Raw genomic sequence first — 69,386 nt, forward strand, 5'->3', positions numbered from 1 at the left:
TGTGAGTTGGTTTGAAATCCTTCATGATTTCACGGACTACCAGGGTTATACGGGCTTAAGTTTGCTAAATCGTCTGCTCTGGCGGATGATTTTCTTACTTAATTTTATATAATTGGTCGGTTCTGTTATAGCTCAACCCTTGCTTGAAAGTAGAACATGTGCTTACCTAGAATGTTTAGCTAATGAAGTAATCATGACTGCCAATAAAACTTAACTATAAGGATGAACTATTAGTAATGCTTTTCGCAAACAAAAGAAAATAGTAAACCCATATTGCCTATCATATTCTTGAGAGTCGGGAAACTATTCTCACTAGTCAGATAAGTCTTGCGAGTATATTGTGTACTCAGGGTTTATTTTACCCCTATTACAGGTGCAGCTTGAGGAGTAGCTCTTGTGTGGAGGATTCTTTTGGTAGGCACAGACGGATTCTTGTATCGTTTCCGCTAGATGCTTATTTTCATTCCATGGTTTAATTATCACACTCTGAACTCTGGTATTGTAATAAATAATTTCTAAGAACTCTTGTTATATGAAATGGACTAAGAATTGTAAACTCGTACTCGTTATTGGATTCTAGATGTAAAACGTGGATTATTTCGAGTTCTCCCTTAGGGTGTGCTCGATGGAACCACCCGATGTAGCTCTCTTTCAAGGTGCTTAGTGTCTAGTAGAAGATGAGCATCTCTGAAAGCGTGTTATTTTGGGCGGTTCTACCATAGGTGGTATCAGAGCCAATAATGAGTCTACGAGTTTAAAAATTCTTTTCAAAACCTAAAATTTGACCAACAAAAGTTTTGCGAAAAGTAGGATGCAATAAATTATGTAAATAAGTATAAGCCCTAGTAATATGGTCTATCTAGGATAGTGGCACTGGTTTTATCTAATCAATCTTCTATAGGTACACTAACTTACGCTGCATAGGAATCATTTAGCGTATGAGAAGTGAGTGTGCGCTGTGCCAAAAATTATATACGAATGCTACTATATTCTGGCTTGAGCGAACGAATAGGTCGATCCATACAACATGGAAAGAGAATCTTGCTTAAACTAAACTCCCCCACATGTATAATTTTTGGATAGTAAATTGATAGGATAATAAATAAAAAGAAATGCTTTAACTCTTAAGGAAAAGATCTCGCTAGTAATCATTTATTGGGCCTTATCATCTCTCTTTAGTCTTTTGTTTCTAAATATGGAGGCTTGGTCCCTAACGGTGGGTTCCCATCTGTCTATAGATGAACCTTAGGTCTGGTCGTGGGAGCACCAGTGCTGGGACGGGCTGTGGTCTTGGTGAAGACCAGGGCAAAAATGGTCGTGGCGATGATCATGGCAATGCCAACGGGGAGATGATGGCAGAGATGTTAGCTGCTCATCGTGAGTTGGCCTGTGCTTTGTAGATGATGGCACATGCTATTGATGGCTTCGCCTATGGAGGCCCCGGTGGCAATAGCAGGAACGGGGGTGGTGCCCACGGTCCCAAGAGGCCCTATTCCTATCAGGAATTTTTGGGGACACACTGATGAGGACATGACACCCATGCATATGATCATGTTTGGTGCATGGTATGGAGGGGTAGGAGGCTAGCAAGGGTATCCAAGTCAAGAAGAAGGCCCGAGGTTAATTTGGTTTGAGTCTCCGAGGTGGAGGCCCAAAGCAACTCAAGTTCGAGTCTACCTCGGCCTCCAGGACCAGTCTGCCTTAAACTGGTCACCTAGGATGCATCCAGACTCTATTTTCGACAATCCACATATGGTTGGAAAGATAATTATTTGATAAGGAAACCAATCCAAGTGGTCTCACATCAAAAGACCATCAGAATCAACGGGAATCATCGAAACAAGTCAGCATCCAGAATTTGTTAAGGTGCTGTGACATAGTCTTTTGGTCCGTTGGATCGTGTATCTTATTTGAGCCCATTAGGGGGTGCGTCCTGGGTAGGCGACGACCCTAAGACCTTTACAATCACCCACCCATGTTCATGCCGAGTGCTGAGCCTTTGGAACGCGTAGCATTGGCTTCATATTCTAGAGCAGAAGTTTTAGCTGCTCAATGTGACTGACGAGCAGGAGGTGCGCTTTGCTGCACAAGTAGCTTTGGGGATCTACCAGTGCTTGGTGGGACACTTTCAATGCCATGCAACCTGTGGACCACCATGTGACTTGGCGGGAGTTTACCACTGCTTTCTATTAGTACTATATTCCTACTGGTTTACTGAATAGGAAGCTATCCGAGTTTCTAGAGCTAAAGCAAGGAAACATGACTGTGATGAAGTATGTGAACAAGTTCAACCATCTTGCACAGTATGCTAGGACTTATGTGGATACTGATGAGAAGAAGATGGACCGTTTCAATCGTGGTCTCTCTTGCATCTTGTAAGAGAAGTTGTATGCAGGGGGCTATCAGACCTTTGGTGCATTGATGAATGCTGTCATTCCTATGGAGGGACTTCAGCGTATGATTATAAAGGTCTTAGGGTCGTCGCCTACCCTAGACGTGGCCCCTAATGGGTCCAAACACGATACATGGTCCAACAGACCAAAAGATGGTGTCGCAGTACCCTGGCAGATTCTGGATGTTGACTTGTTTCAACGATTCTTGTTGATTCTGATGGTCTTTTGACGTGAGACCACTTGGATTGGCTTCCTTATCAAATTATCTTTCCAACCATATGTGGATCATTGAAATGGAGTCTAGATGCGTCCTAGGTGACCAGTTTAAGGCAGACTTGTCCTGGAGGCCGAGGCAGACTCGAACTTAAGTTGCTTTGGGCCTCCACCTTGGAGACTCAAACCGAATTAGCCTCGGGCCTCCTTCTTGACTTGGATACCCTTGCTGGCCTCCTACCCCTCCGTACCATGCGCCAAATATGGTCATATGCATGGGTGTCATGTCCTCATCATCTGGTGTGCCTTTCGGCAAGCCTCTCCTGGACCGCTTCCCACCATCTTCACTATCAAGCTTGTGGCCGAACTACCACGGCCTTGTTCCCTTTGGTACATGGTGGTGGCCACACCACAAACATGATTGGTGTGATCTCACAAGACTACAAGCCCCTTCGATGTACAACAATGGTGCGTGCAAGCACCGAGTGGTAAGAGGTGTGCAAACCTCACTAAACACTAGGGCTAAACTTAGAGCAAGTGCATAAGCGGTAGGTCTAATCAACCTAAGCACTTCGCAAAAGCACCTACGCTAATCACCTAATGAATCACTAAGCAGTATGTAAGTGGAGATCACTAAAATAGTGTATCAACACCCATGGTATGTTTCCTCAACTCTCCACATCTCAAATGGCCGGTTGGGGGTCTATTTATTAGCCCCATAGAGAAAGTAGCCGTTGGGGGTGAAACCCAGCTTTCTGCTACTGACCAGACACTGCTGTCGTCCTGACCAAACACGTCTGGTCGTCTCGACTGTTGAGCGCGCGCGTTGATCGGACACATTGCCGAGTCCAGTCATCATCGATCGGACACGTCTGGTTGCATTTGTGCCGCTCTAGAACCTCTCTGGACATGATCGGACGCTACACTTTGTGCGTTCAGTCATCCAGTGCCGCTGTGTCTGGTCCTCACTGAGTTGTTGCTATGACAATGAACAGTGAAGTTCGTGTGTCTGGTCACTACTACGCTCAGCATCCAGTCACAGCTGCTGACGCCTGTTATTACTGAGCAACTGATCGGACGTATCCGGTCATCATAGGGTCACGTCGGGTCACCTCTATGGAGCTCATTTCTTCGTGATCTTGCATCTGGCTTAGTTCTTGTCTTCGTGCTTGAACTTTGCTTGATATCTTAGGGTCTTCTCTTGAGCTTCTAGGGTCTTGCTTATGGTGTTGATTGTGGGATCATCATGTCGCCTTCGTCCAAGTCACGTCTTGCACCCTATTCAACTACAAAATAATTACTTGCAAATTCATTAGTCCAATTTGGTTATGTTGGTCATCAAGCACCAAAATCCAAAGTAAATGGGCCTAGGGTCCATTTCCTTACAAGATTCGTTAGTTCCTTGGCCTTGCTAGTTATTATCGGCACTTCACCCCTGATTTTTCCTAAAATAGCTCAACCAATAGGCCAAGTTGCTCTAGAAGGATGTCAAGTTTGTATGGAGTCCTAGTTTGTAATGAAGCTTTCCAAGCCCCGAAGAAGTTTCTTATCTCTACTCCTGTTCTTGCCCAACCAGATATTGATTGGCAGTTTGATGTGTATTGTGATTCCTCTAGGACTAGACTGGGATGTGTGCTTATGCAAGGCGGACGTGTGATCGCTTATGCTTCATGTCAGCTAAAAAAGCACGAGTTGAATTATCCCACCCATGATTTAGAGCTAGCCATAGTTGTGCACGCTCTAAAAATTTGGAGACATTATCTGTTGGGAAATAAAGTACATATTTTTATGGATCACAAGAGCCTCAAATATATTTTCACTCAATCTAAGTTGAATATGAGGCAACAGAGGTGGCTTGAGTTAATCAAAGATTATAACTTAGAAGTTCATTATTACTCTAGAAAAGCTAATGTGGTAGCTGATGCCTTAAGTCGGAAGTCGCATCAAGTTGAAGAAGAATCTTTGTCGCTCAACCATTCTGAGGTGTTAGCCCATATTGCTCTAGTCTCGAATCTACTTGAGCAAATTATTATAGAGCAAAGGCAAGATGTTTTGGAAATTCTGCATATCAAGAAGTTAATTGCCGAAGGGCGAGGTCCTCATTTTAGTGTTGATGACCAAGGTGTGGTGAAGTTCAAGAACCGATTGGTGGTTCCCTCAAATGATGAGCTTAGGAGAAAAATTTTGGATGAATCTCACAATTTCAAGTTATCCATTCATCTGGGAAGTAACAAGATGTATCATGATTTGCGTCACTTGTATTGGTGGCCAAATATGAAATAGGACATTACCAAATACATCTCAAAATGTGATATTTGTGGAAGGGTTAAGGCAGACCATATGCGCATGCCTAGATTTCTACAACACTTGCCTATCCCTATTTGGAAATGGGAGGATATTTCCATGGACTTTGTTGTGGGTTTGCCCCACACAACAAAGGGGTATGACTCTATTTGGGTCATTGTGGATCGCCTTACCAAGTCCGCTCATTTTCTCTCGGTGGATACGAGGTATTCAGCCAAGAAGTATGCCAAGTTGTATTTTAATTGGATTGTGACCCTACATGGAGTTCTTCTTACCATTGTTTCCAATAGAGGGCCAATCTATGTCTCTCATTTCTAGGAGCAACTCTAGAAATGTCTTGGTACTTGTCTCCTCAGAAGTTCAGCTTATCATCTACAAACTGATGGTCAGACAGAAAGAGTCAATTAGGTACTTGAGGATATGTTGAGAGATTGTGTCATTTCTTATCCAGAAAAGTGGGACGAATGCTTGACTCTAGCTGAGTTTTCTTATAACAATAGCTATCAAGAAAGCATTCGTATGACACCTTTTGAGGCCCTATATGGCAAGAAATGTAGAACAACTCTTAACTGGGTTGAAGTGGGTGATCATGGTTATTTTGGACCTGATTTTATCAAGGAAGCTCGAGAGCAAGTTAGTGTTATTCAGAGTCATTTGAAGGCAACTCAGAATCATCAGAAAACTTATGCGGACAAGCGAAGGAGGCCCTTGCAGTTTGAAGTTGGTGACCTTATGTACCTAAAGGTATCCCCAATGAGAGGTGTGCATCGGTTCGGAGTCCGTGGAAAGTTAGCTCCTCGTTATGTCGGACCTTATAAGATTTTGGAGCGATGTGGTGCGGTTGCTTATCATCTCCAACTTCTAGATATTTTGTCAGCAGTACATAATGTCTTTTATATTTCCCAATTAAAGAAGTGTTTATGAGTTCCTGAGGAAGTGGTGGAAATTGAAGGACTTCCTTTCCAACCTGATCTTTCTTATATTGAGCATCCTGTCAAAATCTTGGATGAAAAAGAGAGTTACTAGAAATAAAATGGTGAAATTTTACAAAGTCTAGTGGCAAAACCATTCGAAGGACGAGCAGGAGAGTTATATTCTGGAGCATTGTCCCCATCTTCTCCCCTGGTGTATCGAGGTAATAGTTTATGTTAAAAGCTCACTCTTACCCTTTTTCCTACACTAGGCACTCACAAGAAATCTCGAGATGAGATTTTGTTTAAGGGGGGAGAGTTGGGTGTTACACCCTAAATCAATTATTAAAACATGTCATGAGCATCATGTTTATGTGTTAATGCATGTGATAAAGTGTGTAGATCAATTTCTATAACTCAAAATGATCAATAAAAATGCTAAACGAAAGTTGATTCAATAGCTCATGTATATCAAGTAGAATTTAAAACCAATTTTTGTTAAGCAAAAATACTATAGAATCATGTGTGTGATACTTAAATAAAGTTTGAAGTACAAACCTTGTAGATGGCAGTGAAATACTTGCTGTCAAAAAATGGTATTACTAGCTAATATTTCCACTAGCTTAGAGATCACAAATTGAAATCAAATTCCAGCTCAAAACTTAGAAAATTTCCAAGTCTGTCAACAACTAGACATTGCTATGTTTAGCAAATTATTATGAGAGACTAGGGTTAGAGGGTCATGCAGACAGTCCGACAGTGCCACCGGCAGCCTCAGTATAGAAAAGATAGGGTTTCATAGAGTGCACCGAACAGCTGGTCGCGCAGTGACCGAACAGCTGGGGTCCTACGTCCGGTCAGTGGCAGTAGTGAAGGCAGTAGGCATCGGTCTTCGACCGAACGCTAGGGACACTTCATGACCAGGACACTGGGTAGGTGCATTTGGTTTCGCTGATGTGGTGGCACAGAGAAAAGGAGAAAGGACCGGACACTGATGCTGCGTCCGATCGTGACCGACCGGACGCGTCCTGGTCGTGGTTGAGCAGCTTTGGGAGCTTACTGGAAGTGACCGGACGCTAGGAGTCCTATGTCTAGTCTTGGCACTATGGCTATGTCTGGTCATCATTTGACCATTGAGATCAAGCGACTGAGGTTGAATGGAGGCAACACATGGTGAGCATCCGTTGATCGGACACTGAGGTCTTATGTCCGGTCGATCTGACCGAAGCGTCCTGGTCACCCCGAGCTATGCCCAGTGAAGGGGTACAATGGCTCTATTTTTGTAGGGGCTATAAATAGAAGTGGTTGTCAGTCTTTGGCCATCAGCTTGGTAGAGCTGAGCACACTAGAGCCTTGGTGGCTTATGTGGTAGTGCTTGGAAGCCCTCTAACTCACTTGAGCTTGATAGTATTCATCCGATCGAGTGAGTGAGCAATTCTAGTGCGATTGCATGGTGAGGATTGCATCGAGTGGCACTAGGTGGTTGTCTTGTAAGCCAGTGGTGCTTGTTACTCTTGGAGGTTGCCACCTCCTAGATGACTTGGTGGTGGTCTCCGTCGAAGCCCGTAAGAAGCTTGTGCTGGTGCTCCGGAGAAGAGCTTTGTGAGGGGCATTGTGCTCGCCCTGCGGGAGCCACGAAGAGCAACTCTAGTTAAGCGTGTTATTGAGTTACCCTCACTTTTAGGGTAGGTTCTTGCGGTGCCCGACGTGCGGGCTTGGTAGGTGATGCCAATTAGCCGCTGAACCACCAAGTGAGCGGTCGACACAACAGGGGACGTAGCGTGTTGGCAAGCATGTGAACCTTGGGAGAAAATCACCGTGTCAACATTGTTCTTCCCATTGGTTTGCAATCCCCTTACACAAGCTTGTAGTTACTTTCATATATATTGTACTTGTGTAGTTGCTCTTGTAATTAGTTAGCTTGTGTAGCTCACTAGTTACTTTCTTGCTTGTGAAGCATAGAAGTAGCTCCCTTGCATGGCTAATTTGGTTTGTGTAACCTTGTTAGTCACATTGCTTAGTTTGTGTAGCTAAGTAATTTACACTCTATAATTTGGCTTATGTAGCCTTATTATTGAGCATTGCTAGTGAGCTTAGGTAGAGTTGTGCTTTTGCTTACTAGTAAGTGTAGGAGTTCCCTCGTTGCTTAAAGTACTAGTGGCATAGGTTTAGTGTGACCTTGCTCCTATAATTGGATAGGTAAGCTCTAGCTAGCTCGGCACCTTAGTTGCTTAATTAGGATCTTTGCAAGGTGCTAGAGAACATAGATAGAGGGGTGTAGTCTTGGCTAGCCCGATTGTTTTAATTCCGCACTTGTTTCGGTTAGCCGACACGATTAATTTTAGAAAGGACTATTCACCCCCCCTCTCTAGTCCAGCCATCTTCGACCCTACACCCACCTTCGTGCCACGATGCAGCCACTGCCACTGTTGTCGCATCACGTCGTGCTCACGCCTACCCGCTGCCTTGCACTGCGTCGCCTGCCGCTACACCATGCTGTGTCGCTGGCTCGTTTTGATACTATGCGCACGAGGCCGGACCACCGTCGCCATGTCGTTTATGGCACTACGGCGCGTGGGCCATGCTAGTCATGACCATGCATGCCTGTTGGTTAGCAGTTTGGCCATGGGCCATGCTGGTCACATCAATCGTGTCCCACCAAGGCTCACCTCATCGAGTCACCGGCTACACCCCAGTCTCTCTCTCTCTCTCTCTCTCTCTCTCTCTCTCTCTTTTCCTTCTATTTGCCGCCACCGCCAAGTCGTGCCAACACACCTGCCTGCGAGGGGTCATCTCCCATCAATTCCATGCACCCATAGCTCCATCCTCATAGCCTCTCATCAACCGCCCCCACCTCGCCTTGATTACGGCCAGGCTAAGCTCCAATTTTGGAGTTTGCTCCCGCCACTGTGCCATTAAGGCCTAGCTCGCCTCATCGTGGCCAGCTCCAACCTTGCCATCTCATGTCGAATTGACAGCACCACTAGCCCCACCTAGAACCCCTCTTCATCATGCGCACCCAAGTCATAGCCCTATAGCCTCCTCCACGCCGCTGACACGGTAGTGTCGCTGCGATTCACCATCGAGCTCGCCATGCGCACGTGCCTAGGCTTGCTTGGGGCGTCTCTAGCTAGGCCACTGCCACGGGTAGGATCATGGTGCATCACTGATGCTAACTAGCCACTTCTATTATCTGTTGCATGATGTGACTCACTAGAACGAGATTGCCGCCGCTACAGGTCTCCCGCTGCCAGGGAGAGCCCGCTCAGCTTCACCTCTGTTCATGCAACCACCATCCATCGTCGCGTGTCGGCCCATAGGTGAGCATCAGTCCCATAGCTAGGCCTGCAAGGGTCCTGGTTGGCTAGCGTAATGGGGTCATACCGGTCCACACTGCACCGGTTGTGGGGACCTCCCCGATAAGAAGATAGCTTCTCTCGGAGTCTTTCGTGCATAAGTGATGACTGAGTAAATAGGATGAATAGTGGCTGCAAGAATAGTAGGTAGCTAGGGGGCATTTTTACTAAAATGCCAGCATGCGGGGGCCCTACCGCGTGGGCCAGTGTTGGGCCAGTTTGGTTTGTCTTTTTTGTAAAGAATTAGAAATGGTTTTGTATTTTTATTTAAGAACCAGTTTTGTGTAACTAATCTAAAATCATGTAGATGTCCAAAAATTATGAAATAAATTTTGTTAGACTCCTAAAATTATTCTCTATCTATTGGTGTATTTAATTTGTGCAAATATATGTTGACTTTAGGAACCATTAAATTAATTAAGGATGCTTAATATTATTAGTTTAAATATTGTGGGAATTTTTGTGGCAAAATGGTGATAGCTTTAGCTTTGAAAATTTTACAGTAGCTTCATTGTATTATTATGTGCTCCCTGTAATTTTGGTAGCTCTAGAATAGGCTATGCACTAGGATAGTTAGGTGCTCCTTATTGTAATATAAGTTAAATCACTAATAAGAGTAAGATTACATTTTAGTTGCTAAGTTAATACCTGTTAGATGAATACATACCTGTTTTGGTGGAAATGATAGGTAGTTAGTATCTTAGCCATTAGAGCTAGCTTAGTGGCTTAGTAGACGCATTCTTATTTTAAGAATTGTTGTTGCCTTAATTGTTAAGGGTTGCATTGTCATTGCATGCATGTAGAGAACGACTTGGTGAAGTTCGTGACCACCAGAGAGTAGGTGTCGGTGCAGAAAGTGACCAATAAGTAAATATTTATAGTTTTGCCATACGTTGTGATCGGAGGTGGCCTAGCACTCAATGACATAGGGTTTATATTGGTTTAGGCAACGTGCCATACGTCTAGTTTGAGTCGGTTGGTGACATTATTCCTGTGCCTAGGTGCTCAAAGTTTGCAGTGGGGTTATAAAGGAGAAGGAGAAAGATGGAGGGGGGGGGGTACAAGAGGTTCGATCAGACCTGGGTCGGAAAGGACCAAGAGCGACGGGAGTTCCGCTATGAGCTAAGTGTTCAAGCGTGTGTTTGAGGTTCGAACCTGGTGGATCTGTGGTTGTGAACTAGTGAACTTGATCGATCTAATGAATCTGGAATGACTTGAATGTTGAGAGAGAGCGCATCCCCTTTTATAGATGAAGGAGATGGCCTTACAAGTGAGGGGGAGAGAGTACGTATGTTTCTAAGCCTTGCTAGCCCATGCCTGGCGGGTATAGGATGATGGTAGGTGCCTATAATACTATTGAATGTCAGATGCACAGTGGGAGGTGGTGTTGTCTTCTTCGGGCATGGCAGACGTCGGCGCCTGCCACACTGTTGATACCTGAGGCATGCAAGGGGTTTTTACCATGTTCATCCAGTACGGTAAAAGTCAGGCGCCCACAACACTGTCGATGCCCAAAGGCATGTGGGGGGCCTTACTGTATGGGAGTTGTAGGCGCACACAATACTATATAGGAAAATGTCAGCGCATACAACACTATTTGTGTCAGGGAGGTTGTAGAATACTATTTCTAATGGTGTATAGGGTATGCCCTGGTACGGCCTGGTTGACTGTGCGCCATGGCTTTTGTCCCTACCCTTTGAGCGGGCCACTCGGCCAGTTGCTGATCCCCCATGAGCAGTGAGCAGGGTTTGCGTTCCCGGTAGTGGGGTCGAAAGTAGGTTTGTAGCCTTCCGTCGGAGAGCGGGCAGTGGCCCAGTGATCGGTCGGTCCCCCGGTAAGTTCTGATCGCGCCAGCCAAAGATGAGCAGTGAGCAGGGTTTTTGCGTACCCCGGTCAGAGACGTGGGGTCGGAATCGAAAGTAGTGTTTTGGTTAGGCCTTCCGGTCGGAGAGGCCGTCCGAAAAGTTGGGCTGGAGACCAAAGTGAGCCCTCTGGTCGGAGAGGTGGGTCGGAGTCAGAAAATAGGCTGTCGCTCCTCCTCGGCCACACCTTCCGGTCGGTGATTGGATCGCCCTTCTCGCTTGTTTGTTCAGATACTTGGGCGGCCCATGAGTTGTGCATTGTCTGCTTGGGCCAAGCCTTTGTTGAGAAGCTGGTCCATGAGTAACCCCGGGTTTATGAACCCGACATGAGCCCCTGAGCCCCCGGGCGATTCGGGTAGATTTGTCTGGGAGATTTTTTGTCTTTGACGGTGGGTGTGTGCGAGCGCAACCGCGAGTGTAGCCCCTAAGCACCCGGGCGATTCGGGTAGAATCATCCGAGGGGGGTTTCGTATTGCCAGCGAGGGAGGTTTTCATTTTGTCAGCGGGTGCGCGCGAGCACACCCACAGGTGTAGCTCTCCGAGCCCCCAGGCGATTCGAGCAGAATCGTCTAGGGGTGTTTTATTAGCGGGCGTGTGTGCATGTTTCTTAGTCAAGATGAAGTCGGCAACCAAGGCGTCATTACGCAGCCTGAGGCGATTAGTTTTTTAGGGATTGGGTGAGACGGAGCTCGTGGATCCTGGCGTCGGTGCGCGCCATGGGATCGAGCGAGGTAGTTGTCTTAGGGATCGGACGAGATGGAGCTCACGGGTCCTAGGTGTCGGTGCATGCCGTAGGATCGGGCGAGTCAAAGTCATAGATCCAGGCCTCAGTGCAGCCCATGTAGCCAAGGTAGTTAGTTAGTTAGTTTTAGGGATCGGGCTAGCCGAGGCTCGTGGATCCTGATGGGGTGAGTTCGTGGTCGTAGACCCATGTGTTTGGTTTGCGGTCAAAGTGTAGCCGGATGGGGCAAGTTCGGGGTCGCAGACCTAGGCGTTTGGTGTGTAGTCGAAGCATAGCCGGATGGTGCAAGTTCAAGGTCGTAGACCTAGGCATTTGGTGTGCAGTCAAAGCATAGCCGGATGGGGCGAGTTTAGGGTCATAGACCCATGTGTTTGGTTTGTAGTCAAAGCGTAGCCAGATGGGGCGAGTTCGGGGTCACAGACCCAGGCATTTGGTGTGTAGTCAAAGCGTACCCTGGATGGTGCAAGTTCGGGGTCACAGACCTAGGCGTTTGGTGTGCAGTCAAAGCGTAGCCGGATGGGGCGAGTTCAGGGTCGTAGACCTAGGCGTTTGGTGTGCAGTCAAAGCGTAGCTGGATGGGATGAGTTCGGGGTCGTAGACCCAGGCGTTTGGTGTCTTAAGCTCCCGAGCCCTATTGGGCTTTTGGTAGGGGTCGGTTTGAGTTATGTGCGTTACCCCGTCCTCGGTTTCTCATAACTGGAGGGGCTGATTTTGTCCCTTGTCCCGATCGCTCAAGTGATGCTTCGAGCGCCATCAGGTACAGGGGAAGCGTGCGACTCATCAACGGCACCACCCTCTGTGTGTGGTAGGCACCGATGATCCCCGATCCCTTCATATCCCTCTCCTTCAGAATTTAGAGGGCGGTGAGATGATCCTAGGATTTTCTTCTTGTCTTTATCGAGGACCCCCCACATCCTCCATGATTCTAGGACCTCTTTAATGAGGCGTCCGGTGAACGTCGGCAAGGGGGTGGCTGAGTCGTTCTTAACGTAGAACCAATGCGAATGCCACCCCTTGTTGGAGGTTGACAGACGCATCGACGGGTACTCATTGACCCGGTTGTTGCGGAGCGAGATGCTGGCGCATCCCATCGGCACGCTCAGCTCTCGCTTCTTCTCCCGCTTCTTCAAGAGGTTGACGACGAAGAGATACGCCACAGGTCAAAGTGGGGACTAATCCCCAAGAACCCCTCGCATAGGGCAACTGAACGTCGTAATGTGTTGGACCCCATTGAGAGTGAGGTGCTATAGCTCCACCTTGTAGTAATGCAGCAGCCCCCAAAGGAACTTGTGGGTGGGGGTGGCGAATCCCCGCTCGTGAAAGCGAGCGAAGGACACGACGTAGCCTTTGGGCGGCGATGACACGTCTTCATTGCTGGGCAACCGCCACTCATCAGCGGCGGTCCGTGGGCAAATGAGGCCACGGTGAACGAGGCCCTCCAAGGCGCTGAGGGGTGATATCGGATCTGCACCACGACTCCATTGAACGATTGGGAGGGGTGGTTGGATACGAGCTTGACAACGACTGCAATGCAGGTGCGGGAGGACTCAGGCGATTGTCGACGAAGGTTATAGATGCAAAGGCGAGGAGGCAAAGTATGAAACCCTAGGGCGAACCCCTTAGTTTTATAGGGGCGACGGATGCGAGAAGGGCAACCGTCCTCCTAGATCTCCGTGCCTACCATGATACACCACCACGTCACGTCGTGGGATATGCGCCCGCAATCCCTATCCTTTCCCACCAAAGTCACGCCAGGACGTTTCGCCTTCCCGGGCATACTAGGACTCTTTCCCGCAAAGGGGATACAGGTCAAGAAACATTTCTCTGGCTTGCCCGAGCCTAGGAAGTTCGAGGGCTAGGCCCAATAGTTTTGACTGACCGTCCTAACGAGGGATGGGCCCGTGAGCAGCCCAAAACTCAGGCAGCACGAGCCTCAAGGGAGTCTCGATCTGCGATCGAGTCTCAACCAGGCTAACCCTGGACAAATCTCCGCAAATAGGATACTAGGGTTCCCTTTAAGTTATCCAGTTGTTGAAACACCAAATTTCACAGCCATACCCACGAAGGGTCCGAATTACCCCCTGGGCGATTATATCTGAATCACCTGGGGGCTCGAGGGCTACACCCGACGGGTGAGCTCGCGCGCACCCTCTGGTGAATCGAAATACACCCCGAGCGATTCTTTCCGAATCACTCGAGGCTACACCCATCAGGTGCGCTCGAGCGCACCCACTGGCGAATCAGAATACCCCCGACGATTTTTTCCGAATCACCCGGGGGCTCGGGGGCTACACCCATCAGGTGCGCTCACGTGCACCCTCTGGCGAATCAAAATACCCCCTGGGTGATTCTTTCCGAATCACCCCGGGGCTCGGGGGCTACACCCATCAGGGTGCGCTCGCGCGCACCCCCTAGCAAGTCAAATCACCCCCGGGCGATTCTATTCGAATCACCCGGGGGCTCGGGGGCTACTGTCGGGGACCGATTACTGGGGTACCCAAAGAGGTGGAACTAATAATCATCAAGCACTGATGCTTCCGAATAGGCAAGAACGCAACTACACTTCTTGCCCTGCGCCTCGCCTGGCCCTGAAGGGTTGGCTCCGTCTCGCCCGACCCCCGAGGGATGGACTCCGCCTCGCCCGACGTCTGGGGGCAGACTCCGCCTCGCCCGACGACCGGGGACTGGCTCTGCCTCGCCCGACGTCTGAGGGTTGGCTCCGCCTCGCCCGACGTCTAAGGGTAGGCTCCACCTCACTCGACAGCTGAGGGCTGGCTTCACCTCGCCCGGTGGCTGATGGCAGGGTCTGCCTCGCTCGATGGCTGAGGGCTGGCTCCGCCTCGCTCGACGTCTGCACCCTGCCCCTTCATAATAATGAGCACAATGTAAGACAGGACACTCAGGTCAATCGCAGTACCGAGGACCATGCCCTGCGCGCCTGCGGTAAAGTACCGTCAGGGTGTGACGGGACAGGCGCTTTAAGCCCTCCCAGGCATGACAGAGCCCGAATAGTGTTATAGGCGTCGACTTTTGTCCTACAGTGTTGTGGGCGCCGCCATCAGCCCTCGGACGTGGATCCTAACACAAGCATACGACAACCACTACAGTCAGGAGGAGAACTCACATCATCAATAGTAACGAACGTATGGTCACTTCCCCATCTGCTCCCCGTAGGGTCACGGCTCGGTACCCTGACGCGCCGCATCGTCGCCAAAGTAGGATGGGACGCGACCACTAGCTAACCGAAGCCAGGGCATGACCCTATCAGGATCAGCGAACGTGCTATCCCTGGCATGGTCTGCCATGACAGTAGGGCAGGCTCGAGGAAAAAAGGAAGATCTGGCACATTCGAAGGACCCTCTCTACCTCTGTTTTTTTTCCTCTTTCTCCCATCTGTAATCCCTGCTCCCCCTTGGTCTATAAAAGAGAGGGCAGGACGCCCCACTAAAGGCACGGATCAATTCGACACACATCACACATACAACCAAGTAGCAACCGAGCTCTTGGCATCCTTTCGACCTTTCCATCAGAGACTTGGGACCTGTCCCTCTCTCGACCGTTTGTACCCCCTACTATGAACCTTTTTCGATGCTAATAACACGAGCAGCAGCAGACTGGATGTAGAGTCATTCTGCCCGAACCAGTATAAACTTTGTGTTATTTAGCACACCATCCGGACCTAACGCGCAACAAATATAAATTTACTATTTGGTGTTTATTCGAAACACCGACACTATTGCAAAACTTAGTTAATAATACAAAAAACAAAAGTAACAAGCTTAATTTCTTCCTATGCAAAGTACGGAATGACTAATACATAAGAATTTTTTCCAAACTAAAAGTACTGTTCATTTTTATTTTATTGAATACAACCATACTGCCTAAAGAGAGTTTAACTACTTCCTATGATCGTACATATAAGTCTATCGGTTTGTTGTAAGTCAAACTTTTTATTTTTTACCATCAATATCTCAAATTTCATATTAGACTGACGACACAAGTTTTGATACTACTAAAAAAAACATGAAGAATATTTTTGTAATATATAACTATTTATATTTAAGATAATACATTTAGAATAATATTGCTAGTCAAAGTGCAATATTGGAGACTGTATCGATGTCCTAGTGGACTTTTATTTGACTGTATGAAGTTAGACTTATTCTTAATCGATGCAAAGAAAAGATTTAAACACAATGAATTCCCACCTGAGCGTCAGTGCCACCAGCGCCAGCAGAAATATTAATTACAGCACCTTCCTTGTCATATGGTCCAGAAAAAAGCTGTGTCATCTCAAAGTTATCTAATGCCTTATTTAATGCCATTATAATCTTTGAGGCCTCCTCAAGAAGACCAGTATCTATATAATCTAATTCTTCAGTAAGCTTGACAATAGTCTCAGCTTCTTCAACCTACAAGTAGAAAAAGAACAGTACAACTAAGAATTAGTAGTGCTCATACCAAATTGTTGACGTACGGGCATACGGCATTCTCCTTCCACAAAAAGTGGTAGCATCTATAACTCCAAACTGTTGCAAGGATACATGCAGTACTAGATTTTTTTGTTATTAATTACTTAATTAGCTACCATGAACTGTACAAATATGCAGCAAATCTCATCGCTATTATCATAGAAACTGTGAAAATAGCACATTCAGTTCATCAGCAATGCTGTGAGTGGTCAAACCTGTAACTTGAAATCGTTGAGAAGCTTTACTCTGTCTTTGAGCTCTGTCAGAGAAACAAGTATCTCCTGTGCCCACTGCCTTGGAAGGGTCATCCCACAAGGAACTATCAGTGGACTTCTTCTCAAGCGCAGCGATATCCTCCTCAAGCTGTTCCAAACCGGCAGACTGCCTGACTTCATTGACACGCTCAAGAGCCAACTCAACATCCTTCCGCAAAGTGTAGAAATCTGTCGCAAATATCGAATGATATTTCATATTTGTTACGATCTCAGCGTGGGACAGAAGCCCACTACAACAAATCAAGCATGTGAGCAGAACGGTTACCCTGCAAGGCCCATTCTGCAGCCTCCGATTCATCCGCGACGCTTGGCTGGCTTCCGGCCCCGGCCGATGAGGATCGCACTGTGTTGACCCAAGTCTGTCAATGTTTCATCCAGAGAATAAGACAGCTAATAACGCATAAATCACCAAAATCTTTTGTCGAGCCAAACAAGCTGATGCAGAACAGTTACATCAGTTGGCAGATCATCGTGCCACTGCTCGGCGAGAAGTTTGTACCCACCAGCAAGATGTCATCGACATTCACAAACATGCGAAATTTATATTCTCCCAAAAAAGTGCAACTTTTGAAGCTCTATCAAAATTCCCAACAGTAGGCCGAACTCACCACAATTGCATCAGTCTTCTCAGGTAGCCTTATATTGCGGTTTACTCCACCCGGTATGATTTCTTCCGACTTGTACACTCCGGATGCTCAAACGCCATACAAGAATCCAGCAGACCTGGGTGTTTGCTCCAGTTCTCTCCGACCACAAAACCCATCGTGATCAGGACTAACCATATTCGATCAGGGCATTCCCATATGTACCTTAAAGCCTCTCATGTCATTAAAACGTCTTTTAAATTCTGTATGTTTCCAGGAATAGCTAAGCCATCTCACATGGGGCCATCTTATCTCCACATCAAAACCCCTGGACTTAATTTTGCTCATCATCCATGTGAACATCTGAAGTATACCAGGATACTAACATCCGGATTTTCTAAGCAGGTCACCCCATACATAGTGATACTAACATCTGAAGTTCACAGGGCGCACTATACAAACCACTATGCAGTTTTCTGATCTAAATAAATTCACTCAGCTCTTGTCTGATCCATACTACAAATACTAGCAGGCAAGAAAGATATGCAACATATAACCCGTTCCACCATTATATCATGTAAAAGTTCACAATTGCCGCAGCAGCAAAAGCTCAGACGAAAAACAACACAGGAACCAGACAAAAATGGCAGCAATTATCGCAGAATTCAGTTTAACTTATAATAGATAGCCGTCTTTGGGTGGGTGGGTGGCGGGGGCGGGGAGTACACACCACAGGCTCATAGGTTCAACACATTAATACATTCCCGAACTCAAACTTCATGATTCATTCAAACATAGCATTCCCAAAGTAATACTGGAGCAAACGTCCCTGATAGCACAAAAGGCAGAGTTTGTGGCTTGATACTTAAATCTCCTGAACAGTCAGACCTGCAAAGGGGAAATCATAATCAGTGAATGTGGCTACAGTTGAGCAATTCCACAGCCAAATTGTATGCACATCAATCATAAAGGAATAATAATTGACCCCACATCACAATGACTCAATATGATGATGCAAAGCATGTATAACTCAAGATTATAGCAAATAAACAGGATGATAATTCCATAGTATTTATTCTGAACAATTTATAATTGAAACATCTCTGGACATGCATATTGCATAGTGACACTTGTAACCATGAAATTGCATGATTTGGCACGTGCATAGTTCAGTTGGAACATCTCTGGGCATCACAACAAGCTGTGCAAATATGATAACAAATTTTATTCCCAAGCACTACTATCCTATTCATGTATTAGTACCATGGAAAAAATGATAACAGGAAGCCATAAGAACAAATAAATATATTTGCCTCTAATTGTGGAAGAAGCTCCGACTATAATCCAGACTATCCTCTAATTCATGACTGGTAGTCTTTCCAGAATAAGCGAATAACTGAATTTCCAGACTATATATCCTCTAATTTATGACTGGTAGTCTATCCAGAACAAGTGAATACTTGAATATGCAGACTATCCTCTAATTTATCACTTGTAGCATATCCTCTATCATTCAGAGGTTCAAGAATGAACAGAGCATAGATGTTTTTCCAAAGAGCTTGTGATATAATCATGAAACAAGCTGTATTTTTGAATGACGTCGAAACTTCCCATCGAATCCAAGTATACCTAATTACAACTAGGAATTATACTACTACTGTCTACTGCGGGACATGCTACATCTATATAATTCTCGCGCAACAACATCACGACCTACACCCCTCAGTAACCACTAACGAATCATCACATAGCAATCGTGAAACGTCCAGTCCGGGGCTGGAATACGGAAGGCCCAACAGATCAGCAAGTAAGCAAATTAAAAAGAGCAGTAGCCGATGGATGTAGGGGGTAGGGACTACGGAGCACAGACCTGGCGGGAGCGACTGCTTGAGCTTGTTGGCCTTGTCGGCGTCGTGGACGCAGAGGGTGTAGAGGTACTTGGAGCAGCGCACCTTGAACTTGACGGCGTCCTTGGCCCGCTTGATCCGCACCGACCGCGCGTCCTTCCGCCGCGCCGTCAGCAGGAAGTCCTTGATCTCGTGGATCTGCTTCGGCTGCCGATGAAACAAAAGAGAATCACGAACGAGTCAGCCGTTTGCCCCGTCCGCCGCCGCTCAAGCGGGCGTCCAACCGTCAGCGTGTGGCGTGGGAGGAGAGGGGAGAGAAATCTCACCATGGTGGTAGGCCTGTCGGAAGACGCTGCTATGCGAACCCGAAGATGAGAGACGAGAGAGCCCCTGAGACGGCGGCGGCGGGATATAGGAGAGAGGTTAAGGTTAGGGTTTGAGGAGGGGATTCTGAAGCGAGATCGCCTGATATGGGCCATAATCCCAGGCCCAGCTTTACATCGCTTTCGCTTGGGCCATGCCTAAAGCTTTGGAGTCTTCTTGGGCCATTCATAAAGCTATGAAATCTTCTTGGGCCATGCCGTCAACAATCCATAGGTATAACTTTTGATGAAAATCTAGTACCACAATTAACTTGATTAATTATGAATGCACGCAAATCTAACCATATTTGAATATCTTCGTAGAACAGACATCCCAGTTGTCCACCAAAGGACATAAAATGTAACATAACTAATACCAGGAGAGGGAGAGGTTATTTCACTTGTCACTGAAAGACCCAAACCGCTGCCAAACATGCTCAACTAAGTCCCTTCTTAGTTGGCTTTGTGCTGGTTGAGCACAGATAGTATCATTTGTCCGGAGTACATTGGCGAAGCAATCAGCAGATCCATCATTGATGTTTGATGGTAGAACAACCGATATCCCTGAAGCTTCATTTGGATCAAAATAGGCACTTGCCATGTCTTTCTCATCCTCAATTGTCATGTTATGGAGTATGATGCAAGCTTGTATGATTTTCCCAAGAGTTGCTCGCTTGAAAAAACGCATTGGACCACGAACAATGGGGAAACGAGATTGCAGAACACCAAATGCGTGTTGGGCATCTTTCCTTATGTCTTCTTGATACCGCGCAAACAAGTGTTCCTTTTCTGTTTGAGGATTAGATATTGTCTTCACAAATGCAGTCCATTCTGGGTAAATTCCATCGGCAAGATAATAGCCCGTATCATACTGTCTCTTACTGATGGAAAATTGCACCCGAGGAGCTTGCCTTTTTAACATCTCAGTGAACAATGGCAATTTATTGAGCGCAATGATATCATTCTTGGACCCAACAACACCGAAGTAACCATGCCATATCCACAGGTCTTGTGAAACAACAGCTTCAAGAAACATTGTGGCTGCACTGTGATCACTATGATTAAGTCGACGCATCCATTTCGTTGGGCAATTATCCCACTCCCAATGCATACAACCAATGCTTCCCAACATGCCAGGGAAGCCACGGTCCTCGCCAATTTGTAGCAGACGCTGCATATCAAGACTAGTAGGGCCTTGCAAATATTCGCTGCCAAACTTGTCAATCACCCCTTCCGCAAACCGCTCCAAACATTCCATTGCTGTACTCTCACCAATCTGTACATATTCATCAACAGCATCTGCCGGGGAGCCATGAGTTAACATACGGATAGCCGCTGTGCACTTCTGTAAAGGCGAGAGACCTTGGCAATAAAAGTCATCCCTTCTTCTGGTGAAATAGGTTGACCATTCACCTAGGGCATGGACGATACGAAGAAAGAGGGGTCTTCTCATTCTGTACCTTGTTCGGAATAGCTGGTCATTACAGACTGGATCTTCAGAAAAGAAATCAGCCACAAGCCGCTGATGTCCCTGTTCATGATTCCTCGCAATGAACCTCCTCCTACCACTCCGGCGGCGAGATGTACCAGCTTGTTGAGCTTCAATCTTGGCTTGAATCTTTGCAGTGATCCGCTCAAGAAAATTGTGCAACACACTTTGCTCAGTAATGAATTCTTCCATGGTGTATATGCCAGTTGGGTTGACAGTGTTGCTATCTTCAGAATCATCTGAGCAAGAAGATGTGTCCGATCGATGGGGCATGCCTAAAAAAATAAACAGACTGGAAAGTCTAGCTGAAATCAGGGAGCTGTCTAGTGTTGAGAGGCAGGAGTTAGCTCATATTGAAGATAAGTTAGAACAGATTTGGTCATTAGAAGAGATTAAAGTTAGACAACGTTCTAGGGATAGAAACATTCTCGAGGGTGATAAGAATACGGCATATTTTCAGGCGGTGGCTAACCAACGGAGTAGAAAAAAGAAAATAGAGTGCCTTGAAAGTCCTACTGGTCTGGTTTATGATCAGAAAGGGATGATGAGAGTGGCAGTAGATTTTTACAAAAAATTGTTTGCCAAGGATCCAGAGCCTTTCTTTAAGTTGGGACAAAATTTTTGGGAAGAGGAGGATAAGGTCTCTAGGTATGAAAATGAGTTACTCATAGCACCTTTTTCTGAGTCGGAGATCAAGGATGCCATTTTTAGCTGTTATCCAGATGGTGCCCCTGGGCCAGATGGCTTATCCTTCCTCTTCTACCAAAAGTTTTGAAATCTCATTAAAAATGATGTGGTGCATCTTTTTAATGATTTTCATAGGGGGGATTTAGACCTTAAGAGACTCAATTTTGCATTGGTTACTCTAATTCCAAAGGTAGGGGAGGCAACAAACATGAAGCAATTCAGACCTATCAGTTTGTTAAATTGCAGCTTCAAGATTTTCTCAAAATTGTTAACTCTTAGGTTGACCTCTGTGGTTCAAAGGATAGTTGCTCCAACTCAATCGGCGTTCATTAAAGGTAGATATATTTTAGAAAGTGTAGTAGTAGCTCATGAGTTGGTTCATAGTGTGCATCAGAGTGGTGAACCTGGGGTTATTATCAAACTAGACTATGAAAAAGCTTATGATAGAGTGTCTTGGAGTTTTCTCTTTGATCTGTTAGAAGCCCGTGGTTTTGAACCAGTTTGGATAAACTGGATTAGACACATTGTGGTGGGAGGATCTTTGGGTATTATGGTAAATGGGGAGGAAAGTTCCTATTTTAAGCCTGGCAAGGGCTTAAGACAGGGAGATCCTTTATCCCCTTTTCTTTTCAACTTAGTTGGAGATGGTCTGTCTAGAATGCTGAAAAAAGCTGTAGATAGAGGGATTGTGACGGGGCTTCTAGGAGAATTTAGACAAGGGGGTATTATGGCTCTGCAGTACGCAGATGATACCATTTTATTTTCCAAAGCTGAGGAATCGGTGTTGGAAAATCTTAAATGTATTCTTATGTGGTACAAACAAATTTCGGGTATGAGAATCAATTTCCACAAAAGTGAAATGATCCCAATCAACTTAGAGGATGAGGAAGTACACAGATTAGCCCATATTCTCTCCTGCCCTGTTGACAATTTCCCCATTAAGTACCTAGGTATTCCACTACATTTTGATGTTCTGACCAGGGATGACATACAGCCTTTAGTGGATAAAATCATGAACAAAATTGCAGGTTGGAGAGGAAGGCTGATGTCACTTGCTGCTAGGGTAGTTTTAATTAAATCCTGTCTTTCTAGTATTCCTGTTTATCTTCTATCTTTTATCAAATTCCCTAAATGGGCCATTAAAATGTTAAACACCCACATGGGTATTTTTCTTTGGGATGATTCTGAGGATAAGCATAGATACCACTTGGCAAACTGGGAGTTAGTTTCGATGCATAAGGAATTTGGTGGTCTTAGGGTCCCTAATCTGAGAGATCTAAACTTGTGCCTTTTGGCTTCATGGTTTAAAAGATATAATTTGGATAGAGATAAACTCTAGAAAGAGTTAATAGATTTCAAGTATGATACTTTGAATCCTCATGTTCTGCTCACTAGAACTTCAAGTGCTTCTAGTTTTTTAAGGGTTTTATGTGGGCAGCACAGGCTGCTAAGATGGGTTTTCTGTGGAAGGTTGGAAATGGGAGGAAAGTTAGGTTTTGGGAGGACACTTGGCTAGGTTCGTCCAGTTTGGCAATACAGTTTTGGCCTATTTACCGGATCATTAATGAGCATGGTAAGACAGTTGCAGAGTTGTGGGATGGATCATCTTTGAAATGCACCTTTAGGAGAACAGTAAGTGATGACCTTTATCAGTTATGGTTAGAAGTAGTTCAATTAGTTTCAACAGTTCATCTTTCGGATGAGGAAGATGAGATGATCTGGAAGTTTACTTCTAAAGGAACTTACTCTTCTCAATCGCTTTACAAAGTCATTAATTTTAGAGGTGTTAAGCAGGTGCATGTATCGGCTGTATGGGGGATTAAAGTTCCTCCAAGAGTCCATATGTTTTTATGGCTTTTGATTAATAACAGAACTTTAACTAGGGATAATTTAGCAAAGCGTAGAAAAGTAGAAGATGCAACGTGTCTTTTCTGTGTTGAGAATGAAAGTTGCCATCATTTGTTTTTTGATTGTGTTGTTGCTAGGAGGTGCTGGACTGTTGTCTCTGATATATTAGGGGTACAAGTAGGTGGTGACTTAGTCAGTTTAGGGCAGCTTTGGTTGAGTGACAAAAAGAATAGTGTTATTAACATGATAACCTCTGCTGTTTTGTGGTCGATTTGGAAACTCAGGAATGAGCTTTGTTTTCAGAGGTCTGGATGGAAAAGTATGAGGGTGTTGTTCTACAAAATCTTGGGCCTGCTACAGAACTGGACAGTTCTGTGCCCGGTGAACAAGAGGGGGCGGCTGGATGGTTTCCTGGAGAACCTGAAGACGGTGGCAAGGAGGGTAACTTGGCTCCCAGATATTCCCAGAAACGCAATGCAAAGTGCTTCGGAGGCATGACCTCGGCGGCCCAAGATGAAGGTGCTCAGTTGCCTGGAAAGTGCTCAAGGCTGTTGGTATTTTCGAGCTTACCTGATGAAGGATCTGTAACGTTCCTGGGATGTAATGAAGGTTTTTGATGATGGAGGGGTGGTTTAACTCTGTCAGTTTTTGTTTGTTTGGTAGTGTCGGGTTGGTTGTCACCGCCTGACAGGTGGTTTTGAACGCTCTGTGAGCAAACTGTGCTGTAAAACTGTTTGGTCTTTTGATAATATTTGAAAGGCCGGGGCTTTATGCCCTTGAACTCTAAAAAAATAAAAATAAACAGATGATTCAAGTTTCGGATGAACACTTGATAAGAATTAAGCAGCAAAAGTATTTATTTTAGTTAAGATCATTTGGTAGCTAGAAATGAAAGAATTAATCCTTTCCAGTCCTTTCTAAAAAAAACTTTCTGGTCCATGTGCAATCAATGAGCATAAATCATGTATTTTCCATTACTCATCTCGGTTCTAAAGCTTGGTTGATTGATGGATTCACTTGTACAGTTAGTTAGCAGAATGGGCACAGACATGATGAAACAATTAAAACATGAAGATATAACCATATGAATTCAATCTTCAGTATGGACACTTGGGAAATAAATTCCTAGCTAAAGCAACAGCTCCCTTCGAAGAAATGGTTAGTATAATAATCTTCTACCCATCCAAGCATTTCAGTAAGAGATGTCTAATGCACTTGTTGTGTAACCAGCGTGCACTTATACCACACTCTACCAGAAATGTAAACGTAATTTTCTATCAGATCAGCAGACTTATGGTTTTTTAAGAACTACTAGTACTGTTTACTGGCAGATCACAGGTTCTCAAAAAATTCGAAATATCATCACCATTGGATATTCAAAAATCAAACTCCTCATCTACTGCCTTTCTACAAACCATTGCCCATGTCTCCAATCCAAATAAGTCACGGATCAACACGGAAGGTGGATGGAGAGCATACCTGAGAGACAGTGGGGTTCCCTTCTTCTGAACGGAGGTGCGGCCTTCTCGTCAGCGCCGGCAGGGCAGCAGGAGGCAGGCGCCTCCGGTTGGAGGCGGCGTGGAGGTCCTCGGGAAGCGGAGCTTACGCTCCCGTGGGGGCTGGAGCTGGATGCGGAGGCGACGCCGGCGATGCTGGCGACGCGTGGTCCGTGGAGTTGGAGACCTTCCGGTTCACCTGCTTAGCCCAGCAGCGGCCTCCGGCCTGTTTAGGCCCGCAAGGTGACTGCATGGTCCACTGACACAATGAAAACGGATCGGATACGGACCACCGATATCACAAATATTATATTTGTTTTCATATTTCTATCCATATCCAGATTCGAATTCGAATACGGATAGTGTTAACTATGTCGAATAGAATACGATTGGATATCGACATCATAAATATGCGATTTGAGTATTCGGATACGGTATCAGATGTTGGATATTCGGACTCAGATACGGACAGATCTCAACCCCTCTAAACGGATTCGGTTTCAAATACGTTCAGAAAATATCCATACCGTTTTATCCCTAGCAACAGCTGACGTTGAGGTGCCGCCGGGGAGGCGGGGACGGGGCAACCGGCCGGCCGGCAGGCGACGTCGCGACGAGGCTCGAGCGCGGGACAAGCAGCCGGTGAGGCTGGGAGAGAGGGGGTGAGCACCAATCCCAGCTTGGCGACGGCTATTTCTCTTTCTGGCCTTTTTGTTGTATACGCACGGCCCAACATTCGCAAGCTCGTGCTGAGACTTCGGCCCGACTGGGATGGACTGATTGGTCATCCGATCTCAGGCGGCCGCACGGCACGAGTAAAATTACATTACATAAAACTTAGACCAGCATCTATGGGTTCAAAAAATCTAATTGTCAGAACTAGGATTAGATAATGGAAAACAAACTAAAACTAGTGGCCTCTTTTTTTTTACTTCACTGCGTACTGGAATACATATGTTATAGACAGATTAACAGAAAGTGCAGACGCATGTACTCCTGACATCAACTTCTAACCGATTGCTAACAGTAACACAGAAAAAAACAAGGTTCAGATAACGTTTACAGTTCATTCTTGACTGTATGGCTATGAAGATCGTACTGCTTGTAGCATTTGATTGCACATGGGAGGACTGAGCACTTGAGATATTCGAGAGTCCCCTGCACAATCTTGCGAACATTGGGCCGTGCGTACAAGAAAAATGCCAGCAGAGGAAGGACGTACACATACATATACACACCCAGACACGCTCCACTCGTAGTAGCCCAAAATGTAATCGTGCAGAATCTGAGAACAGCCTTTAAAGCCCAGCCTGATGGAGAACATAGTGCGATTTGAGACACAGGAGTTAGTCAACAAAGAAAGTAAACACTGCATTGTGATGAATGCTGACAAAATAATAATCAGAACAAATCAGTGTCAACTGCATAGAAAGAGCAAGGAAATGCTGCACCTTTTAGACTCAGTCTCAGGTTTAGAGTAAGGGTCACATTTCAATTCATTAAAGGGGCGTACCCAGTGCAGAGAGCTCCCGCTCTGTGCGGGGTCTGAGGAAGGGTGTCAGTGGCAAGCCTTACCCTCGCATGTGCAATGCGAGGAGACCGCAACTCGAACCCGGGACCTTCCGGTCACAGGCGGTAAGACTACCGCTTGCACCAGGCCCGCCCTTCTCACATTTCAATTCATTATCTTATCAAAAAGACCTAGAAGTTGAAGTCCTGAGATGCCATATCCAACATTATTTATCTAACACACCATGAAGAGCTGATGATTGCCAAGTAAAATAATTTGTTTTACCATAACAATTTTCATTGATATATCCCATCAAACCTGCAAAGCAGTCCACAGTCTCAGCGACCTGTGCAGCTAATATAAATTCATGACCAAATCTTTTTAAACGGACTGGTAGTTTGGTACTGCCCCGTTGTAGCCTAGACTGCAGTAAACAATAACAGCAACCATGATGGCCCAGTAAAAAAAAGGGAAAAAAACATTGTGAGATTAATATCTCTTGCTTGTTGACAATTTTGAGCGTCCAGGATGGCGTCACATAAAAATAGTGGTAAAAGGCTACTGAAGGAGGATTATTGCTACTGAAGAAGTAATCAAGCCTTTTGCAGTATGTGGATGCCAAATTCAGTACATGGAACACCAATCTTGTACTACCTGTAGGAGGCAATAATCAATAATGCATAACATATATATCTCCCTTGCCCTCAGTTCCAAGCATCGAAGGTAGCAGCACATGCTAGTGTGCATCAAAGGATGTCATTATAAACTTTAGACTAGGAGAACTTATTTTACTTGTCGCCAAATGGCCCAAACTGTTGCCAGATGTGCTCGATTAAGTCCCTCCTTAGTTGGCCATGTGCTGGTAGACTACAAAGAGTAGCATTCCTCTGTTGTATATTGGCTAAGCAATTGGCAGGCCCAGTTTTGATGTTTGACGGTAGAACAGCTGATGTTCCCATAGCTTCACCTGAGTCAAAGCAAGCACTTGCCATATCTTTCTCATCCTCAACTGCCATGTTATGGAGTATGATACAAGCTTGGAAGATTTTTGCAAGAGTTGCCCGTGGGAAATAGCATATTGGACCACGAACAATGGGAAAACGAGATTGCATGACTCCAAATGCACGCTGGACATCCTTCCTTGCCTCTTCTTGATGCTGTGCAAACAACCTTTCATTTTCTGTCCGAGGGAAGGGTATTGTCTTAACAAATACATTACATTCCGGGTAGATTTCATTTGCAAGGTAGTAACCCATATTGTATTGACTCTTATTGATGGAGAATTGCATCTGGGGAGCTTGCCCTTTCAAGATTTCATTATACACCGGTGACTGATCAAGAACACTGATGTCACTGATGGACCCAACAACATTCAAAGAAGCATACCATATCCAGAGATCTTGTGAAGCAACAGCTTCAAGAACAAATGTGGCGAAACCATGATCACTATGATTAAGTCGACGCATCCATTTAGGAGGGCAATTTTCCCACTCCCAATGCATGCAACCAATGCTTCCTAACATGCCAGGGAAGCCACAGCCCTCACCAATTTGTAGTAGTCGCTGAATATCAACACTAGTAGGTCCTCGCAAATATTCTCCACCAAACTTGTCAATCACCCCTTCTGCAAACCGCTCCAAACACTCCATTGCTGTGCTCTTACCAATCTGTACATATTCGTCTACAGCATCTGACGGGCACCCACGTGATAACATACGAATAGCCGCTGTACACTTCTGCAGAGGTGAGAGCCCTTGGCGATAACAAATATCTGTCCTTTTAGTGAAATAGGGAGACCAGTCGCCTAGGGCACGGACGATACGTAGAAAAAGAGGCCTTCTCATTCGGTACCTTGTTCTGAATAGTTTTTCATTATAGACTGCATCTTCAAAAAAGAAATCAGCGACAAGCCGTTGATGACCCTCTCCATGATCTCTCTCTATGAATTTCCTGTTAAAACCACTCCGGCGACGAGATTTACCAGCTTGTTGTGCTTCGATTTTGGCCTGAATCTTCACACCGATCCGCTCAAGTAAATTGTGCAGGACACTTTGCTCAGCAATGTATTCTTCCATAGTATATATGCCAATTGGGTCAATGGCATTGCTATCATCGGAATCATCTGAGCAGGAAGATGTGCCTGATTGAAGGGGCATACCTAAAAAGATAAACAATGTTTTTTTAATACTCACGTTTTTTTAATGCAGGAGAACTATGTGATATGCACACAAAAAAGACTAATTCCAATTGCATGCAAGGATAGAAACATTGGATTCAACTCAAAGAGTACAAAAAACTATTGTATTCCAGGTGCATGTACAATCAATGACATAAAAAATCATCACCCCATATAAATCATATATAAAACTTGAATTATTTTTTATCTTGCCTTTTTTTACTAACACAAATATTCATAGTATACTATTATCATCCAAGCAACAACACTTGACTCACTTCATCTATTACGAAAAAGCATTTCAATAAAAAGAACAGGCAGCAAATTACTCAAAAGACATTGTGCCCCTGAATTTTATCCATCATTCATAAAATGGCACGCTAATAATAGTGCAGGGACCTCTGTTAAATAGACTATGCTTCTACTTTTTTTAAAAAAAAATACGATATGTATAGCCTACAAAATCAGTGTTGTGTATTTCCCTAAAAAAAGTCAGTATATTGTGTAAAGTTTAAAATCTAAAAAGTCCACTTAAATAGAAAATGGGGAATTTAGCAATTAGAATTCAGAGACATAACAGCATAATAATAAATAAAAACAAGAAGTAACCTGCTAGCTATTTGGTTGCTGCGCGGTTGCCTGTTTGCCGGCACTCCACCTATCCCGCGCGGTGCGTGCTGCAGCGCCCAGCAGGAACACGGAAACGCTGGCCGGCAATGTGCCGCCACTTGATTTGCCGGCGTCACCCTCGATGGATCGATTTTCCCGCGCTACCCCCCGATTTGGTTCCTCCGGCGGCAGTGGCGGACTCAAGATTTAGCTACGACTAGGGCCAAATTAGCCAAATTACAGTGGCGAAACACCTACGATCTGAGACAACAACGAGGCGACGTTAAAGAAATCAAAAGTTCAAAATTAGCGGTTGAAATCAAAATTAGAAGAGACTACTTGAAGTAAAGAGAAGAAATACCTTCACAGTTCAGAGCTCACTCTTCCTCTGCTCGGTTGCTCGGCTGGGCGACGCGGGGATTCGGCAGGCGCAGGCACCGCGCCAAGCCTAGGGGCGGCGCCGCCGCCGCGGCGGGCTGGGTGCTGCCGCGCCGGCGCCGGCGCCGGCGAGCGCGTGATGCAAGCGGGAGGCGGGAGCGGCAGCGCGTGATGCAAGCGGGAAGAGGAAGAGCCGCGAGTAGCGCGTGACGGCGTGAGCGACCGAGCGACTCCGTGGTCTGACCTAGGGACGAAAACGGGTCGGATTCGAATAGGCATAGTGTCAAGATAGGATTCGATTCAATATTAACATCATAAATATATGGTTTGAGTATTCAGATATGGATATGGTATCAGATGTTGAATATCCGAACTTGGATACGGACAGATCTCAGCTCCTCTAAACAGATTCGGTTTCAAATACGGTCGGAAAATATCCGTACCGTTTTCATCCCTGGTCTGACCTACTCACCTCGTTATTGGGCTGTTTGTTGTTGGGATAAAACTAAAGACTTGTTCCTAAAACATTCTAGGCTGTGATTAGGGACATGGCCCTACTGGTCCTACGCCTGGGCCCGCCCCTATCCGACGGCACTAGCGGCCTAGGGTTCCGCTGGCAGTAGCATAGCAGGGAGAACTGGAGGAAGGGCGACAGGGAGGGAGAAGGGTGCACGGAGAGCCACCAGGGCTGGGCTTTTCTGGCTTTCTGCTTGCTGGGCCTCCGGGTGGAGCTGATTGCTGGTCTCATGGTTAAGGGCCTACGGCCGAAAACTTTCAAGAGAGGTACTTCAGGTGTTTCGGGCCACGTCTAGGGCCGTGGATCAAGGCCTAAATCCAGCCTTGGTTAACTTCCCATTTTATGTAAAGAAAATGTATATTTTATTATGGCCCGTTCACTTCGTTGAAAACAAGCCGAAACACTGTTCCGGCTAATTTGTTGTGAGAGAAAAATACTGTTCCGGTTGAAAAAACAAGCTGAAAAAGACAGATTATAAGATAAACGAACAGTGCCTATATACCTTGATTAATTACATTTTTAGCCATGGGATGTTCATTCAACAACCGAGATTTCTTTCGTAATTTTTTTTCTAATCAAGCATCATTAATAGGTATAACTTTTGTCTATTTTGTGGCCTGTATGCAGCCTAGCTCTGTCTAGGGCTTATGTAATTTTGGTCCAACTATTTGACAATGTTCGGCTTAATTGTAGACTATCATTTTGTTTCTCTGTCTGTCTATGCTAGGCTGGATTTGGTTGAGAAGTGAAACCTTTGTTTGTGTGCTAACTTCAAATGATTTGCTAGCCAGTGTTTCATGTAGCATGCATGACCTTGGCCATCAGCCACCTTCTGCGCTTGCCGGAGCAGCCATGCTTGGTCCTGTGCCACGAGTTCCCCAACGTCTTGACCAGCTCTCTAGGGCCTCATATGTGGCGAACTGACGATTTGACCTGTCCTTGCATGCCAGCTCCTTGCAATATAGCCATTGCCCCCTTTCCCCTCTATGATTTTACCTCATGTTCTACCATTAAAGAAATCATTCGGCAATAGTAAAATCTTGGCCCAATAGACTAGTGGTGAAGCCTGAAATTAGATTTAGAGAGAGCGAGGTCATTTACCCTTTAAATACGTAGTAGATTAGCTAGATCATTATGGGTTGTAATGAAAAATAGTGAAGTTAGGGGTGCCAGGGCCCTGAAAGGATCAAGATGCCCAAGAGGGAGGGGTGAATTGGGTTAATTCTAAATTTCTTTGCAATAATTAAACTCTATGGTTAGCCCAATTAACCCCTTATGTCTAGAAAGTGTTTCTATTGATCTAACGCACACAAGTTTAGCACCCTAAGTTCCAATCCTACTCTAGCATGGCAATTCTAGGAATATAAATGACAAGAATTGAATTGCTCAAAGTAAATGCTAAAAGTAAAGAGAGAAGGAGGAACGCGGCGATATTTTGCCGAAGTATCGGAGAGTCGCCACTCTCCACTAGTCCTCGTTGGAGCATCCACGTAAGGGTGTAGCTCCCCCTTATCCGCGTAAGGATCAAGTGCTCTCTACGGGTTGATTCGTTAACACTCCGTCGTGGTGAATTACCCACAACCGCTCACAACTTGAGTTGGGTCATCCACAAGCTCTCCGGACGATCATCAAGCTCCCAATCACCACCAAGCCGTCTAGGTGATGGTGATCACCAAGAGTAACAAGCACGGACTCTCACTTGACCACGACAAGCCTAATGAGAAGGGTGGATGCACACTTTGCTACTCTTGATTCACTAATGAGGGCTCTCTTTGGGATTCTCAAATCTCAATCACCTCACTAGGACCTTGTTCTTCTTGGCACTCTCAAACGTATTTCTCAGTTGTTGGAATGAGCAAAAGTACCCCCACACATGAATGGATGTGGTATTTATAACATGGGCTGAAAAATGAACCGTTATGTACCTCCGCGGGGTGGCCGGACACTCCGGTCATGTTGACCAGACGCGTCGGTCAGTTTACCCTGAACTCCAGTGTTTATAGTATGACCGGACGCTGGCCAGCGTCCAGTCAGCACTGACTGGACGCGTCCGGTCGCAATTTTTCCTCACTGGAACCTTACTGATATCGACCGGATGCTGACCCTCAGCGTCCGATCACTTGACCTCTCAGTGTCTGGTTGAACTAGACGAAAACATCTCGATCAAATGAACTGATCGTACCTGAGCCAGCGTTCGATCAAACCGGAGCCAGTGTCCGGTCAGTATTTGACCATCCATTCACTTCCAACTCTCGATCATATATGAATGAAGTTTGCTCCATTGGATCTAAGGGCTACTTTAGAGCTACCTAGTGCTAGTTTTAGCAAGTGTGCACCACACCTAACCCACTAGACTCACCTAGGTCACACTACCTGTCCGTACCCCTCTTAATAGTATAGCCAAAGGGAAAACAAAGTCGTAAACTACTCTAAGTGTCACTCCAACTCCAATCAACACTTAGAACTAGTCCATCCTTAACCTTGTCATCCATCCTTTGAAAACCGAAATGATTTCCATCATAGGGGCATGACCACCATGATAGCCTAATCGATCTCCATTACCATGACCTAACTTAATTGTCTCTGCAAAACACACGTTAGTCACAATAATCATGTATTGTCATTAATCACCGAAACCCAACTAGAGGCCTAGATGCTTTCAGGCCCCTCTAGCCCCCCTTTGTATTTGCCACTATCCCGACCCTCAATCAATAACAACAGTAAAAACTCAATCATTTATCAATCCTTGTTGCATTTCAAATCATAATTTTATAAAGAATAAGAAACAACTTCTGAAGAATCCTGGACCATAATTACTTCCATATTTGAATAGTAAAATTTGTCATCTTTTTTACTCATGGAACCTTTTATTCTTGGTCTAATTAATATAAGTCGTGACTAGTAGTCTAATTAGTATATATATATATCTGCCTCATTTCTCATATCTTCTCTCCCAATCTCTAGATGTAGGCGGTGGTCGTGGAGAAGAAGATTACGGTATAGCACACAAGGATCCCACATGACTCAAGCAGAACTAGGTGTGTTTGGTTGTTGAGTGTGTGACAAGCAGCTCATCGGGCAACCATCAATCCCTAGGGCTGCTGCCTGGCAGGCAATGCTACTTGGCTAGCCAACCAAACAAGCCTCCATTGCATGGAAGCCTTGCAGTGGTGCATGTGGGCACATTGCAATCGAGAAGCTGCTATGTCCTCACCGGACCCATGGAGAGCAATCTATAAAAATCTGGAATTATCGTATGTTACCCCTTTATGCTAGGCACTCATAGAGTCCATATATGCAGTCATACACACTTGTTTCTAAATAATTCTAATTTTATGGATTAGCATATGTTACTCTTTATACTATATATGCAGGATGCACCAATTTCTCATATACTCCATATATGTTTGTTGCTAATTTCAACTCGAAGTAAGAAGGTGGTTGTTGATCTAGTCTTTCTAGTAGTTATTTTAGTTTTTTTCGCAAGGAACTAGTTATTTCAGTTGGCGGAGGTGATGCCATAGCATCCCACTTCGTCCTCAAGCATAGGGCCAATCCCCCACACCTCCCCGCACGTACAACGACGTGTAGCTACCTTCATCAACACCAACATGATGTGAGCTATTGATGGCCATGTTCCCTAGATCTAGCAACACCTCTTCATTGACACTCAAATCATGTGGCCCACATTCCGATGGCTCCTCGTCATCCTGCAGCCAAAGCTTCTATAGGTGATGCAGGGAGGCTAGGGCTGTCTTCATGTGATGCAAGGTGACAGCGGCTACTAATTTGTTGGATTTTTATTATTGAATCTGTTCAACCTGTACAAATGTGATGGATCTGAGGAGCGTCACCTCTGCCTCAGGAGATGTCGCTATGAATTTGTTGGATTTCATAGACTTTTGTTAATGAATTTGATTGTTTTTTATACATATGTGATGGACTCACATCCATATTGATGTCGTTGAATGTTTTCGATTTTTGTACTCGTTGATGAATTTGTTGAGATGCTACTTTTATTGTGTGATTGTAATTGTTGTCTGAGCAAGTATTTTTGTAATATTGGTTTGTGTAGAAATATTGATTTTGCAACATTACTCTCTGAATATGTAATTGGATGACTTTACTCCACTTACTATGGTTTGCTAAAGTGAAGTAATTAGCATCATTCACATGATAACCTTTTTTTGTTTTGGCCAAGAATAAAATTCACCAGTTGTATTTTATAATACAGATACTACTCCATTCAGGCTCTAGTTTAAATTTTAACATGGTTCCAAATAATTCAATATAATAGTGCCAACTTGGACAACATCTATTCATCTCCCTTTTCAATAGATGCCACGTCCTGAAAACAGTATATATCAATGCACCATATGTTAGTATAACACAAGCACGCAAGGCCAAGGAAATTTGAGAGTTCTTTTCTACATGCATGCTGATCATATAATTAAAGATGCATTTCTATATGAAGCCTTGATAGATTTGTAGTTGCAAAAAAAGAAAATAATGCTAATAAGTATATTCAAGGATGTCAAAGGACTGAGTTGATGTCTAGAGGGAGAGGGTGAATATGCCTATAAAAATCCTTACAAAAATAATGCAACTTTATGGAGACCGGCAAAACCGACTAGATTGTTTTTTCCTGCTTGAACCGTAGAGGGGGCAAAACCGGCTTAGACAATTTCAAAAGCCAGCTAAGCTAGTATTTTCCTTGAGAAACCGATAGGAAGATTAGTTTTCACCCCACGTCTTTTCCAATTCAATCCAAACTTGGTATGTGGCTTTTTGATGAGTTCCTCGACAAGTACACTCAGTTCTTGTAGTCCCACACAGAGACAAGCGAAAGCATGAGTAATCAACAAAACTGCAAATGTGGGGTAAACCAAAATGGGAGACACAACGGTGTATTCTCAGAGTTTGGGTCCCCACTTGGACCCTATGTCTCTATTGTGGATCGAAAGCCATGAGCAATCTCCCGCAGTCAAGCTCTAGCCGGGTTGCTCTCAACCACTTTTCACTATCCGCTAGTTGAACTTTTCCCTTCTAGGGATAAGATTACAACCTGCACAAACTTCCTGCATCACTCCACAATTCACTGGTGACCCCTAGCTGTCTAGGCGCCAAGCTCTAAGAGTAACAAATGCTTCACCTCGAAACTTGTGAGCTTGATAGCTCCCAATGCTACGAGTAGGTGAGTGAAACCGCCTGGGTCCTTTTTGAGGGGTCCTATCATGTCTAGGCCCGAGATAGTGAACGACCAGGTTATGGGGATGGTTTGGAGCTCTTGTGCTGGCAAATGGGTTTGCCGAGCGTAGAAGTGGCATCCCTCACACTTGTAGACGACCTCCTCCGTATCTCGTAGCGTGGTGGGCCAGTAAAAACCTTGGTGAAAGGCTTTTCCAACTAGCGACCTTAGGGCTACGTGATGCCCGCAAACACCGACATGGACCTCAAGGAGGAGCTGCCTCCCTTAGTTGGCGGGGATACACTTCATGAGTACCCCTGATGGGCTCCGTTTGTGGAGCTTGTCACCGAGCACGACGAAGGTCTTGGCGCGTCGAGTGATCTGTCGTGCTTCAGTCCTTTCGGGTGGGAGAACCTCCTTGAGGAGGTAGGTGAGTAACGGTACTCTCTAGTCGTTTTGATCGAGTGCCAGCATGGCAATGTTCATGGATGATGTCATCATGGAGGTGCTGGGATCGGAGCCCCTAAGCGCTGGCTTGATGCTGGGGTCGGAGCCCCCGAGCGCCGACCAGGCGTCGGGGTTGGAGGCCCCGAGCGCCGGCTGGGCATCAGGGTGTGCCTGGATCGGACTTTCTAGGATGCCAGCGGATAGCTCATGGACATCGTTGATGAAGACCCCGCTCGGGGATGGATCCCGCCTGGTGGATAGTTTTGCGAGGAAATCGGCGGCATCGTTGTCCCTTCGAGGGACGTGATGTAGCTCGATCCCCTAGAATTTGTCCTTGAGTTTGTGCACCTCCTGGTAGTATGCTGTCATGAGGGGGCTTTTGCAGGAGGACTCCTTCATGACCTGATCAATGACTAGTTTCGATTTGCCACGAACGTAGCGTCGCGTAGCTCCAAGCTCAATGGCGATGCATAGTCCGTTGATAAGGGCTTCGTATTCCGCAGTGTTGTTTGAAGCCAAAAAGTGGAGATGGATGGCATAGCAAGCCTACTCCCGTCTGGAGAGATCAGAACCACTCCAGCTCCTGAGCCGGGCGCCATTACTGACCCATTGAAGTACATTGTCCAGTACTCGTGGGTGACGTCCAGGGTCGGTAGCTGGACCTCCATCCATTCGGCGACAAAGTTTGCGAGAGCTTGAGACTTAATAGCGGTGCGGGGGGTATACCTGATGTCATGGCCCATGAGTTTAAGTGCCCACTTAGAGATTCGTCCCTTTGCGTCGTGGTTGCGGACGATGTCTCCGAGCGGGTACGAAGTGACGACTGTAACTTCGTGGTCGGTGAAGTAGTGTAGGAGTTTCTTGGTTGCCATTAGCACAACGTATAGGAGTTTCTGCACCTGAGGGTACCAGACCTTGGGATCAGTAAGCACTTCTCCGATGAAGTATATGGGTCGCTGTATCCTGAGCTAGTGTCCCGGCTCCTCCCTTTCGACAACTAGGGCGGCACTCACCACATGGTTACTTGCCATGATGTAAAGGAGGAGGGGTTCTCCCTAATCGGGAGCGACGATGATTGGGGCTGACGTTAGGGACATTTTGAGGCTTTTGGGAGCCTGCTGGGCTTCCTCAGTCTAGATGAAGGCATCCATCCTTTTGAGGAGCTTGTAGAGTGGCATCCCCCGTTCGCCAAGCCGGGAGATGAAGTGGCTTAGGGCAGCCAGATAGCCAGTGAGCCTTTGTACGCCCTTGACATTATGTATGGGGCCCATGTTGGAGATGGCCATGATCTTTTCGGGGTTGGCCTCGATGCCGCGTTTGGACATGATGTATCCGAGCAGCTTCCCCTTTGGAACCCCGAAAACACATTTCTCGGGGTTCAGCTTGATGTTGAACCTTTAGAGGTTCACGAATGTCGTGGCCAGGTCTGCGATCAGGTCACAAGCTTTGGCTATTTTGACCACTATGTCATCAACATAGACGACAATTGTTAGTTTCAGCTGCTCGACTTGATCAGGCTGATCGAGCGGGTCGATTTGGTTGGTGAAGCATTGTTGCATGCACCTTTGGTAGGTGGCATCGGCGCTCTTTAGGCCAAAGGGCATGGTCATGTAGCAGTATGAACCATATAGGGTGATGAACAAGGTTGCGAGCTGATCGAATTCTTTCATCGCAATCTGGTGGTAGCCTTAGTAGGCATTCAGAAAGGAGAGGATCTCACAACCCGAGGTGGAGTCGATTATCTAGTCTATGCACGGTAAAGGAAAGTGATCCTTCGGACACAATTTGTTGAGTCCAGTATAATCAATACACATTCTCCACTTTCCTATCTTTTTCCTGACAAGGACGGGATTGGTGAGCCAGTCGGAGTGGAAGACCTCTCTGATGAATCCTGCTGCCAGGAGCTTGGCGATTTCTTCACCTATGGCCCTGTGCCTCTCGTCATTAAAGCGACGCAGATGCTGCTTGGTGGGCTTTGAGCCCAGGATAAGGCACAATGCGTGCTCGGCGACCTCCCGTGGTATCCCTGACATGTCAAAGGGCTGCCATGTGAAGACATCGCGATTGTCACATAGGAAGTCGACGAGCTCGCATTCCTATTTGGTCGGGAGCTAGGTTCTGATCTGAACCATCTTGGTTGGGTTGGTGGGGTCAATCCCCACTGCCTTGGTTTCTTCGAGCAGGTGGAAGGCCGTCGATGAAGTTGGTTTGTTGTAGTCTGGGACCGCCGGGGCCAATGATTCCCTAAGCTGTGGGAGCTCGAATGAGTTGATGACCGCTGTGGCAAGCTCGTAGTGCTCACAGTCACATGCGAAGACGTGCGAAAAAGGCGCTACTCATGATGATGATGCCGTTTGGTCCCGGCATCTTCAACTTGAGGTAGGTGTAGTTGGGGATTGCCATGAATTTTGCATAGCATGGCTGCCCCAATATGGCGTGGTAGGACCCCAGAAAGTGCACCACCTCGAAGGTGAGGACCTCTGAGCAGAAGTTGCCCCGGTTGCCGAACGTGACGGACAGATTGATCTATCTGAGCGGGTATGCCTACGCTCCTAGGATCACCCCATGGAAGGGGGAGCCTGCCAGGTGGAGCTTCGACCGGGGGATGCGCATGGCATCAAGGGTGTCTATGTATAGGATGTTGAGGCCGCTGCCCCCATCCATTAGCACCTTGGTGAGGCGCTTCTTGCAGATGATGGGGTCGACGACAAGTGGGTAGCGTCCTGGTCTCATGACGTGGGAGGGATGGTCCCTCTGATCGAAGGTGATCGGCAATTCTGACCAGCTGAGGAAGGAGGGGACGGCCGTCTCGGCGACGCATGCCTCTTGATAGCGGGTCTTGTGCTGGCGCTTGGACCAGACGGTGTCGGATCCGCTGAAGATCATGATGCACTCCTCAGGCTTGGGGAAGCCATCTCCGTCCTTGCCTATCGCGCCCCCCTTCTTGGCCACCGCCTCTTTGCTGTCTCCCTCCTTTGGCCCACCGGCCTATCGAAGGAAGCATTTGAGGAGCTCGCATTCCTTGTAGAGGTGCTTGATGGGGTAGGCATGGTTGGTGCATGGACTGTCCATGAGTTTATTGAAGTGGTCAGGCAGTCCCTGTTGAGGCTGTTTGGCCATGCGATTGGCCATGGTGACCAGCGCGGAGCTGTTCGACCAGAGTCGATCTTTTTTGTTTTTCTTGCCCCTCTACGTGGAGGGGCCTTTGTCTAGGTCCATGCGCTTGGCTTTGACCTTGTCCCGGCCTCTACTGAAGACCGCTCCAACCACCTCCTCGCTAGAGGCGTGGTTGGTGGCGATGTCGAGCAGGTCGCGGGTGGTACAGGGTTTCAAGCAGCCAAGCTTATGGATTAGGGACTTGCAGTTTGTCCCGGAGAAGAACGCGCTGATGATGTCTACGTCGACGACATCGGGGAGGAAGTTGTATCGTTGGGAGAACCTACGGATGTAATCCCGCAGGGACTCATTGGGCTCCTATTGATAGCTCTTGAGGTCCCAGGAGTTTCTCGGGCGGACGTACGTCCCCTAGAAATTCCCGACGAAGACCCTCTTGAGGTTCGTCCAGTCGTGAATGCTGTCGTGTGGAAGGAATTCAAGCCATGCCCGAACATGTTCCCCCACGCAAATGGGAAGGTATTGAATGATGAAATAGTCATCATCCACTCCTTCGGCCTGACAGGTGAGTCAGAAACACTACAGGAATGGTGCTCTCCAGATGCGCTGGCTGAAGGCCCATGGCCCCAAGCCCTCAGGGCTAGGGCTCTAGTCGTCAAGCCAGCGACCACGCTTGGGGCACGTTTCACCGCTCCCCTCAACGGTTCGGCTAGGATCCATGTCGGCTGCTACCGTTCGGCAGAGATCACTATCATGTCGGGCCCAATGCTGGTTGCTGACGATGCTACGAGAGTCCTGGTGTGGATCGGGCCGCTCGTGTATCGGTGGTTGGTGTGGAGTGGGCGCTGGGTTGGATCATGGCGCAACTGCTGCTTCTCGAGCCACGCCTGGCGGTTGTAGCGGCGAGCAGATGGAGTGACTCGTGTGGTGTGTCCCCACTCCCCCAGTGGGGAGAGGGCATGGGTCGGAGTCATGATGTGGAGCTTTTCGCTTGTTGGACGGTGGCGGCTTCTACTAGAACCTGGAGGTTCTGGTAGACTGCGCGCTCCTAGGGGTCGATGGGTTGGGGAACGCCGCACAGAAGCATTGCCGTAGCAGCAATGTTCTGGCCGGCCCGAGCGAATTGTGGGAGATCGCTCCCCCTCGTTCATGATGTCGTGTTGGACCTGACGGGCGCGACCCCGGGCGCCACCCGCCGGGCCAGGCGCATGGGGTGCAACGTGTCACACCGACTGTGCCGGCGTAGGCGGTGACTGGTTCTGCCATCATTGTCGTAATTCCTCGGTGTGTGCTTACGCAGACGTGAGGGCCCCCGCACGTGGGTCCGGAGAGGTGTGAGTTTGCGCAGACTCCACAACCACCGGTGGCTGTCCTAGAGCGTCCACCATAGTGCACTCCTAGGACGGACAGTGGTGGGGCGCCACGTCACCGATGCTGGAACCGTCGCTCTTGCCCTCGCTATCTGGGAGTTTGTGGGAAACGGCAGGAATGCAACCTGCCATTCCCACGAATTCGGATGTGAGGGGGGATGGTGCCAGCATCCTTCAGAGCCTTCGAGTGTATGCATCCGTGGAGGACATGAGGTCATAGGGGAACCGATCGTAAGGTGTTTGTGGCGTGGGCGATACTTTCCTTCTGAGTGATTGGTGGGAGATAGTAAATAAAGAGCGAATAACAGTACGTATATTACTTATAGTGGGTTTGAGCAGAGAGTTTGCTCGGAATGAGGTGCAGATGCCGCGTCATCGAAGTTGCATGTCCCGGAGTCAATGGAGGACGTCCCTCCGACGGGTGCCGAGTCACGAGCCTCCTCGCAGAGGTGTAGTATGCCAAGTCGGTCGATGATGAAGGCCAGGCTTCCGAAGAGGAAGGCCTGGAATGGCTCGAAAATGGGTGGAACCCGCATCTCGGCGGGCGAGAGTGCAGGAAATTCCAATGAGCCAAAGCGAATCCTATCGCTCGAGCCTGCCATGGCGGGACTGGCGGAAAAATGGGCCATTCGATGACCAAAAAGTGTTGAACGTACAACGTCTTCCCCACGGATGGCGCCAACTGTCGGTGCAGAAAGTGACCAACTAGTGAATATTTGTAGTTTTGCTGTACGTTGTGATTGGAGGTGGCCTAGCACTCAATGACATAGGATTTATACTGGTTCAGACAATGTGCCCTACGTCCAGTCGGGGTCGGTCGGTGACTTTATTCCTAAGCCCAAGTGCTCGAAGTTTGCAGTGGGGTTACAAATGAGAAGGAGAAAGATGGGGTGTACAAGAGATCCGGTCGGCTCCGGTCGGAAGGGCCGAGAGTGTCAGGAACTTCGCTATGAGCTAAGTGTTCAAGCGGGTGCTTGAGGTCCGAACCTGGAGGTTCTATGGTTGTGAGCTATAGATCTAAGGAACTCTGATCAACTAGAATTGGTCTCTTTTGTTGGAGGAAGCGCACCCCCTTTTATAGATGAAGGGGACGACTTTACAAGTGAGAGGGAAAGGGTGCGTATGTTACCGAGCCTTGTTGCCCATGCCTATCGAGCCTTGTTGCCCACACTGGCAGGTATAAGATAATGGTAGGCGTCTACAACACTATTGATGTTACTGTAGAATGTCAGATGCATGTGGGAGGTCGTGCTGCCTTCTTTAGGGACGGTAGATGTCGGTACCTGCAAATACGTATGGGAATTTTTAGCGGAGCCTACAATACCATAGAGGGAGATGTCGGCACCTATAATACTATTTGTGTCATGGTGGCTGCAGAGTACTATTCCATGCAGGGTATGGTCCCTAGTACAATGGTTTTGACTTGTGAGCCTTGCCTTACTTTTCTCCGCACGTCTCCTAGTTCCTACCGAGCGGGCGTCTCCGGTCGGATGGCTCTAGTCGGCTCTGAGTGCGCCGATCGGAGAAGAGCGGTGAGCAGGGTTCCCATGAGCCCCAGTCAGAGGGACGTGGGGTCGGAGTCGGAAGTATCGCTTTGGGCCAGGCCTTCCAATCGGAGAGGGTGTCCAGAGGCATCTAGAGGCCGAAGCGAGTGCTCCGATCGGAGTGGTGGGCCGAAGGGGTCGATGAGCGGGCACTGCTCCTTTTGGTCCAGACCTTCTAGTCGGCGACTGGGCCATCCTTCCGGCCTGTTGTATTTAGACTCTTGGGCCGAGCCTTGGCGCGGAAGCCAGTCCCCGAGGGACCCCGGGTTTATGAACCCGACAACAAGGCTATTATAAAGTTATTAGGCAACTCATAAAAGCATCAACAACCCACAAAGGGGCATGGAAAGGGGTATAAATAGTCCACCCATAGAAAACTATTTGTTTGAGCTTTGGCCATGAAAACCTTCCAGCAAACTAGCCATTACAATCTAAACTCAGGCAAAACCAGCTTAGTTGATTTTCCCATCCTTTTTTCAATTGTTTCCTTTTTCTATGTTAATAATTCGATTTTTTCACTTGGGTTGTTTTGAGTGCTTCTAGGCCTCATATACTACTTCATGTTGCATCCATCTTAATAGTACGACATACTTATACTCAAGATTTAAAGATATGCAAATAATTCAAGCATGAGCCTCTCATTCTTCAAATATTGCCGTTACTTCAATCTTCGCTATTTGAGTGTATCCAACACCTTCATTGCCATGAGCGTAACCACCTTGAGGTGTGACATAATATTTTTTTCTAACCATATGTTCAAGACTACAATTTTCATCCATAAGTCATTTTTCCATATGATTCAACAATGATGTGATCCTCCACAAAACATGGCTTTTCATAGATTGATTGGTATCTCGACTCCATGTAAGGAATCTCTTCTTCACCCTAGCCATGCTTTCTCGGTCTCTAAGCCATCGCTTATCCTTCACCTTTGCTTAGCACCTCGAAACCCTTTGCTTGCTATCTCCACTCTATCAAGCCATCAAGTCACATCTTGTCTTGAATCAACTTTAAGCACACAATGAAAACTGTTTCATTTGCATTGTTGTCTTCTGCTTGAACTAGATTGTTTCATGAGTTTTATTCTCAATAATGCACATCTTGTCCAATCATCTTCAACATTCTTGATTTGATCAAGCCATCTTCATGAGTGGGACCATCTCATATGCAATCACTTATGTCTCATCTTTCATTTAATATACATGCGTGCCAACTTCTCAATTATGAAACCCTACTTCAACATTGTACAATATGACCAAGATTCACATGAGCAGCCAATTGATTTCCATCAAACAATATATCCCTTTTGCTATTTTCATTACTTTCTTGTTACTTATGCATTTATTTGGTTAACCTTGGACTCATTAATTATTTATGTCATTTGCTTCAAAACTTTTTTTTGGCATATTCTATGGAGCAAAAAGCTCCCTAGGAAAACAAAGGCCAACACTTACAACAGGGATAGCGAAGAGCTATCCCAAGGTAGGAGAGAAGGACTCACCTAGCTACAAGAACTAAAAGAAGAAAATAAGCTATTACAAAGAGTCAAGCCATAACATAATGGTTTCATGGAGACTTTCTGGCAGCCGACAAAAGTGAAGCTTAACTTCACTTGCAAAGAGAAGTTTCCAAACAACAACTGATGACTGCTTGTTGTTGAAGATATAATCATTTTTTTCTTTCCAAATGCATCACTCTGCAATCATAAAGATTTTCATGAAGAAAGGCACTCCCATGCGAGATTTCTGTTGTGTGATCATCTGAAATAAGCTCCCTTGGATTGCCGATTGCATATTCAACACAAACCACCTGGTTGTGCTGGAAGAGCACTAAAAAAAGAGGTCCATGGTTGTTTCCTCAACACCCTCATGACACATGACACAGTTGTAGCCTTCTTGCAAAAAGTCATTCCTTCTCCTCAATATGTTTCTGGTGTTCAAACAATCACTGAAGAGGAGACACATAAAGAACTTGATTTAGGGGGTGCACTTTGATTTTGACAGCCAAAGGAAAGGAGCAGGTGTGAAAGAGAAGCAAAGTGGTCAGCATAAAACTAGTTAAATTTATAAAGTGAATTTCACATATACTTCCACTGATCATTTGACAATTGTGCATACTGTAAAGAATTAAAAAGATCCTTTAGTTTCAAAAATTCTTCATAAGCAGGTCTAGACATTGGGAGCCTGAAAAGATCCGGCACATTTTCTGCAGCCATAGTCCCTTTGAGTGACAAGTTGACATTCTTAGCATAAGGGAAAAGATTGGGGAACAAGGCTATTAATGCAGCATCCAAGAAACAGTGGCACTTGCTTCAAAACTTGAGCCCAATCATATCAATTTTTCCTATGACTAAATACCAAGAATTCTCATAAAATACATTAGTCCCTTAATCATGTTGTCATCCAGTCCACTAAAAACCATTTAGGGCCTAGATGCACTTTTAGAATGCTATCCTTGTTCATCAATTTAAATTATCTCTCATGGTTTTGACGATGCATCATGTGTTCCTGTTACTAAGAGGATCAAGCATATCAATATAATAATGTTATATATGTTTGACCATTAATAAAAAACCAATAAAATTCAATAGTTCGGCGAGAATATGTCTAACAAACAGGCCAATTAGTTAATGATCTAAGGTACATTGGTTTGAATTAGTACAATTATAGCTATATATTTATAACTAAAATCACAAGTGCAAGTAGTGTTAGTTAAAACTATTTTCTACCACCATACAGGACTCTTTTAAATGGCTATAGGAGATAGCTAAATGTTCATGAATTCAAAATATAGCAAACAAATGCTAAATATCACATGATATAGGCAGAGCACACATTCAAAAAATATAGGCAGAGCACACATTTTTGCATGTGGTCTAACAAATAGTTTAGTTTAAGCATCAAACTCACCCTAGAAAACTTGTACACAGCAGTTTTCACAGCTATACACATATACTAGCTAGCAAAATATATATGAACTAACAATGACGTTTACTAATTCTTGAAGCTGCAAAACTCACAACCGGATTCCCCTCCTTTGCCGAGAGCCCGAAGCTCTCGGCAAAGAGGATTTCACTCTCGGCAGATCATTTGCCGAGAGCTGCTCTCGGCAAAGAGCGGTCGGCAAAAGGTCTCCCGGCAAAGGTTTATTTGCCGAAAGCCCCTCTCGGCAAACTCTTTGCCGAGAGCAAAATAAAAACTCTCAGCAAAACCTAACTCTCGGCAAAATATCACCGCTGTAACGGCAACCCGCCCGTAACGGTCGTCCCATACACTTCTTTGCCGAGAGCAACTCTCGGCAAAGATTTTTTTTTTAAAAAATATAAAATAGATTATGGGGCTGAGGTGGTTTAAAAAAAACTTCTTTGCTGAGAGCCAGTGCTCGACAAAGGAAAGGTTTGCCGAGAGCCAGCTCTCCGCAAAGGAAAGCTTTGCTGAGAGCCCTAGAATATGCTCTCGGCAAAGAGTCATATTTGCCGAGAGTTAGGTGCTCGGCAAATCTTACTCTTTGCCGAGATCCCAGTTAGTTGGGCTCTCGGCAAATATTAGCTCTCGGCAAAGAGTCCAGAGAGCATTTTTTTTATTTTTGTTTATATTTCCAGCTTCAACATCACATATTTCACAAATATAACACATCATATATATCACAAATATCACATATTTAACAAATATGCCATCCACATCACATGTCTCACATAATCCATCTTAACATCTCAAATCCAACAGTTCATCTCACAAAGTGCACGACAATACATTATGAAGAGCAACAAGCTCACCCCCAAGCATCCCAGTCCCTCGACCCTCCCTCCGGCGGCTGCTGCTGCTGCTGCGGCGGTGGATACTGCTGGTACCCCGATGCTCCCGACGGCTGCTGATGCGGCAGAAGTGGTGGATACGGCGCGTGCCACGACCCTCCCGACAGCGGCTGCTGAGGCCCCTCATTCGAACCCGCCGATTGATTCTGCACAAAGGAGAAGAAAAAATAGTAATTATAGTAATACTAAGGCATATAATTGTAATCTAAGCGTACACAAGTCAATATTTGCAGAACTAGGTATAAAATTGAAATCTAAGCCTAGACACATCAAAATTTCGGCAGCACCTCCCCTGCACGGTGGGGTTTCCAAAACCTGCAAGAAAACCAACGGCACGATGGCCGTCCACCACATATCAATGGCGAGATGGCCGGCACACATATATATGAACGGCACGAAGGCCTCCCATCACATATCAACGACACGATGGCCGGCATGCACAGTAAAGAGCTTTTGTTAGAGAAGTTGAACTCACGGATGGGTAAGGTGGGTATGGGTAAGGCGGTGGAGGAGCGAACAGCTCTGGTGGCGCTGGACGACCCATCGTGACGCCAAGACTTGCCACGTACTGAGCCAAGGCGTCAAACCTCGTCCGCTCGGCCTCCAACCTTTGTCGCTCGGCCTCCATCCTCTGTCGCTCGGCCTCCCGCTCCCTCTGTCGCTCTTCCTCCATCCTTGCCTTATGCTCCTGGAGCGCAAGCACCTGGGCCTGTAATTTTTCACCGCATTGTTACAAGCAGTTTCGAGGAATGTAAAACCAAAGAACGACGAATAAAACAGAAATAACCTGTAGTGCTGCCACACGATGCGTCGAAGTGTCCTGCCTTGGGCGTATGGGCACGCTACCGCTCGTGCTGCTTGCCCGGACCTGTGAGAGAGTGGGAGTGCTGTGCGGGTCGAGCGTGCTGTTGCCGATGAGGTACCGCCCATGCTTCTTGCCTCCTCCCACCCTCATGACGATGTCACCGTCAATGTCCGTGGTGTGCGGATCCCAGTCTGCCCCATGGACCGTCCTTGCCACCTCGGTGTACTGACTGATGCGCTCGGGGATGCTCTCGTTGGTGAAGGACTCGGCTGGGTCGTCCGGGTTCCAGTCGATTTCGTCTGTCGCCTTACCCTTGTGGGCCAGAACCCATGACTTGAGCTCTCCGCATGGCTGGTTTTGATGTGCAGCCGACTGCGACAAAAACAACAAGACGGTTACAAATCATGTAGGAATAAGCGTCTGAAAGAATAATTGAAGCTACACCAAGTCACGTACCCATCTTGCCCCGTATTCGTGGATGTTAAGGTTGCCCTGGTGGTGTGATACACCTGGCATCAGCAAACGCCGTTCCCGGAGGACGGTGTGGTTATCCGCCCAATCGGCACTCACCCACCTGTCGACCATCATCTTCCAGGCCCACGTTTTATTGGCGCACCAGCCAGGAGGCACCTGTACGACATCAAGTACATTGACAGATATAAGAACAATTCAAGCTACCCAATCTCAGAAGAAATCAATATTGATGTTGTATATTTACCTTCAGGTACTGCTCTTTGGTCAGATGCATTAATCTTGCATCTTCTTTCTTCACCTTCCGAGCCTCGTAGACGGCACAGTAATCGATGATGGCCTGGAGCCGCGCCTCGTAATGCATGTCTGAGATGCGGCATCTAAAAGATTTGGCCAACGCCTTGGTCGCCCTCTCCTCGTAGCCCTCGGCGCATCTAAAGAAGTCCTGCATATAGAAAAGATGTATCAATACACTGGTTCAACAAACTCTGGCGAATGCAATGTATTGAGCAAAGTAGTGGGAGGAAGACTTACCCAAAACTCGGTCATAACCCGCTCCGCCACGCTGTCGTACGTGTGGCCCGTCTCGTCCTCCGCATCAGGGGCGCTGACGTAGTGCTCGTACGTGTAGGCCGGCTCTCGCGCTCCGGCGTGGGTAACCAAGCCTGGGAAGTGTTCCCTACAGAGAAGACCCATGATGCCATTGGGCAACCTTTTGTGAGCACCTGGGACCATGACCTTCCAAGATCTGCGTAAGTGATTAAGAAAAAACTGTTAGTTTTCATTGTGATTCTATCATATGTAGTAGCAAAAAATATAAAAGTTACGTACTTTTGCCCAACGGGTCGAATGACCGGGCGTAGAGCCTCAGGTATCGGCCGATCAGGTAGTCTCACCGCACCTCGTTGGTAGACACCCGAGGTTGCGGTGGAACTGGAACCTCCTACCTCGGCCTCCTGCTCGTCCTGCCGCTGCTCCTGCTTGTCTAGCTGCTCGGCCTCGTGCTCGTCCAGCTGCTCGGCCTCGTGCTCGGCCTGCAGCTCGGCCTCTCCCTGCTGAGCCTGCTCGTCCACCTGCTCCTCCTCCAGCTCCTCCTCGAGCTCTGGTGCTGGTGCTACTACAGGCTGAGGCGGTGGCGCCCTAGGCCTCCTCTCGGCCGCCCTCCTCCTCCTCCTCCCTTGAGGCGGTGCCGACCCCTCAGCTTCACCTGAGGGCGCTGGTGTACCGCTCCCCGTGTTGTAAAGCGACCTGAGCTGCCACAAAGCTCTGCGGCCCGCCATCTACGCATGGAAACTAACACCATCTACGCATCCTCGGGCTGTCCAAAAAAACGTGGACAATTCAAAACAAATACGGTTATAGATATGCAAAGATCTGCATATTTGTAACCCTATCTCTTTCGAACGGGAGACGCCTAACTGGGTTACGTGGAGATACATGCCCAGGACAAAGAAATAGTGGTTATACCTTAGGTGGCGGTGAAGTCAGGCTAGCGGGGCCGTGGCGGGTCGGTGCAGTGGCGAGGCGACGCGGTGCGGGCAGACCCACAACGTCAAGGAAGACGAGGTACTCCGGCTAGCCTCCGACGGGATCTTCTCTGAAAATCAAAAGGACACAAGACCATCAATTCAAAATTTCGGCAGCACCTCCCCTGCAGGGTGAGGTCTCCAAAACCTGCAAGAAACAAACGACACGATGGCCGGCAAGCATATATATCTCAACGGCACGATGGCCGGCATGCACATATACAATTCCAACATAAACAACAATCGAAAATCCCAAACGTCGAAACGCCATCGACACACCACCGCCGAAACCTCCGCCGAAACCTCCACCACCACTTCAACACCACCCCAACACCACCACCATGACCTCCACCACCCCAGCACCACCGCCACCACTCCACCAATCCACCACCACTCCACCACCACCCCACCACTACCACTACCACTACCAAGAAATACAAGATTGCAATACCTAGGGCGCCGGGCACGTAGAGCGGAGACGGGCGGACACCGGCGGGGGCGGGGCGGGGGGCCGGGGGATCGGTAGGGCGCGTGGCGGGTGGCAGCGGCTGGGGGAGGGCGGTCGGGGCCGGGCAGGGCGCGAAATCGCAGGGAGGAGGTTTCGGGGTGGCCGTGGCGGGGAGGGGCGCGGCTGTCGCCGGGGGGCGGGGCGGTGCTGCCGAGGCGGCGTGAGAGCGTCCAAAGGGCGCAGACCACGCTGCGAGGCTTCGCGGCGTGCTGGGGCTTGCGGCCGTCTTCGTGCGTCGCGGGATGTGTAGACGCGGGCGGGATTGGCTCTGGGCCGTGGCAGCCGCGGCGCCGGCTAGGTGAGGCGCTGCTGGGGGCCGGGGCGGGGCGGCGTTCTGGCGGTTGGATGGCAGGGAGGGCAAGGGCGGGGCGGCGGCGAGCTGCACGGGCGGCGTGCGGCAAGCTTCCACGGGCGGCGGCGGCGAGCAGCATGAGCGCGGGCGCGGTGGCGGCGGGCAAGCAGTGAGCGCGGGCCGGTGGCGGTTGGATAGCCTTTGTGTCGTGGGCGCATTGGATAAGACCTGGAGGCCCACTTTGCCGAGAGCCAGATCACGGCGGCTCTCGGCAAACATCCCGCCTTTGTCGAGAGCCAGGCCAATCCGGCTCTCGGCAAACATTTTTTTTTTGAAAAAATTATTTATTTCTTATTTAAATAACTGCAGCAGCAAAAAAATTTAAATAACCTGGAGGCCCACTTTGCCGAGAGCCAGATCACGGCGGCTCTCGGCAAACATCCCATCTTTGCCGAGCACCAGGCCGATCCGGATCTCGGCAAACATTTTTTTAAAAAAAATATACTTATTTCTTATTTAAATAACTGCAGCAGCAAAAAAAAATTTCTTTTTTTACTCCGCCCAGATTTTTTTCAAAATAAATGGAAAAAATTTTAATCCTTTGCCGAGAGCTGCTCTCGGCAAAACCTAATAAATCTTTGCTGAGAGCCACTCTTGGCAAAGAAAGGTTTTTTTAAATATTTTTTTTCAAAATGATTTTTTTTAAAAAATAACTCTTTGCCGAGAGCTTCTAGGGGCGCTCGGCAAACCCTTGATGCAGGCTAGGTAAAAAAAGAAATCGGAGCCGAGAGCTAACCAGAGAGCTCTCGGCAAAGGTTCTTTGCCGAGAGCAAAACCCATATGCTCTCGGCAAATAATTTGTAAAAAAGAATTAAAAAATAGCAAACGGCTCCCAAAAATTATGAAATTTTGCCGTGTTACAATTTATGCTTTCTAATGACTATAGAAAAAGTTTGGATGTCCAAAACCTAATTCACGCGTGACATTGTTTGAAAATCCTAATGGATCCTTCTCAACTCTATGAAACATATTCGGAGATGTTTCAGATTGTAAGAATCAGACGCCACCGCTTGTGCAAAACTTTTTCAAATTTTTACCACGGCCTCCAAGTGTGGTACCATGACTTTATTGCAAATATCACAATTTTCCGACTTCGTTTCCGTTTTTTAAGAATTTTTAAATCGTTCGGCGACATTTTCGTGGTATTCGATTCGTAAAATAAAAGGTGAAAAAAACGTCAACAAGATGTTATTTGGCCTCAATAATGCATAAATAGCATGAATATCAATTTATACTTAATTATTTCCCGTGTTTAAATCACTCGTCGTTCAAATTTTAATTTTTACCCGTGATTAAAAAAACTGCTTGAAATGCAATTAATTAAATAGATATAGCAAATAATTACAAAAATACACAAAATTTTAATATTGAGTAGAACCTATAGTATGTGTATAGAGAAAAAAGTTTAGAACGCCCAAAATAAAAAAATAATAATATTTTTGGACAAAAGCGAGGAGAAGAGAAACACATGAAATAATAAGCACCCTTTGCCGAGAGCCATACATGGCTCTCGGCAAATAGGTCACTTTGCCGAGAGCAGCTCTCGGCAAATAATTAACGCCGTAAGCCTAAATACCGCTAGAAGCCTATTGCCGTGCGGACTTCTTTGCCGAGAGGCCGGCTCTCGGCAAATGTTATGTTTGCCGTGAGTTCTTATTTGCTGAGAGCGCAGCTCTCGGCAAAGGACAAGTTTGCCGAGCATTTTTGTTTGCCGTGAGCCGTGCTCTCGGCAAAGTAAACCTTTGCCCAGAGTTTTACTTTGTCGAGAGGTGCTCTCGGCAAATCAGTTCTTTGCTGAGAGCCCTTTGTTTTGCGCTCGGCAACTATTTAGGCTCTCGGGAAAGGCCGGTTTTCCCGTAGTGACTATCGTTCTTACTATGATAATAGCATAAACTTGTATAGAGCACGAATAAAGCTACCTGGATGTGAAGATCGATCCAGCCAACATGCCCGACATGCTTAAGGATTATTACGTTGGAGTGAGCTTCACCACGAAACTCTCTCACAAGTAACACATGTCAGACCTCGCGCGCCTAACATCAGTTGCTCCAGCAAGACCTCAACATGGAGCCGATGTGAGCTTGTTCTGGGCAGCAATTCTGCCTGAGTACCCTCTCAAGCTTGGATCGGTGCAGAGATCAGTTTTATGACTGGAAGCTTTAGTTCGGTGCCACCACATAAGCATCTAGGGCATGCCATTTTAAAACAGTCACATGACACTTGTACACTTGTTGACAAGATACTAATTCTGCAGCATAGCCAGATACAAGCTAGCAATCATTTGCAAATTGCAAACATAACCATCAAACTATAAACATCGATACGGCCAGGTTCTTGTACACGGTGGTAAAGTAAGTACCGTCGAGTCGTCCCTTTCAAGGGGGCACATTTGTAATCGTTTTCTTTTCTTTATACCCTTGTAATATATTTCAGCAAATCTGTTGTCGACCTTTTGAGAAAAAAAAAACCAGGTTCAATTGTAACCGGATGCATACTATATAGCTTCTGGCTAGAGCGTCGTCGTAGTCATCTACCAAACCATTTTGCACCAGATGTTTATAAACATTGGTGGTTCAGATCAATATATTTGCACCTTAGTATAACGTGGCACAAATTACTCTAATTAAGCACCAACTATCATGGAACATTGTAGATGCTCAAGAGTCAAGCTTGATAACATTCGAACAAATTGAAATGATATATGCTGACTTCAAATATAACACACACTAGACCATTTTGCATTAACTTAGCGATAAAAGTTTGATCTTACAATGCAAAACAGTTTGAGAATATCTCTCAAAAGAACAAATACTCCAAGCAACAATAACAAGGAAACAACAAAGACTATTGCGTTCTTTGATAACTCTGACAAGGCACCAGTTCAGTTCCTTTACTTTATAGCCTGAGCTCGTCATCACGCATATGTAGGCCTGACTTTCAGTGGGAGTAGCAGTCAACAGTGCATCCTGATGATGCAGATCATTTGCAGAGTTTGTGGAAAAACCTTCTTGTTGGATTGGCACCCAAAGAGAATAGTATAGAAACCTTGCGGAGGCGCTTTGCATTTCTCATAATGTAGTATATAAAACTCCTCTCATCTTGTGTGGCCCCAAACTCATACATTGCCACGCATTCTAGAGAGTCTAAGTTGACGACCTTGTCTGTCCAGACTGATAGTTGACGACAGTTGCAGTTAGAAGCGCATGGGATGTACCCCACCTGAAGCAATAAAGTTAGAACAATAATCTAATTAATACCTGAATTGGCTTTGATAGGCACAGTCATGCATGTGAACAAAAGAGGAGCAAAGTAGATAATCATAAGAGAGTCATACATACCTCCCTACCGAACATCTGAAGCGTCACCTTTTTCACGCAACTACATTTCCTGAGAAGGTTTAGAATTGTTGGGCCAAACCTGTGCCTAGTGTGGTTCACCATGAACTCCAACTCTGAATAACAAGGAAGGTTTACATTCTCTATAAGACTCTCTTGATCTGTACGATCCTGCAAAGAGGTACCAAACAATAATCTTTATTAGACACATTGTTTAGCTCTACCATACATACATCTTAATTGATTAAAATCGATTGAGTAAGTTTTTTCTTACAGATCATCATTGTCACCTTCAAGGTACAATGATCAAGCAGAGGCGATGTATGTATAAAGTAAATTTTTCTTTTCAAAATAGCTTCGCATTTCATATATATAGTAAATAAATTACTAGGGCTACTGCGAAGTGCAAACTTATATACGTACCTGTGCATTAGGGAATTCGAGGCGTAGAGTATCAACACACTTCAAAAGCTGCAGGATCCTTGCGAAATTAGACCGGCCTCCCGCGCCAATCAGATAATTGAGCTCGAGCTCGGCAACGACGAGACTCCGGAGGCAGCTAGGTAGCATCCAGTGGCGAATCACCTCGGGGCAGCGGTCCTCCCAAAGGAGCTGTTCCAACGCCGGCACGCAGAGGAACATGAAGGCTCGGGTGTTGCTTAGCACAAAACACTTGTCCACCAGCATATTGTGGCGGAGGTTTTCGGCCGCCACCAGGAGTTGCTCCAGCACCAGGATTCTGGAAAGGACCATGCTCACCAGTGACTGCGCGAAGACGGTGAGCCATCTCAGGCCGCTGATCCTGTGCAGCTCCAGCCTCTTGATGCACGGGCAGCACAGTGACACGACTTGGCTGAGTTCCTCGCCGCCGTCGGTGAACCGGACGCCAGAGATGAACAGCTTGGTCAGCTTGGCGAACATTTCTGTGGTCGGCATGCCGAGGTCGACGCCCATGAAGGTGATGGACAGCTCCGTCACCCTCGGGAAGTACGGCAACTGGAGCGTCACCGCCTGCTCCTCCTCGGCGTCATCCTCCGGGTTCGGGTACAGGTTTTTGAGGAATTCCTCCGGGTGCAGGTTGAATGCGGCAGGGGACAGGTAGAGGACGAACCTGCCGGAGATGCGCTGAGCGGCGAGGTCGGCCAAGGTGGCGACCAAGCCGACGAGGTCGTCGACGCTGTCGCGGCGGTAGACCGAGACGAACAGGTCCCCCATGTCGACGTCGTTGGCGTACCCGCGTAGGACGCCGTCGACGAGGTCCGGAAAGCGCGATACACGGGGCGCCTGGACGTCGTCGAAGAAGAGCAGCGGGAGGCGCTTCCAGAAGCCGCGCCAGCGGCGGGAGAGCACGCAGGTGCGGACAGCATCGACGAGGGGCACCAGCACCAGGATCAGATGGAGTATACTGTCCGGGAGCTCGCTGATCCGGTCCCGACTATCTTCCGGTTCGCCGTCGCCGGAACGGGAGACTCTCACGCTACCATTGCGAGCCATGGCGTTCGATCTACTAGGGGATCAGGGGAAGCTTCTAGGGTTTCGTGGCGGCTGCTTGTTGCTGTGAGGATGGAGGACTGGAGGGGGAGATCACAGGGATTTTGTAGCGGAGGCGTCCGAGCAGAAATGGTATGGTCTTACTCTGAACAGCCGGCTCACGTCAAGGTCAAGCTGGGGAATGAGTTGGCGGGAACGCGCGCGCGGCCAGCATATAGCATCAGGAGCCGTTAGGTTCATCGAAGACGTCCGTTCTGAGATGCACGGCTGGCGTTCGTCCGTTCTGCATCCAGCTCTACGCGCGTATCTCTCGAGACGAAAATGGAAAGAACTAAAGCTGTGGTGTGAACCGTGAACGGGGGAGGTCTCTGTGCAGCGACTACCGACTCGCTGACTACACGTTCGTACACATAGGGGGTGATTGGTTGCCCCGACGGGGCGGTCCTCTAAGGCCCATTCGGTACGAGTTGGTGCAGTGAGGGCGTGATTGGTATTTCGACTCGCACCATTTGCCTCCTCCTCTCCATGCATTTCCCCTCCGCCATCCCGCACGCCTTCATCTTCTCGATTTCTCCTTTCCTCTCGGTCCTGGACGCCGCGATGCTTGGCGGGAACGATTTCGGCTTGCGCAGGAGATCTTGTCGTCCTGGCCTCCTGGGCTAGGGTTACCGCGCCCATTTCGTGTCTCTCCTTCCTCCTCTGGTTTGGTGCGCTCTCTCCTCTTCCTCCCCATCGAGCTCGCTTGACCTATATGGTCAACCTCCACCGGCGGATTCGTGTTGGTCCTCCAGTGCTCCGACAGTATATCTCACCTGCCCCCATCTCCTACCCCTCTCTGTGCGGTGATTTCTGTTGAATCGTTTGTTGATCTTGTTTACCGTCCACTGATATTATGGTTCATGTTCTTAGATACTTAGATCTGGGCGACATTTTTGCTGATCTACATGTTTACATTTGCTTTCGTCTTGTTCCGCCCTCAGATTTGTGTGATGTGCACCTCTTATTTGTTGTACACATGTGTTGTCGCCTAGAATTTGCACATGATGATGCCTAGTCCGATTTACAAACTGAGCAAAGTGCCTTGGTCGATGATGTTTACTTTGTAACCCTAGGCGCTGGAGGAGCACCCTATGGTGTGGCAGCCGCGTCTTGCTTAAGTCCATAGCTCTGATTCTAGTGAGGGTTCTTTGTGCTGAAACATCTAGAATTTATGACTGTGATGTTCAATCTCTTGATATGACCGTGATGTTCAAACTCTTGATATCTATTTGGCCAATGATGCAACATGAAAAATAAACTCTGAGTGGCTGCAATTTGTTTTTTGTGCATTCTGTATGACTCTCATGACTGTCATCAAACCATGGGACATGATCTTAGTTTTCTTCTATCTGTTTTTGTTTGCCTTGGCAGCCACCTATGATTGAGTATCTGGAAATTGTACCAACATATCGTTAAGCTGAGGCCTCACTTACTTTGCCAATAATAATATCATATTAAGCATGTCAACTACGTTACCAAGAACTGATGACCTTGAGCTTGTGTTGAGGTACTAGAACTTTGTTTCTTACTCTGTTTGTTTCTTATGCTCCATGCTCAAGGTCAACTGAGGAGCAACTAATATCTGAGACCAATGTGTTTACATCATTTGATCACCATCTTATTATTGGTATTTTGTTTCTTATGTACTGTTGAGTAGGGTGGTAACCTCACCAAAACCATACCTGGGTGCTCACACCTTCTGTCGTGCGCCAAACCAAACATAGCTGGGCACACCAATTCATACCACAAAACCATCCACACAAGCAACCAAACACGATTCCTATGATCCAGTATGCTACACTCATTTGTAACTAAACAGGCCAAGGTGCATGGTCTCATCTGGGATAGTTCGAGCACGCACAGGCCCTCCATCCCGACTGGCAGACCAAGAAGCAACCAATCACGCCCATAGTTTTTCTTGTTTTTTGCCGGCAGGCCTATGCTCTGCGCGCTTGTTTGGGTGAAGAGAATCTGCTAACGCAGTAGTACGACTGAACAGTGCTTGAACGCTCATTGTGTCAGCGTCAGTCAAATTGTAGCTCAAAAACAAACAAGTTTCATATCAAAGCACATAATCAGGCTTATTTCACTATGTTCCGTACAAGAACTCGAATTAGAAAAAAAAGTAAAACAACCTTAAAAAAATATAAGAGCAAAATTCAGACGAGAACACAATTGAACATCAACAGTGAAGAACATTATATCGGAGCTGAAAAAATTCATGTTAGAACATCAAATTGGAGGAAGAACATCGTGCCCAACCACTGCACTGCCATCTATGCAAGGGAAATATGCTCAGTACACAGACACACATAAGAACACAAGAGCTCCATGCGAGCGAGCTCCAATCATGACCTTGCAGTGCACCGGCAACATCCATAAGAGCGAGCTTCATATTGTTCTTCTAAGCTCGAATACAAGGACATAAATAATGTTTAAAAACAGTTGACTAAATTGTTGAAGGAACTATTAGCATCAAACAATATTGTGTGACTTCATACTCCATCAATAAATGCTTCAATTTTACACAACCTTTAAATGTTGCGACCACTAACCTGCAAAATATGGAGTTATAAAATATACATAGTATATAATCAAAATAAATAAACTTGGTGATAGTGAAACAATGATCGAATTTTGTTTTACTATAGATGTATGTCCATTCACAGAGTGTATAATGTAAAACAACAGACTTGGTTCTTAAGGGCAAACCAAATAATAATTTAGGGAGACTCTCTTGCAGCCATGCCATAGATTATTTCAACATCCGCATCAAAATCAAGTCAAAATTGAGCTATATATTCTAAGAAATAGTTCGTGTGCCCAAACTAAAAACCACAATATCAGAGTCCATGTTGGTCCAAACAAAGGAGAATAATTGCTGGTGTAAACCTTCTTATACTCCACAAATAGTTTTTTTTGTAGTTCCTCTATTAATTTTAGTGATAGATAAAATCATGACAAGAAAATGTAGTACTAGCAACAAAAGTTATCTAGGTAGCTTCATCATCACAAATTAAAGTTGCAATAGAAGTGTTATCAGACTATCAGATAGCTAGTGTTTTATTCTCTCAGATCATATATATATATATATATATATATATATATATATATATATATATATATATATATATATATATATATATATATATATATATATATATATATATATATATATATAACAAGCAAAATAAGTTCTTGCAAAAGAAATAGCCACCATCTATGCCTATTCTACAATTGCTTGATGGATATTTGAGCATATAGTAAAAATAAGAATAAATGGATGGCCAATATCTTGATACAAATTTGAAAATAAGAAAACTTACTTGTGTTTGATTGTGTTCCAAGATTATTTACTTCTTTAGTTAGCCACAAAGCACGAAGTCTTGTTTCATAGTTTATTTAGGACATCCTTAAAAACCTCAGAAGCAAGGATCTTTACATCGTCTACATGTCAACCATCGCCTTTAATACAACTAAGCATCTTGTCATTGAAAACTCTTGCCCTTGTGTTAAGTTTTGTGCATTTGCAGCAACTTGTTCAATTTTGAAACACATGAACTCTGCATAGTTTCTTCAATGAGTCGCACTACCTTTCCATCATTTCTTTTCTTTCCTTTTGCTAGTCCCATTGTCCCTGATCTTGAGCTCGTACGGTATTCACTTTGCTGCTCTTGTTCATCATCATCATCATTGTCTGAAAGATCAATTGTTTTGTCATGATCATGTTGTCGCCATTCAGTCCCCAAACCTTGCCTACCAATATTTTTGACCATATGATGAGATGATATCTTCTTCTAGTGATGAGGAGATTGTATCTCCATTCCTTGAGTTTCTACTGACTCATTGTCTCAACCATGAGTTCCAGGCTCATCGAATCTTAACAGAGACCATGGTCACCATCTGATGAATAAGAGTGGCCTCCTATTGTTGTTGTCCATTGGTTTTTTTTGTAAATCATATTTATTACTAGAAGGAAAGCAAACCTTCCCTTCAGCAAGTTGTCCTATTAGGACGTCAAAGTTAGACTACAAAAAATCTCTCTCATGATAATATGAAAATGTTTGTATCATACCTTCATACAACAGGTCCAGTGAATCAACTAATAGAAAGCTTTTCTTTTCATACCTTCGTAACTTTTGCATCTTCCTAATAATAAATTTTTTACATCCAGGTTACGTAGTCTCATTAAATACAAATAAGTGCATATGGTTTAATGTAGAATTTAACAGATGGTGTGTAAAGCTCAACGCAACTATTTTTGAATTTATCATACAAGTTGTACACTATAGTCTTTATTTTCAGGATGCACACATACAACAACTTCTAAATTAATTGCATTAATTCAACTTACTTGTATTATCTCATCCCAAATCTCAGCTGATGTGTTAATTATTGATGCATCACTATTCCAAGAGATGCCACTTCGCTTGTAGATGCTTTTGAATGCTCTGTAATCTCAGTTGAGACTCTTTGTCTCCAGTCTTAGATTTACTGAACATTGCTTCAGGGAAGTTATCATTGAAGTCCTTCACAATCCTATTCCATCCTTCTGTACACCAACCATTTTGCCAATGGTAATGAGAAGCTCTATACTCATTAAGTATATTAACCAACCCATTTTCATATTTAGAGGTCCATTTTGCTCTGTGTCATCGAATCTGACTTAGAAACTTGCATGTCTAAAAAGAACAATTATGAGAGCTACAAAATAAATCATGTGATGAAAATAAAATATGAAAACTTGGTATGAGGAAGAACTCAAGGGACATAAGTATCCGACTTAGAAACTTGCATGTCTATGTTATTACAATGATTGCTACAAAATATGACAACATAATATGGATATTTCCATCTCCCCCGTAAGCATCAATACATAAATATGGCTTATCAACTAAACAATTGTCCTTATCTTCTTCGCCTCCCATTTCTTTCATAATCTACCCACATCCTCCTCGCAATATCATCTCTCATAGCATTAGCCTCATTTCTTTGACTGCTTAGTTGTGTACCATCATATTTGAACCCCTCACTGTCGGTAGGAAAAAAGCCACAAAATTTAGAGGGTCAATTAGAGGTTCTTGGTTGCTTAGCCACTCATCGTCATCCTCTAACTTGGGCTGTTTGTACCCCTCTAACCGGGGTTTCAAACACTACTATAGAATTGTACTATAGAGACGGTTGGCACCTCGAGTTTCCTGCCTTTACAATTTAGATTTCTAGAGGTGGCTAGCGCCTTTGATTCCCATCATTTGCTACTACTGTCTTGATCGCTCCTTCCTTCTTCCTGCTCTAAAATGGCCATTCACTGCCTATTTTTTTTGCTTCTGCACAACTCTCCTCTCTATCTGCAACTATTCCTAAAACTAGATCTACTACAGTGCTATCCTAACCAGGTATTGCTAGGCAATTGATTTGATGTTCCTATTACCTATTGACTTGCTCATCTTCCACTACACAGTGATGCTTTGCCGTCTCATGGCTCTATCCACTGCCTATAAATAATCATAAGCATGGCTCCAAGCTCTTTGCATCTCATCCTTAGTAGTTGGGACTATTTCTTTTTTGGGGTCTTTTGGGGTCACCTTCCTCCCCAATCCTTGAGTTCAATTTTTTTACAAAAATCCCCAAGCAATTGTAAGATATCTAGAAAGAAAACCCATTAAACTTTTGCTCTGAAAGGCAACCACCATGTTCTGATGATTTTTCTGTCAGTCTCCATTAAAAATCACCCAAAATTTTCTACCAAAACATTTTAGGAAAGGAATTAATACTGATTTATTAGCCAACATGAGGTGTTGGCTTCAAGACCGGCTGTGGTGAGATGAATCTATTACAAGATTCGGAAAGGTAAGTGTGATTGTGGAGGTATCCTAAGGTTCAACGAAGTAGAACTAGGGTTTTGCATCGACTTTCCTTGTCTACTTCCTGCCGTTAGCCACCATGATTTATCCTTTCCTACTTTTCGTACCCAAAGTTGGTCTCCTAAAAAAGCACAAATCTGATTTGGTAAGGTGCAGAAGTGGGGAATGAAGGAAGGGGTGGTGAGCTCACTAGTAATCAACAGATGCTCTTCGGTGAGACATAATCCATGCTACTCCAATCCCCCGGCCGCTATGAGGCGTAGTCCACCTCGCTCCCACCCTAGATCTATCTTTCTATGTTTTGAGAGGGGGAAATAAGACAAGAGAGGTGGCTTGCAAAGGGATAGGCTATGGATCCAAATGGGGAGGAGGGAAAGAACGGGGGAAGTACCCTCGGGCCTTACTAGTCCATACACATGGGCTAGGACCTATCTCTACACGTGGCATCAGATCGTAAAATGAAACAATTGAATTACCCTCCTAGTCCTCTCAAACAACCCTCCTCTCAAATACACCCCACCAAAAAAACATTTTCATGAAAATTTTATGCTAAACTTGTTTAAAAGGGAAAATATTGCAATAGGACAGGGAAAGTGATGTCGTGTGGCTAGCGGACATGCAAAAAGGAAACAATTGGCTGGTGGATACTTTGGCTCATGACAAATTTTCTCATGGACACCACTTTTTAATAAAAATAATGTTTTCTAGCTAAGGAAAGAGAAAGACGATGAAAGTCGATTTTGCCCCGGGCCTATCCGCCTCCTCCTCCCTCCACATGGCCAAGGCTAAGCTTTCCTCCTCCGTCCTCCATCATGGTCGCCAAGGCCGATCTCATGCCCTACCATGCCACAACCAAAGCTCCCCTCCTCCCTCGCTACACCAAGTCTGAGCTCCTGTCTAGAGTGCCAAGGCAATAGCCGAGATCCCATCCTTCCTTGTTGAACTAGGGATGCTATGACCAAGCTCTCCTCCTCCCTCATTGCGGTAGTGCCACCATGGCCCCACTTCCCTCCTCTCTCACCATGCTAGCACTCCATGGCTGATCTCCCCTCTTCCCTCATGGGGCATACCAAGGCCACCATGGCTAAGAGTCTTGTGACCCTCACTATGGCCAAGGCTACTTGAATCAATGGTGAGGTGGCTCGGATCAACATGAGGTGAATAAAATCAATGGTGGGGTGACTCAAATCAACAGAGAGTGGCCTTTGGGCATGGCCCAGGTGGGGTGCCAAGTGTGTAGCCATGGTGGGGGCACACATGCATGTAGCTAGCGATAGCACCCATGCAGGAAGGCGAGGTGGTCGACGGTGGAGCACATGGTCCGCTCTACCTGTTATCTATGAGATCCGCCCATGAGAGAGAAGTTTGACGGTGGTGATGGAGGATGAAGTGGCATAGATGAGTTGATGTGGCCGAGCATGCGAGATGGAGGCATCAACGGATTCCTCTCAGCAGTGGAGCACGTCGGATCACATCTCCATCCCATGCTCAAGCGAGCCAAAGTGGTTGGCCAAAGAGAGAGAAGATCAATGAGAAGGAGGGATGAAGAAGAAAGGGCCAGGAGCAAAAATGACATTTCATCATCTTTATAAGAATAGTTTTACCAAAAAGAGTTTATTAAAAAAATAGTAAAAAGCTAATTAACAACATCTATGAAAAAACTTTTCTAGAAAAGTTGTTAGAATAACGTCTCCCAAAAATATATATGTGAATAATTTAATTACCAAAAAGTTTTAACATTTTCAAAACAAAATTGGTCAAAAAACCAAAAAAAGAGAAAGGGGCGGGGGAGAGAAATGGTTGCATCATGCGAGGGTGTAGTACTACCCCATTATATGTGGACGCCTCTGTAAGCCCAGCTTCCCATTGGTCCATGGTGCAAGCCTTCGCTGTGACTGTGAGATCTACCATGCAAAAGGTTGTCACAAGGCAACACCATTCTAGATTTGCGAGAAGGACTTAGTGGAGCCTAGTAGGAGAAACTGGGCTCCTTTCTCTCCTTACTATTTGTTCTAAGTGAGGTTTGTTCATTGCAATTAGGAGATGGCTAAAGTGAATTTTGTTGTTAAGGGTGTTGAGGAAATTGAGGCTGCTGCTGTTAGGAAGCATGCTAGGGGCATTGAGATGGACCAATGTCATGCCTTTCTTTGTCCTTCACGATCTTCAAGGCATCAAAACATATACAAATAGCGTGGCTAGCGTCCAGATGTCCTAATGGTAGCCCCGTTTGGGCGCCCACACCTACCCCGCCTACTGCTGCTACGTGGCTAGCATCGGACGCAACATCCACCATCCATTCGGCTCTAAGCCCACATTAATTGAACTATTAATAATTAATCGAGTAGCTAAGCTTCTCCCACAACCGTGGGGGGCAGAGCGAAGTAGCAAGGAGGCCGCTGGCTGGCTACACAACACGGAGAGGCATGCACGGCGCGTAGCTATGTAGGATGAGTCTCCCAGCAACAAAAATTTAGGGGGAAAACAGGGATCGAGCTTGTGACCATAAAGTCATCGATTAGAATGGAAACAAAATAACATATTTACTACAACATGAATTGTGTTCTTGTGCAACAAATTAAAACCTCAACTACAGTAATATAAGATTTTGCAACATTTGAGATACAATACTCCAACATGCTAGTTAGTCTCCTGCAATAGTAGAAAAACTCCTTGCACAACAAGCCATCTTCAAGTCAAAAGTAAGTTCAATATTCACGAAGAGCATGTGCAACGTACAACTGAAACGAATAAAAAATATTGACGCAACAAACAGAAAAGAACTCTTGGAACATCTCATAATGAAACAAATGTTGCACGGATAAAAATGATGCAACATCTAAAAATCAATAGTTGCAACATCACAATATCACGGCCGCAACATCACAAAATAGCAAATGTCACACTGTTGGTATATTTGACGCACACAGATAAATCCACAAGCGCACGGATACCGCTGTAGCTTTCACCCGGAAGTATTCTAAGTATCATATCCATAGGGAAACATGTGAGACTAACTATGGTCTAACTCAACTGGAGGTAGCAACAAGGTTAAGATAAATAGGAGCGTAGAGAGGAAAACTAAGGTTTTCTAGTTCTGACTTGGGTAAGCTATGTCTTCTACTATTCAACTAGGGACATTACTTAAGGAAAGACACCAGCAGAGGATGCTTCCCATAGTAACCGCGTCCTACTTGCCCTATGAACAGAAGGTGGACTACAGAGGATTCAACGAGGCTATAAGAGTCACCCTCATGAGCTACCACCGATCCAGAATGCAGGATACATCCACAAGTAACTAGAGTCTAAGCACCATGCTTACACTACAATTACTACTTTACTCTTCCCGGATAAAGAATAAAGCACTCAAACAAGTTATGAACCTGATGAATAATATAAACAAGAAGCTTACTTGAATTAAAAGTTGATTACTAGAGAAATCTCAGAGGCAACCTCAGATAGAACTTGGATTCACCAAGGTACAAGCCGTAGAGAGAGCACCAATAGGCCAACATCTCCTTCAAACTCTTCCCTCACTCTCCATCTCACTATTATTTACAAGACTATATCCTATGGAGGACTAATCTTCTCTTGATAGCTGGCTTTGATCCTAAACATATGAATTAGGGCTTCAGAGATCTACCGAGGGAGGTGGTAGGGGTAGATATATATAGGCTGGAGCATCAATCCTGAGTCCTCAGATCAAACTGACTTGAATAAACAGCGAAGATTGGATCTTAATGGCGATGGGAAACTAACTTTCGAAGCGAAGGCTGACTAGTGGGACCCATAGGTCGGGTGGACTACAGGTGGGGCCGGCCGGCCCCACATGGTAGCCCCTCAAGGTCTACTTCGGTGGAGAGTCTTTTGGAGTCTTCTAGAATCTTCCCACGCTGTTTATGCGATGGAATTCTATAATTTCCTTTGACAAATAGGTCCCCCTTGATGGTTTTCTGGATAAATCCTCCTGTAGTCATGAAATCACCAAAGCTCGTAGAATTCATTAGTTTAAACCCCTATACCTATGTTTGGTGGTGGAATTAGATATAAATGCATGTTATGTTGATGGTTTATAATTGGTGTTAGTGAACGTCAACAAGCTCCCCCAAGCTTAACATTTGCTAGTCCCTAAGCAAAGCTAAACTTAGCAATGGATCAGGAGTTGCTACAATGTTTTCACGCCTCAAAAGTACGCATGCGTTCAATCAAAAATTCTCCTCCGGATTAGAATAAACGGATCTAACTTTCAAACTTACCCATATTACCTTCAACCATGGGGCTTCTTAACCTTCACTGGGTCTTGAGCAATTGAAAGACAGAATGATCAAGTCAAGCACTATGTCTTGAGTTCTTTGTTTCACCATTGTTTCAGAGTTTTTATAAGTTTTCAAAATAAAACTTAGAGATTCCATTGTATGACTCTCTCAAATCTCTCAATATTTGTGGTATTTGCGGATCCTCACCAAGGCCATAAAGATGTTATGCCTTTTCTCTCCCTACCACATAAGCTTATGTGGAGTTCATAGGTAGGGAGAAAGCTAGAGCATACTTGCAATCTGTTGACACCGTTTTTTTTGCACATGTCAAAATAATCGGAGTGGACCAATCGGCAAGGGGAAAGTTATTGAATACTTTGATAGCCAATGAAAGCCAGTTTGTAAAAATGGTTGCCGATAGTTGGTGATGATTGATGGAAAGGTTGATTTGGACTCGGGCGTTGCCGATGAGGTTGGAGGAGTTGTTGTCGATGCCGATGAAGGAAGACTTAAAGACTACTGCCGATGAAGCAGGGAGTATGCCGATGAAGGAAGACTTGAAGACTACTGCCGATGAAGCAGGGAGTATGCCGATGAAGGAAGACTTGAAGCCTGCTGCCGATGAAATAGGGAGTATGCCGATGGGAAGGAGGACAGTGAGATTTCCATCGTAATTAAGGCGGACAGGGAAATAGATAGGAGTTGGTTTCCTTTTCTGTATTTGTTAGGTTATAATTCGTGTAAGAGTCACGTGTTTCCTTAGATACGGGATTGGTGTCCTAGTTGTGTTTGGTTGTGTCTCTTTAGATCAGGGTATAAATATGGAGTAAAGGGCAATGTAATAGATAATATCAATCAATATCAAAACCAACTTTTTACTCCTATTTGCATCTACTTACTTTTCGGCGACTTCGTCAATTTGCATATTTTTCCTCTTTACGAGTTCTCATTGATTCGGCGAGCTGCATCGCTTTAGTGCGACCTTCGGCGATTCTCGAGTTCCGTGTGAGCACCTCTTGGCCGTGACTTCCGGGCGTATCGCTGTTGTCAGGATCAAAGTGTTCGTGTCTTCATCCTTGTCGATTAGTAGGTCAAATCGACTGGCACGCTTTGGATATCGATTCGGGTATTAGCCCTTTGTGTTTGCAGATCACTTTTGCATCAACACATCTTTTGGCACGCTCGGTGGGACACTTCAACCAATATGTTCAACTCCGAGATCGATCCAGGGAACATTATCGCAGTATCAGAAGAAGATCTCAAGGAAGAACAGAGGCAGGCTATGGAAAAGGCTGTAGAAGAATACAAGCAGCTTTGTCTGAGATCGTTTAGCTTGAACAAGAGTGGACAAGTCATCCAGAAGCAAGATTTGCCGTTGCCTCGGCAGGTTACCTTTGACTCCAATCCTGGTAAACTTCAAGAGATGGTTAATTCTGCAGTAAATCATGCTTTGATTAATCATTCCAATGTGCTGTCCAATACTGTTCATAATGCTGTGGTTCGAACTCTCAAAGAAGGACAAGCGGCACAACATTACGTTGGGCCTGCCTATCATCAACCAGAGCCGGCATCTGTCAAAACTCCATCGGCTCCTTCGGCCGTTGTGGGTACAGAAGCTACTTCCCCACCAGTATTGGCAGGTTCACCTAATATTCAATCTACACCGATACAGTCAGATCAGGTACTACCAGGAGGGCGAATTCAGCTTAATACAGATCTATCGGCATCAGCTATGTCAGGCCCTGTGTCTCAGAATAACCAGATTCCTACTAATTGGTGGGGATATGGCATGCCTCCAGAGTCATCTGCTTTCAATCCTAGATTACCTCAAGTATTTGATGCAGCAGGAAGAGCGCCTATATCATCGGTCGTTTCGCCGATGACTCAAGTGCCTCAATATGCCGCGACTACTTCTGTACAACCAACTCCAGGAGGTTTCCAGATGCCTATGATTCAAACATTCAATTCAAGTCCATCGGCGAGCGTACTGCCGATGCAGCAGAAAGCCCCTGCTTTGAGTCAAACTGGGGTTCAGTTCATGCCTCAAACCAGTTATAATTATCCAACAATATCAGCAAATTACCAGCCATCGGTAGGTTTTGTACCGATGAGTTCTAATAATGATTGGTCAGGACAGTTACCTGTTCAACATACAGTTCAGCGAAATCAGCAGGTTGCAGGGATTCAACAAGGTCATATACAAGCTGGTCTCCAGAATCAAGCATCGGCAGCCCAGCCGATGAATCCTTTCCAACAGGTCAATGGACCACAAGTAACGGCAAATATGCCGATTGCTGGAGATCGTGGGCCACAAAGATATGTGGAGGGATGTCAGCAGGCACCTCCTGTAGAAATTCAACCAGTTCGTCAGCAGGAGGCTGATGCTTTTTGGGCCGATAAGATAGCAGAGATTATGAAGGATCAGTTTGGGATAAAACCCAAGGTCAATACTTATTCTTATCGGACTCCATACCCTCCTGCATACGATTTAATTCCTCTCCCAAATCGGTACAAGGTACCAGATTTCACTAAATTCTCTGGGCAAGATGATACATCAACAATGGAACATGTCAATCGCTTCATTATTCAATGTGGAGAGGCAGCTAACAGAGATGAATTAAGAGTTCGTTTATTTTCGTCATCTTTGTCTGGATCAGCATTTACATGGTTCATTTCATTGCCACCAAATTCTATTATTACTTGGGTTGATCTAGAAAAACAATTCCATAAGTATTTCTTTGCTGGAATCCATGAAAAGAAGCTTACCGATTTAGTAAAATTGAGACAGCGTAATGATGAATCGGTAGAGAGCTTTGTACAAAGGCTACGAGATGTAAAAAATAAGTGCTACAGCCTGGTGCTGGATGATCGGCAGCTTGCCGATTTGGCTTTCCAAGGGTTATTGCCACATCTTAAGGACAGATATGCTTCTCAGGAATTTGAAAGCCTCAGTCATCTTGTGCAAAGGATCTCTGATCAAGATACTAGGGTTTTTGAACCTAAAAAGAACTGGAGTAAAAAGGTATCATTTGTTGAAGAAGTAGGAGATTCTGACTCTGATGAAGAACCAGTTATCGGCTTAGCTGAGTGGGTTAAGAATAAAAAGCCGATATCATGTCCCTTTGGTCAAAAAGAGCCAGAAAAGTTTACCTTTGATATCACCAAGGCCGATAAAATATTTGATCTTCTGCTTCAAGAGGGCCAAATTAAGCTGTCACCTAATCACGTGATCCCATCGGCAGAAGAGTTGAAGAAGATTTTGTACTGCAAATGGCACAATGCAACTTCACACAGTACAAATGAGTGCAAGGTATTTAGGCAACAGTTACAATCGGCTATTGAATCTGGGAGAATTAAGTTTGGTATTTCCAAGACCCAGAAGCCGATGAAAATTGATCAACATCCTTTTCCAGCAAATACGTTGGATGCCAAAGGAAAGACCAAGGTGTTGACGTCAGAGGCTGCTGAGAAAAATGCGTCAGTAGACCCCCAACATCGGATAACTACCGATGATGCAAAAAGTAAGGGTTTGCTAGGAGAAAGCAGTAGTTCCAAAAAACCTCCTCGACCTGGCATTGTGATTACTCATCGAAGGCAGCAGGAGGGTTGGCATCAACGTAATGACCGATATCGGCAACAGCAAGAAATGAGACGTCAGGAAGAGTGGAATCGACATAAAGATCATTGGAGATGTCCGTTCTTCATCCATTGCTGGGAAGAAGGTATTAAATTGCCAACTGTTGAAAATTGCCCTGAGTGTAATGGTTATTACGGAGTCAATCGTTCAGAAAGGAGGTTTCAACGTGTAAATCAGGGTTTGTCTATCAACGAGCCGATCAGAGGCAGAGCATCAGTGCATGATCGGCTGGGGGGCAGACTTAGTGTACATGAGAGGCTTGGTAAACGCGCTGGATATTTTCTAAGAAATCAAGAGGAGCTTGAGGAGATGGCAAACGCAAGAGTTCCCGATGAGGAGATATTCTACAGGGACCCTAATATACGTCGCGTAGAACTAACTAGGACTTGTTATCAGCCGGTTTGGAAAACCAAGTTTCCTCGATGGTGCCCAGAGGGTCTGACAAAGACGCAGAGAAGGAGGATGCAACGTGAGCGTCAGGAGGATTTATACCAGGAGGAAAATTCCTCCAATGAAAGGCCTGGTCATCAGCAGTGGCAAGTAAAACACAAAAATAAGGGTCCATCGGCAGATGTTAATATGGTATTCATGTTGCCGATGGAGTTTCTGGCAATATCTGATAATGAGGAAGAAGTTGTTTTCTCTGATCAAGTAGCTCAGCTAACGCTAGATCCAATGATGGCTGTTTTTGAGAAACCTACCGATGACGAGAGACAGCATCTTAAGGCTTTATTTGTGAAGGGCAGAGTTGATGGGCAGCCTGTGTCTAAGGTACTTATTGATGGAGGAGCTGCGATTAATATTATGCCTTATGTGATGTATCGGAAACTTGGTAGGGGAGAGCAAGACTTGACCAAAACCGATATGATGTTGAAAGATTTTGAAGGCAATGTGTCACCGGCTAAAGGGGCAGTGTGCGTTGAATTGACCATCGGCAGCAAAACCTTGCCAACGACGTTCTTTGTTATCAACGGCAAGGGTGCATATAATCTGCTTCTAGGGAGGGATTGGATTCATGCTAATTGTTGTGTTCCTTCTACAATGCATCAATGCCTCGTACAGTGGATTGGGGATAAGATTGAGGTCGTCACTGGTGATTCTTCTTATATCATCGCATCGGCAGAATCAGATACTTATGAGCGAACCAAATGCATATCAGGAGAAGCTTGGGAAAAAGAGTTCCTTAGAGTTGCTGATTATGAGATTCCACCGATCCAAGCAGTCGGTTCTGAAGAGGAGTTTTAATGGATGGGTTTGCCGATGACGGAAAATTAGGCCAAGGGTTCACATCGGCAGATGATTTAGTAGAAGTAGATATCGGTGATGGTGATAGGTCGAGGCCTACTTTTATTAGTGCTAAGTTAGATTCTAAGTGTAAGCAGCGAATAACAGATTTGTTAAAAGAATATAAAGATTGTTTTGCTTGGGATTATACTGAGATGCCTGGGTTAGACCGATCGATAGTTGAACATCGGTTACCTATTAAATCTGGATTTCGGCCACATCAGCAGCCAGCGCGCCGATGCAACCCTAATGTACTTCCTGATATTAAGGCCGAAATAACTAAGTTAATTGAAGCAAAGTTTATTCGGCAATG

General features: G+C 45.8%; 8 protein-coding genes across 10 annotated transcripts in view; all 8 read right to left on the reverse strand.

The window, feature by feature from the left end:
- Nucleotides 1-15,968: 15,968 nt before the first annotated feature.
- Nucleotides 15,969-17,352, reverse strand: LOC136549022 (peptide chain release factor PrfB1, chloroplastic-like). The gene is made up of 4 exons (XM_066540338.1): nucleotides 17,338-17,352; nucleotides 16,794-16,887; nucleotides 16,434-16,696; nucleotides 15,969-16,193 (listed from the first exon to the last, which is right to left on the reverse strand). Exons 1-4 carry the CDS (start codon nucleotides 17,350-17,352, stop codon nucleotides 15,969-15,971), a joined length of 597 nt encoding a protein of 198 aa, XP_066396435.1.
- Nucleotides 17,353-17,656: 304 nt separating this feature from the next.
- LOC136550258 (large ribosomal subunit protein eL38z/eL38y-like) lies at nucleotides 17,657-19,453 on the reverse strand. Its single transcript, XM_066541763.1, has 3 exons — nucleotides 19,286-19,453; nucleotides 18,983-19,166; nucleotides 17,657-18,000 (listed from the first exon to the last, which is right to left on the reverse strand). The coding sequence occupies exons 1-3, from the start codon at nucleotides 19,436-19,438 to the stop codon at nucleotides 17,978-17,980; spliced, it is 360 nt and encodes a 119-aa protein (XP_066397860.1). The 5' UTR covers nucleotides 19,439-19,453; the 3' UTR covers nucleotides 17,657-17,977.
- Nucleotides 19,454-19,468: 15 nt separating this feature from the next.
- LOC136550257 (protein ALP1-like) lies at nucleotides 19,469-25,075 on the reverse strand. Of its 2 annotated transcripts, none has more exons than XM_066541762.1 (2): nucleotides 24,825-25,075; nucleotides 19,469-21,085 (listed from the first exon to the last, which is right to left on the reverse strand). In XM_066541762.1, exon 2 carries the CDS (start codon nucleotides 21,081-21,083, stop codon nucleotides 19,719-19,721), a length of 1,365 nt encoding a protein of 454 aa, XP_066397859.1. In that variant the 5' UTR covers nucleotides 21,084-21,085; nucleotides 24,825-25,075; the 3' UTR covers nucleotides 19,469-19,718. The 2 variants fall into 2 exon arrangements, with proteins under 2 accessions (XP_066397859.1, XP_066397858.1); XM_066541761.1 differs by having other exon boundaries at nucleotides 19,470-21,102.
- A 1,440-nt stretch (nucleotides 25,076-26,515) lies between these two features.
- Nucleotides 26,516-29,711, reverse strand: LOC136552485 (uncharacterized). 2 transcript variants are annotated; one of them, XM_066544059.1, is made up of 3 exons: nucleotides 29,498-29,711; nucleotides 29,137-29,390; nucleotides 26,516-28,509 (listed from the first exon to the last, which is right to left on the reverse strand). In XM_066544059.1, exon 3 carries the CDS (start codon nucleotides 28,505-28,507, stop codon nucleotides 27,140-27,142), a length of 1,368 nt encoding a protein of 455 aa, XP_066400156.1. In that variant the 5' UTR covers nucleotides 28,508-28,509; nucleotides 29,137-29,390; nucleotides 29,498-29,711; the 3' UTR covers nucleotides 26,516-27,139. The 2 variants fall into 2 exon arrangements, with proteins under 2 accessions (XP_066400156.1, XP_066400155.1); XM_066544058.1 differs by having other exon boundaries at nucleotides 29,137-29,397.
- Nucleotides 29,712-45,465: 15,754 nt separating this feature from the next.
- LOC136549023 (uncharacterized) lies at nucleotides 45,466-48,064 on the reverse strand. Its single transcript, XM_066540339.1, has 7 exons — nucleotides 47,616-48,064; nucleotides 47,319-47,532; nucleotides 47,032-47,229; nucleotides 46,770-46,943; nucleotides 46,296-46,685; nucleotides 45,984-46,217; nucleotides 45,466-45,654 (listed from the first exon to the last, which is right to left on the reverse strand). The coding sequence occupies exons 1-7, from the start codon at nucleotides 48,062-48,064 to the stop codon at nucleotides 45,466-45,468; spliced, it is 1,848 nt and encodes a 615-aa protein (XP_066396436.1).
- A 204-nt stretch (nucleotides 48,065-48,268) lies between these two features.
- Nucleotides 48,269-49,389, reverse strand: LOC136549024 (predicted GPI-anchored protein 58). Its single transcript, XM_066540340.1, has 2 exons — nucleotides 48,762-49,389; nucleotides 48,269-48,381 (listed from the first exon to the last, which is right to left on the reverse strand). Exons 1-2 carry the CDS (start codon nucleotides 49,387-49,389, stop codon nucleotides 48,269-48,271), a joined length of 741 nt encoding a protein of 246 aa, XP_066396437.1.
- Nucleotides 49,390-51,412: 2,023 nt separating this feature from the next.
- On the reverse strand, nucleotides 51,413-53,999 carry LOC136549025 (putative F-box/FBD/LRR-repeat protein At4g03220). Its single transcript, XM_066540341.1, has 5 exons — nucleotides 52,929-53,999; nucleotides 52,509-52,676; nucleotides 52,216-52,389; nucleotides 51,530-51,619; nucleotides 51,413-51,418 (listed from the first exon to the last, which is right to left on the reverse strand). The coding sequence occupies exons 1-5, from the start codon at nucleotides 53,997-53,999 to the stop codon at nucleotides 51,413-51,415; spliced, it is 1,509 nt and encodes a 502-aa protein (XP_066396438.1).
- Nucleotides 54,000-66,289: 12,290 nt separating this feature from the next.
- The window catches only part of LOC136549027 (secreted protein CSS1-like), a 7,737-nt gene continuing 4,640 nt past the window's right edge, over nucleotides 66,290-69,386 (reverse strand). Inside the window, exon 6 of the mRNA XM_066540342.1 lies at nucleotides 66,290-66,293. Coding sequence (XP_066396439.1) covers nucleotides 66,290-66,293 — 4 coding nt within the window. The remainder of the gene's footprint in view (nucleotides 66,294-69,386) is intronic.

Source organism: Miscanthus floridulus, chromosome 4 (genome assembly GCF_019320115.1).
Source record: "Miscanthus floridulus cultivar M001 chromosome 4, ASM1932011v1, whole genome shotgun sequence".
Taxonomy (NCBI): domain Eukaryota; kingdom Viridiplantae; phylum Streptophyta; class Magnoliopsida; order Poales; family Poaceae; genus Miscanthus; species Miscanthus floridulus.

Excerpts from the sequence above, each read along its gene's own strand:
- LOC136549023 (XM_066540339.1), bottom strand. The coding sequence starts at position 48,064 with ATGGCGGGCCGCAGAGCTTTGTGGCAGCTCAGGTCGCTTTACAACACG. Across the intron at positions 47,533-47,615 it reads ATTCGACCCGTTGGGCAAAA|ATCTTGGAAGGTCATGGTCC; the intron begins GTACGTAACTTT and ends TCACTTACGCAG. Across the intron at positions 46,944-47,031 it reads CCAAAGAGCAGTACCTGAAG|GTGCCTCCTGGCTGGTGCGC; the intron begins GTAAATATACAA and ends GATGTCGTACAG.
- LOC136552485 (XM_066544059.1), bottom strand. The coding sequence starts at position 28,507 with ATGCCCCTTCAATCAGGCACATCTTCCTGCTCAGATGATTCCGATGAT.
- LOC136549022 (XM_066540338.1), bottom strand. Across the intron at positions 16,697-16,793 it reads TGCAGAATGGGCCTTGCAGG|ATTTCTACACTTTGCGGAAG; the intron begins GTAACCGTTCTG and ends TATTTGCGACAG. Across the intron at positions 16,194-16,433 it reads GCATTGCTGATGAACTGAAT|GTTGAAGAAGCTGAGACTAT; the intron begins GTGCTATTTTCA and ends TTCTACTTGTAG.
- LOC136549024 (XM_066540340.1), bottom strand. The coding sequence starts at position 49,389 with ATGTTTGCCGAGAGCCGCCGTGATCTGGCTCTCGGCAAAGTGGGCCTC. Across the intron at positions 48,382-48,761 it reads CTACGTGCCCGGCGCCCTAG|AGAAGATCCCGTCGGAGGCT; the intron begins GTATTGCAATCT and ends TTTGATTTTCAG.
- LOC136550258 (XM_066541763.1), bottom strand. The coding sequence starts at position 19,438 with ATGGCCCATATCAGGCGATCTCGCTTCAGAATCCCCTCCTCAAACCCT. Across the intron at positions 19,167-19,285 it reads CCGACAGGCCTACCACCATG|CCGAAGCAGATCCACGAGAT; the intron begins GTGAGATTTCTC and ends TTTCATCGGCAG. Across the intron at positions 18,001-18,982 it reads CAAGCAGTCGCTCCCGCCAG|GTCTGACTGTTCAGGAGATT; the intron begins GTCTGTGCTCCG and ends TCCCCTTTGCAG.
- LOC136550257 (XM_066541762.1), bottom strand. The coding sequence starts at position 21,083 with ATGCCCCATCGATCGGACACATCTTCTTGCTCAGATGATTCTGAAGAT.
- LOC136549025 (XM_066540341.1), bottom strand. The coding sequence starts at position 53,999 with ATGGCTCGCAATGGTAGCGTGAGAGTCTCCCGTTCCGGCGACGGCGAA. Across the intron at positions 52,390-52,508 it reads TTCAGATGTTCGGTAGGGAG|GTGGGGTACATCCCATGCGC; the intron begins GTATGTATGACT and ends TTATTGCTTCAG. Across the intron at positions 51,620-52,215 it reads ATGCAAAGCGCCTCCGCAAG|GTCGACAACAGATTTGCTGA; the intron begins GTTTCTATACTA and ends TTTTCTCAAAAG.